The 72089-nt window shown below is 37.4% G+C and overlaps 2 protein-coding genes across 2 annotated transcripts; both read right to left on the bottom strand.

Annotated features, from left to right (window-relative positions):
- Positions 1 to 20278: 20278 nt before the first annotated feature.
- Positions 20279 to 29850, bottom strand: LOC117326508 (reticulocyte-binding protein PFD0110w-like). The gene is made up of 4 exons (XM_033883262.1): positions 29512 to 29850; positions 28380 to 29147; positions 27951 to 28286; positions 20279 to 21925 (listed from the first exon to the last, which is right to left on the bottom strand). Exons 1-4 carry the CDS (start codon positions 29848 to 29850, stop codon positions 20279 to 20281), a joined length of 3090 nt encoding a protein of 1029 aa, XP_033739153.1.
- A 23176-nt stretch (positions 29851 to 53026) lies between these two features.
- Positions 53027 to 54481, bottom strand: LOC117326509 (cysteine-rich, acidic integral membrane protein-like). Its single transcript, XM_033883263.1, has one exon. It carries the CDS (start codon positions 54479 to 54481, stop codon positions 53027 to 53029), a length of 1455 nt encoding a protein of 484 aa, XP_033739154.1.
- Between the last annotated feature and the right edge of the window lie 17608 nt (positions 54482 to 72089).

Below are 72089 nucleotides of genomic sequence, written 5' to 3' on the forward strand. Positions count from 1 at the left end.
ACAACATACAACGTCAACATACAACAAACAACGTCAATGTACTACATACAAAGTCCACATACAACATACAAAGTCCACATACAACATAAACGTCCACATACAACGTCCACATACAACATACAACGTCAACATACAACATACAACGTCCATATACAACATAAAACGTCCACATACAATATAAAACGTCCACATACAACATACAACGTCAACATACAACAAACAACGTCAATGTACTACATACAAAGTCCACATACAACATACAAAGTCCACATACAACATACAACATCCACATACAGTACAACAAACAACGTCAATGTACTACATACAGCGTCCACATACAACATACAACGTCAATTTACAACATTCAGCATACAGCGTCCACATACTACATACAACATATATCGTCAACATAAAACCTCAACATACAACGTCCACATACAGGACCAAAATGCTACACAGCATCGATGTTGTTTTATATACATTGTATCAACACTCCTGGAAGAAACATACCGCGAATTCATCACACAATGAAGAAAAATACCACAGCGTCAATACACAGCCGATAAATATACCAAAACGTCAACACAAGACAAAAATCTACCACAAAGACAGCACACCAATCCAGAATATAACAGCGCCAACAAACAGGCTGAAATAAACGGCGGTACCAACACACAAGGGAGAAATCACAACAGGACCTATTCCTAAAGTTGTCAGAGTGATAAATATGTCATCGTCACCACACCAGGCTAAAGGTCAAAGTTTGAGCTTCCTATGGACATGATAACATCCTCATAAAGATAACTGTAGAACTGAGTAGACAAAAATGACGCCAAAGACTAAAATAAAAAGCGGGTAAAATACATATAACTAGGAAGGAAAAAACATCAATATTTGTGATATCTTAGTTAATACAGTATTATTTAGGTGAAGAAGTTAAGATAAAGTGTAAACGGAAAACTGATTTGTTTTTTACAAGTGAGGTAAAGATATAGCAACCATATTTTTTTTATCTAAGACCTTATATGAGACATTATCTGCAGTGTATATTTTTCAACAATTTTGCTTTGCAGTTTTTTGTATTATAAATCCGATATACAGACATCGTGATCCTGGCACCTAATTGTCTTATGTGCCAAGTTGTGACATTAACCAGAGACCAACTTGTCTGAAGTCGGGATACAAGGAAGACCCTCAGAGGCCCATAAACCGGAGACAAATCACCGGGAAGCCGAACCTTTCTCCAGAGAAATTTAATCATGAAAACAACAAAAAGCGTTAACCAACATTGGGTTATTGATCTGAAAAGTGAGGCCCGTCACCACTTCTCCCCCATTTCAGCCCCTGTCGGCAAAGATTGCATTAATATCTTCCGCGGATCACCTTTTTAAAGGATATATGATTGAAGCTGATCTATTTGCTCAAATCATAAGGAGATGGCATTATTGATTTTTCATGGCAAACGTAAGTGCTGGATGCTGGAGAAAGGCGGCGTCCATAGTGTTTACCACTGAAGCATTGGGCTTGTGTACTGGAACAAAACAGGCACCTGCCACGCAGGGTCAAAACTAGTCACCGATCTACAAATTGGTTTTGTCATCATGACGGGGATGTTAACATATATTGAACTGATCAATTGGGTACAAACTCCCACAAAATCGCTCATTTCTTTAACAATATTACTTTTCCGTATACGATTATGCAAATGAAACGAATCAGTCGAAAATGCTATAAAACTATAAAGTATCCTGTGTGTTCACTGTAAAGAACAAAAGGGTAGACATGGAAGCATGCGTATTCGCTTTTCATAAATATATGTGATTGTGCATGCTGTAAGTGTGAGATTTTTCTCTGAGGAGTACGTGTGATGTAATGGTTTGTGGGTGTGATGATATTGTCTTAGTGTATCTAAAGTATGTGGGTTTCGGGGTAAGGGAATTACTACTGACAATCACCAAGAAAAAAACCTGACAGATTTTATAACTCTACTGTTTGGTTTTTAATGCATTAGAGCCATGAAGAAAAGCATCAGATGAACAACGCAGTGGGACTTATTGACGAGTGAGCCGCAATTTGTGCTAAACATCACGTGTTTTATGGGTGCACAGTTTGAATTTATTATCATCAGCGACAATAAAATTCTCATTCAAGATATGTCACGTTAGCTTGTTCATTTTAATAGACTCTTTCATTCGTTTGTATAGAGAACCCAGAAAACGTAACTCGGGGAATAATAAATTGATACAGAAACTGAGGTACAACAGAGGTTCGTAAACAACTCAGATAGAAACTGAGAGTGGAAATAACACGCATATGATATTATCTTTATATATTATTATTTGTTGTTGTTGTTGTTGTTGTTGTTGTTGTTGTTAAGGAAGACACTTTTATAACTCGTGCCCTGACCGGGCCTCAAACTCACAATCTACGGCATCTGGTAATCCAACCACAAATACCTGCATCTTATACCATTGCACCACATCCACGTTAAATGGATATCAATATGACTATATCGAAAGTGCATTCGAGAGAAAAATATCAGAGTTCCAAGTATCACAAAACTGCAGTAGATCTGCAAGGTGTATTGCTTACTTTTGCGTTTTACATCATGGGGACACAAACGAAGCAACCCTGATTATAATGGCGTGTACAATATTGTAAGTGTTATGTGATTACACGACCATACAAGTGGTGTACTGTAGTCTTTTACATGGATTTGTCTATTATATTATATATTCGTCATTAACTTATGATCTTCGATTATGTTGTAATTCACGTCACTAAGTTCAAATTATGAAAATACTTAGATACATAAATGGCGTCGCACAACACTGATACAGTGCTGTTGTAAACTGCAACGACCTTTAATTATAATATCATATTTTCAAGGGTTCAATTTTGTTATATACATGTTTTGGAAAAAATGAAAACGCTTTCAAAATAACATTGGGGCTGTATTTGATGGACAATTGGTTTCAAATATTTCGAGAGAAGCAGCTTTTAGTTTGTGTTTGCCAATTGATTAAGACATGCCCCGGTGATAAAAAAGCTCTGGTGTAATGAAGTCACCTCTAAGACACTGTCTATCTTATTCGTTTATAGTAGTATGTCAACTGTATATTTTTCGATCAAAAATAACAATAACATACACAAATTACAGCTCAATACTTTCTTATGGGGAACTATAGTCTTTCCGTCATTTCGTCAAAAAAGAGAGCAATCGTTATGTGATGTAAAACTCAAATTATGACCGAACAGTTCAGATTGATGTTTGCTGTCTGTCGGTAGGGGAAAACCGATGTCCACCATTTTGTTAACACTTTCTGTACTACATCACGTATCATAAACTATCAAAAACCATACGGAGAGATGAGAAATACTAAAGGTAAACATAAGCATACATGTATTAATATATGTACACAATTATCTTGATGACCAAGAATCACATTATGCAATTGCATGCTGATATTCTAGTTGATCTCTGACACTATTTTCTTTTCTCTTCCGTTTGTTGTGTAACTACATATTTGTACACACTTTTATAAAGCCAATGATCTTATTGTTGTGAAGCTGAACAATTTGATAAAGCCAATGATTTTATTGTTTTGTAACTACATACTTTGATAAAGCCAGCTGTTTTTTTATTGTGTAACTACATACTTTGATAAAGCCAGCTGTTTCATTGTTGTGTAACTACATACTTTTATCAAGCCAACTGTTTTATTGTTTTGTAACTACATACTTTTATCAAGCTTACTGTTCTATTGTTGTGTAACTACACACTTTGATGAAAGCCAATTATTTTATTGTTTTGTAACTACACACTTTTATGAAGCTAATGATTATATACTAATATGTAATTATGTATTAAACTTTCACTAATGTTATCAAGAATACTGGAATGTAGATATTAGATTGTGACAATTTAATAAAACAGCAATTCGTTTTCCATCAATAGTCGAGTGTGTTCAGTCATTTTTGAATGCAATACTGCTAGAAATACTGACCGAATATGTTGACATGCTAAACTAGGTTTGCCTATTCAACTACAGTGTCATCCTCCCCAGCTTACACAATGGCTCACCTGCGTAGACGTTTGCGATGTCCACAAAGAAGGAAATTTAGTTTAAAACAAAATAATTATATTGTTTTGAATAAGAACAAGTAGGATAGGACAGTTTTGTTAATTAAATAACGTCCCATCATTACTATATTGTATAAAGTTGTGCAATATCGAATGACAATAGATAATTGAAAAGACATGAGGAGGAAGGACAAAAGATGGGTAGGATCGTTCTCTTGATATAAAACATACTTGACATGCAAGTGTTTTGTAATATTTCAAAGAAATATGACCTGGAAAATAGTAAGATAAACGTCAATAAAACCTTTCATAACATGTGTCCATCACATTACACGAGGTCGTACTCCACTTGTAACCGTTCTGCAAGCAAGAAATGAAATAACTGGGTTGATTCAAGAGCCTCAAAGCATATTTACTGACTAGATAATTATCATATCCTGTCCGTTACATAATTTTTATTTGGTGATAAAACAGCACGCTTTACTTTACTGTATAGTTGTTGATTTTCACGGGCTAAGATATCGTGGTTTTCCAAGTCAAACTAGTTTGCGGGTGTTACATTTCTCAAGTCAACATTTATTATACTGAGAATTTATTTTCACGCTTTATTCATTGACCGCGAACATAGCAAAACATGCATGTATTTAAAATGTACACTTACAGTCAAACCTGTCATGTGTGCCATTCCAAGGGGGCAGTGAAAAAGGTCAGATATGACAGGCAGTTTCTTAATCCAGGTTCTGGTAACTAGTATCGTAAATAACATTGGGAGGGGAAAATAGGGTCACATATTAGAGGGAGCCACCTAACACGTGGTCACTCAGGCAGATTTGACTGTATACAGTAAGCAAATGTGTTTTAGCAAGGAAGCCAAACTTTAGTCAGACACATGTATTTTTAAAGACATACGGACGTCCTCTTGAATTATCAATGCAATATCAAAGAATGATTAAAATGTATAATATAATATTACTACGTATAAAGAAAACTTAATGAAGATTACGACGTAGCGACTAAATGGGGCTTGAACTTTGCCGATAAGACATCATTTTAGGTACAAACTCAGAATGCCTAGTCCAGGCTGAAGCCAAATCAGTAGAAATGTTTTAAGAGCACAAAACCTCTTATCAAAACACAATCATCAAATATCACGTCGATCGTGAATCGTTCATGCAAGTGTAATTTACACATATTTTCGATTAAAGGATCAATGCTGGCAATGTTTAGACCATTCGTTCGGCCAGTGCACGCTAATGTTATATTGAATTGGTGTAATGGAGTTTGTACATGACCTTTGTGAGGGAACCCATTCGTCACTATTGATGAACTGTAATGAATGGTGTAACGTATACTGAGCTTAGTTAATACATCTGTCGCGCAATAGTCGGGTATATTCAATATTTGGTCTCCTTTCAGATATATTAAATGTATTTAAGTTATTTTCTATTGAATAAATAGCCAAATATAGTACGTTCGTAATTGATTTATATATCTAAACGCGCTAATTGATTATTAAGCGCAGCAATAGAAACGGGGACAAGAATTGACAGTTTCATAAAAGCACTTGTTGATAAATGTTATTGTGGATCCTTAATTAGAATGGTGTCATAAATGTACCGATATCTTGTTACAGGTATGTGGGTGGGAGAGGGATATCTATAAAAGGTATCCTGCCAGTGGTGATTGGTTAACAATAGTTCCAATAGGGTGAGTTTACCTGTAGCCATAACCAAATCCCACCCATTCAGGTGAAGACATTTACCAATCAGTTTACTTCGTAATCAAATCGAGCGACGTATGTACAGTGTTTAACAATGTGGTGTTTCATATTTCTAAAGGGAATACGTAGGAAGTAAGGTTTGACATTCAATATACTATTTCAATGTGAGGGATCCATGTATATTCTGTATTCCTTGCATCAGTTTGGTAATGTCTCCCTGGACACGTCTGCTCAAACCATTGTCGCCATTGTTTTTGACTAGATTTAGTTTCATCTGATGGCTCGGAGTTGTGGTTGATATGGTAATACGTTGTCTTTTGAAATAAATGATACTTTAAAAACAATATAACATGTCCTTGAGAGGGGACAGTAGTGTGGAGACCTATAGAACTAGAACAAACATTCCATTATACATCTGTGTAAACAAAACCTTAATTCTTTGGCAAAATCAATAAAACTAACGCAAAATGTGGACAAAATATAGATAAACACGTAGACCCTTGGAAAGGTATGGTTTTGTATATTTAACGACCTATCAACAGCCGTGGTCATTTAAGAATGTCATCCCATGAGGTGTATGATTGTTTGGAAAGCTCAGGTATATTCGTATTTGTGTCCTTTTGATAGCGCGAAGTTGAGGTTGACATTATAGTGCTATCTCCCTGAAGCATACTGCCGAAGACATCCAGCAGGACACCCCAACCGTCTACATTATACTGACGAGAGAACCAGCCGTCACATTCCCAAAATGCTGGGCGTTAACTAAAAATCAAAAGTGAGGCAGTGGCAAGGGTGCCATTAACAAGAATAAAGTTGCTACACACAAGAGAAAAGATTAGATCCCAACTTGAGTTGCCTCCTACGATCATGTAATGGGGATGGCTAGTGAAATTTGTACGACCTACCTGCAGGATAACTCGTGGAACATATAATGAGATTAAGACCAGGTGAACATGTAGTTTGAATTTTGCTTTTAGCATAAATCTATCTCTAAATACATCACGGCAGAAATTGTATTTATATTCATGTACGTTAATGGGTCGAGGTCACTTTATAGCGTCACAGTAATCTATAAAACTATGAAACATCATGTCATGAGTATAAAGCATGTGGTTCATTCTTCAATGAGTTCCAGGATTATCCTGATCACGGAATAACCATGCAAAAGTGGAGTTTCCAAGGAAATGGAACAACAAATTATAAAGGAGAAGCATGTGAAAATTCCCGTTATTCAAATGGATGTGTCGCATCGATGGTATTTTTTTTTCTCTTTGCAATGACAAATAATATTTAACTGTGACAATGCGTGGTGTTAACACTGTGTCCTATATTTCAGACAGAAATAATGCTTTTTAAAAGAGAAAATTCCTTCGATCGTGAGTTCGCGTTGGGTCCATGAAAACATAATTACTCCCTGGATAACTGTTCGGCTTCGTTTTGACCGTTAACATGTCACCTTCTCTAAACATGTTCTTTGATCAAACGTGTGAGTTTAAGGAGCTGAAATAAACACACGAAACGAGATTTCTCTATCAAAGCATTTAAGAACAGACTGACTATCAACATCAAAGAAACAAGAATATTTATCTTCTGTCCAGTCTCGCTTTGACAACACTATTTCTCAATTACCTTGATTCTTTCATCTTAGAATATCATTTTATCGGTGTAAACCATGTTCTTTAATTCAAACTTTTGCTGGTTGCAACCGAGCTGAAATCAGACAGCCGTACAAGGTGTCGTCTGCTCTGTACAACACGTAATGACCCCCTGTGTATACAGGATATCTCTGGTGTCTCTGAATTAGCATCCAAAGACAAAATCTTCAAGATCTTATCTTCTTGCCATGTATGCTACTTCTAACTAAAAATCAGATAACCTGGTATGTGTTATGATTCTGGTAAAATCGGTGATTAATACAAAAGCATGGAGACGTACAGAAAATGTATGAAAATATTGATTGAAGCAGAAATGTGTTTTAATTTGATTCTTATTTTGTGTTATGCATGTGTTATGTTAAAGGAAAAATCGCCATTTATATGCACAGTTGTATTAGTTATATTCCTTCTTGTTAATTTCCACTGCTAGAAAGTTACATTCCTGCTTCCCTTACATTTTGACATGTTCTATTTGATTCGATATTCAAGGAATTGCTCACAACATCTCGTAAATCTCCATGACAGATGTTTACTGCGGACGTAAAAGCTAACAGCGTAGGGTTTTGAACGATGCAGGTTGATGAAAACTAAGTTTAATGGTTGAAATCATATTCTCACACAGTTCACCGATTTATCACAATTTGCAGACGTAAGAGATTTTCTCTGCCACCCCCAAGGGTACGGCATATTGCAATTGCACGCGCTAACCTTCTGAACCGGAAGTACTTCCGGAACTACTTTTTGAGTGACGTCACTATAGATCCCGCGTAAGAAACACAAAGTTTTATGAAATGATAATATGTACTCAGAGCACGTGTAGCTTGTCTTTTCCCTAGGGTGAGATAAGAAAATCTCAGCCCGGTAAAACTGCGGATATCCCTGTCCAGGGTGAGAGAAAACATTATCCCCAATGTTAAATGTTATTAAATCTGTATTCAGGTTTTATCTATCCTTTCTATCAATCATATGTTATTATTAAGAAATAGGAACAAACATTTCCAAAACGATTAACCTAATTTTGCAGGAAAAAGAGCAAATAGAAAAAACAAGTTTGTGTACCGTGTGTATTTGGTCACGGGTGTTGGCACTTCGTTGCATAACCGAATTTCTCGATATTTTCTATTTTGTGTTACTTTTTTCGCAATGATTCAAGTTAAATATGAATCTATTAAAAATGAAAATGTAATCAGATATATATCAGTGTTTGCTGATATCACAAATTTCAATCCTCTCGAAAGAATGAAATAATGAAATAAGAATAGCAGATCAATAAATATTCGCTAAAATCACATTATAATAGCCACCAGGCTTCCATCCTCATTCCAAGACTCAAAATGCGACATTGAGTATGAACGATTTATCATTCCTAGCATATTCTCTTCTGCCGGTGACCTAGATCCCGCATACTTGACATTTTAACATCCGAACTATTCTTCATTCAGACCTCATTTTTCATTCAACCGCCCGGTCCAGGGGATCTGCCGTTTCCCAAGGCAGATTCCAGCACAAAGCATGTTAGTGTAAGCTTCTTAATTTTGAAGTGATTCGATTCGAGGTGACACTTTCAAATCAATATTCATTTCGGGTTTCACGGGCGCGACGGGGTCTTGGAATCAACAAAACACGTGACGGACGTGAGCTCCGTATGTGTCTTTCCTCGGAATTCTAAACTAAGGTTCTCCAAGTATTAAGAACTCCCTCGACCTAACCCAATGTAGTGTGCTTCCTGAAGGTCATCTGTACTGATTTATACTAAGTCTTCATTAAAATCTATTTCGGTACACCGACCAGTAACATTAACTTTCTAATTGCTTTTTTTACGTAAAAGCTACTACTTGGAACTTGTAAAATTCTTGTAAGAATGGACGGCCTGTCTTGTATTGAATTAAATTGTGACTTTTTATCTTTCTCTAGTGAGACATTAGTATAATGTGTACTTAATAGCCGATAGTAAAAGTTAAATAAGACAAGTTTAACATTTATAAAAGATTCTACACCCTAACATCATCAATCCATATGTCAGAGTTGAAACGTCGATGGAGATTTAAAAGAACAATGCTCTAAAAATTGTGCTTTAATCACTGACTAGATAAAAGAGTCGTTGATTGTTGGTGACCAATTTGAAACATGTTTTTATTTGTAATGATACCTTCATCATAATGTTCTCAAACTTCATTTACTGAGCACCATTTATGTTGTAGGAACAAATGAACAAGTTGCCAAGAATTCACGAATATCCAAGAAACAGGTAAAATATAACATGGCCATTTGTGACAGCGTTATATAGTAAAACTGTGTTTTTCATTTAGAGATATTGTCCAGATCTCTTTTGCTAAGACTCTGTAAGATAGATAGAGTCAGAAAAGATAATTACTCTCCTTACATTGTAAATTCTAACGTGTTCATTGGTGAGATGGGTATCAGACTTCTGCAGAGAATATTGAAGCATTAATTTGAAGTAGGTCGACATCCCAAAATGCCTGTTAATTAAAAAGTAGATCGCGCATGAAAACGACATTATATATAACTTCCACCTATTGATCTTAAACTTCATTTTACCGATATTCAACTATTTGTAGCTAAATTTTCAATAAGACAGTGGTAAAATGAATGGAGTCAATCTGTGGACAACAGTGTACACCCGATTAAAGCAATTATCTTTGAATAGTCCCCTTATTACAGAGGCAATCGCATACTCCTTTTAATAGTCGTTGGCGGCGATTAATTTTCGTACTTCGGATCGAAGTAACATTTTCAAAAACTTAAAACTTGGAAAAAATTAAAAAAAATCTCCGGGCTTTTAGTGTTGTATTACGGTAAAGTTTATAACTTTTACTAGTCGAGAAAAATACAAGATTCCCGTTTGCTTTTGTTTTTATAGCATAAACTCATTTCAACGACGGAATGGCCCTTTCCTCACAGACATACAAAGACAATACACACTTATGTTTCATCCGCAAACTGTTTTGTTAATTTTAATGAGACACGTTTTGAGATTTGCAAGGTGATATTTTGTTTGAGGCAGTATGATGTCCGTCAGACTTCTTTCTGCTCTTAGTCTTAGTGACTGTGTCTTGTATACATGTACGTTATCAATTTATCAACCGGAGAACAAAGCAACTATGATTGATTTTACGTTCAATAGAAGATATTCCAGATAAATAGTGAGATAGTTTTTGGGGATGTAATTGTTTATTTGACCACTGAACACAATCTTTTCAACGGAAAGTCTCACCAATGGATATACGTTACACTGTTATTGATACAGAGCGTGCCAAAACAGATTACAATTTAGTAATTCTCGAGCTGATTGTTCTAAGAGAGGTAACTGGAGTTTCAATATACGATAATACCAAATTACGTCAGCCACCTAGATGTAAAACGTGGTAGTTTAGGAAGGCTGTGGTCAGAGCACCATTATTAGATGCTATTTATTCTTTAAACGAAAATATACCGTCCTCAATTTCTATCTTAAATCAAGCTATTGTTTTCTCAAATCATTCCTGACTCTAACCTTACAAATATATATAAAAGTAAACTTAGAGTCTTCTAAACCAACGAAATGCTACTTCAGTTTTGAAATATTTCGAAATAGAAAACGCATAACTTGTACTTGTGTGTAACACATTTTTAAAATTCCTGTTAATGCGACAAATGAAGTCGTTTATAATAGATTTATTAACTCATCCTCATAAACGTCTTTTTTATCGCTTGCTCGGCTTACCAAAACTTTATCCAATAATAATCATGGTTACATATGGAGAACTTACTCTCACAAGCAGTACAACGAATGAAATAAAAATAACTATAATAAGGTAGCAGTGTACAGTAAAAATGCCCAATTTGAACAATATGACACATGTCTTAGATATGTAAACATTGCCAGTTAACCCTACATATAAACTCTAATAAAGTATATATATTTGTAATCTGTACAACATTTGCAATTTTAATACAGCTCTGAAGGATAAGTTCAAAATAACTCCGACGATTGTTAAATCATGACATTCAATAGTCTACTTACGGGTACCGCTTTCGGAAAAAAAGTTAATCCTTTTTATCCCTAAATGCATTAAACAATGGGCTCCAGACTTATAAGACGGGAACTTCAGTCACGTGACTTTGATTTATTACAAGTTATGTGACTAAATCAGGCTGGCATTGGCTGGTTGCAAGATGGTAGCATCCCCTGTCCAGTTTAAGTGCGTGTTTGGTGGCCGAGACGTAAATTGTTTTTTTTTAACCCAGTCTGTAACCACAAATTCAAATTCATTTATTATCTCAACACAGAATGAAGAAAAATACAGGTATACAGAGATAGACTACAAAATACAATACATGTAAATTTACAATAATATGAAATTTGGTGAACAGCAAGGTTCCTGGTCAAGAACCATGATGCAATGGGCCGCAAAGGAGTGGAAACCTTGACTCACGTGATCCCTCCACGGTTGACGTCTCTCTGTGATGTTCTCCGCCTTTGTGGAGAGCTCTCTTTGTCTCGTATGGACAGTCATACCTGACGTTGTGTATGGCCCCTGACTTGCCTTTGTTGTGTCCTTAGGCGCCGTTAGCATACTGATGGTGTTAGCAGACTTGGTCAACTTCATCAAGCCTCCAGATCCTCCTCTGACTTACCGCCTATATTAGGAATGGTGACGGTCCTTTAATGGATTGATCCCTGTTGGTAGATGGGTGATGTGTCTTCTTCTTGTCTCTGTGTTGGTTCCATGACCGTTAGTTGAAGCCGGATGTGTTTAGTACCGTTAAATGTGACTAAACTGTCATCAGATGAGCAAATGGTGCTTGCTCGTGAGTGAGGTTCGCATTACCAAAGGTTTGTGCTCTATGAGATGGTGACTGTTACACAGTGAGTCGGCTTGCGATATACACTTGTTGTGGGGGTGCCGTCCTCCCGCCTGGTAATGGGGGTAACCAATGTCGGGATTTCATCATCCTGCATCCTTTCCATTGTAAAATTGATGACCAGCTGGCAATTTTCCAAGTGTTCTTAGAAGTTGATCAGCTCACTCAGTATGGTATCGTCCACGTAACGGCACCGGTATGTCGAACGTTTAATGAACGAGGCGAGGCGATGTTCTAAAAAGTCCTTCCCGATAGGGTCGTATCCGTCCCCGGCCATAACCTGATTACCCCGGTGTTCTCTGCCACAGATACATCTCCAGACTTCCAGTTTCTAGGTCATCTCGGTTCTTTATGTTGTGTTCCGATTTGCCTACTTATTGTGACAATCTGTTGACCAGAAATATGGCAACGTTGTAGATAGCACCAAGGACCTGAGAGAGACTTTTTTGTGTGTTTCTTACGTTAACCAAATTAATACAGGAACGGAATTCTTGTCACATATGATATCCATTCTTCAAAACCGTTTTCTATTGTAAGAGCATATAATTTGTTTTGCCCTATGGAATAAAATAAATCATTTCAACTTTAAATCCTGTGTTATATCTGTTATTCCGGGTTTTAATAACGAGCTGCAAAACCAATCGCATACAAATCTCTCGTCTGATGCACAATACAAGATGGCAGAGTGTCAGATGAAGCCACACGAACGCTAAAAGAGATTTTCCAAAACGAGTAACCAGGAAATGGCGACATTGACTAGTCCCTGGTGAAGCCTACAGCCCTTCAACTGGAACTCGTCTCGGATGTTATGGTCATTTCATGGATTTTTAGAAAACAAAAACCCCTCAAAGAACATTAGAGAAGAGAGCAATGAGTGCAGGCAAATCTTTTGTAATAAATAGTAACGGTGACATTTACCCTGAAACTCGCTATCGTCCGAAATATCATTGATCAACCTCCATCAAAGGAGGACGCTGCTAAACGAAGACAAAGGAGGTACGTGTGTACGTAGATTGTAAATGTATTTACGTACGGGAACATCATAAATGTGTGATTCCGAGATAATATGATATGAATTTTATATATCATCACGTGAACTTAAACGACGACAAAGATTCTTCTTCGCCATCTGCTTACCTCGATTTATCCTTCTAGAATCCTTTGAGATTGCAGGTGGTAGACACTGCTGGTGGAACATGCTTGTCATGTTTTAATTCATTGGAATGGTGACACGGTTCAAAATATACACATGTACTTAACGTTTTTTCTTCAAATCCAATATTGAATATTATGAAAATTGAATTAAGGGTTCTTTGCTTCCCATCAAGATTTTGACATTTCTTTGACCTTTTATACGTTTTGGCCGCATCCTAGATATCAAAATATTAGGCCCTTAGCCCTAGAAGGACCAAACAGCTGTATGATGACCCTAACATTACTAACGAGACTTAGAAGAACAAAAAAGCTGTACGATACAGTTTGGTTCATTTTGGCTCTACTGTATATAACACTCAACTGACATAGTTACGGTCCGTAAAGTTAAAACACGTACAGTATATTCATTGCAAATCATCGTGATTTATTTGTCATCTCTGTTTTATTTCAAAATACCGATATCATTTTCAGACCGTCTACATCATCTGATGACGTCACTTGTTACGTTTACGTTTCCGCATTTTTCGTATGGTCAACTTTACATGGTGTACAGAACAAGACACTGCATGCTCATCACAGATATGACCCTCAGTCTTCGCGAAGGTCTACAATACATCGCTCATGTGTCATAACCATCGCCTGATCTTTAATAATTGAACCTTAGATGTATACCTCAGTGATCTTCGAAGGTACAATTTAACCAGGTAGGGCGTTTCTTCCAATACAACAAAACAGTCTAAGGGAGGCAACTCGTAGTTCCAAACAGAGACCCGAGAATTTGTTTGTCTACATTCATTTGGACATTAACTACTGGTACCTCTTTCTGTTGATTGTCAAAAGGAGTGTTGGCTATAAAGAAGAGTGTTGACTTTAAATAGGAGTATTGGCAATATACAGAAGTGTTGATTGTAGAGAGGAGTGATGGCGATAGAGAGGAGTGTTGATTGTAGAGAGGAGTGTTTGCAATATACAGAAGTGTTGATTGTAGAGAGGAGTGTTGATTGTAGAGAGGAGTGTTGGCAATAGAGAGGAGTGTTGGCAATACAAAACAAAAACCCCTCAAAGAACATTAGAGAAGAGAGTAATGAGTGCAGGCAAATCTTTTGTAATAAATAGTAACGGTGACATTTACCCTGAAACTCGCTAACGTCCGAAATATCATTGATCAACCTCCATCAAGGCAGGACGCTGCTAAACGAAGACAAAGGAGGTACGTGTGTACGTAGATTGTAAATGTATTTACGTACGGGAACATCATAAATGTGTGATTCCGAGATAATATGATATGAATTTTATCTTCTATCATCACGTGAACTTAAACGACGACACAGATTCTTCTTCGCCATCTGCTTACCTCGATTTATCCTTCTAGAATCCTTTGAGATTGCAGGTGGTAGACACTGCTGGTGGAACATGCTTGTCATGTTTTAATTCATTGGAATGTTGACACGGTTCAAAATATACACATGTACTTAACGTTTTTTCTTCAAATCCAATATTGAATATTATGAAAATTGAATTAAGGGTGCTTTGCTCCCCATCAAGATTTTGACATTTCTTTGACCTTTTATACGTTTTGGCCGCATCCTAGATATCAAAACAATAGGCCCTTAGCCCTAGAAGGACCAAACAGCTGTATGATGACCCTAACATTACTGACGAGACTTAGAAGAACAAAAAAGCTGTACGATACAGTTTGGTTCATTTTGGCTCTACTGTATATAACACTCAACTGACATAGTTACGGTCCGTAAAGTTAAAACACGTACAGTATACTCATTGCAAATCATCGTGATTTATTTGTCATCTCCGTTTTATTTCAAAATACCGATATCATTTTCGGACCGTCTACATCATCTGATGACGTCACTTGTTACCTTTACGTTTCCGCATTTTTCGTATGGTCAACTTTACATGGTGTACAGAACAAGACACTGCATGATCATCACAGATATGACTCTCATTCTTCGCGAAGGTCTACAATACATCGCTCATGTGTCATAACCTTCGCCTGATCTTTAATAATTGAACCTTAGATGTATACCTCAGTGATCTTCGAATTTCTTTCAATACAACAAAACAGTCTAAGGGAGGCAACTCGTAGTTCCAAACAGAGACCCGAGAATTTGTTTCAGTCTACTTTCATTTGGACATTAACTACTGGTACCTCTCTCTGTTGATTGTCAAAAGGAGTGTTGACTATAAAGAAGAGTGTTGACTTTAGATAGGAGTGTTGGCAATATACAGAAGTGTTGATTGTAGAGAGGAGTGTTGGCGAAAGAGAGGAGTGTTGATTATAGAGAGTTGTGCTGGCAATACAGAGGAGTGTTGACTTTAGAGAGGAGTGTTGGCAACAGACAGAAGTGTTGACTGTAGAGAGGAGTGTTGACTGTAGAGAGGAGTGTTGATTGTAGAGAGGAGTGTTGGCGATAGAGAGGAGTGTTTGCAATAGGGGGGAGTTTTGGTTGTAGATAGGAGTGTTGATTGTAGAGAGGAGTGTTGGCAATAGACAGGAGTGTTGGCAATAGACAGGAGTGTTGATTGTAGAGAGGAGTGTTGACTGTAGAGAGGAGTGTTGGCAATAGACAGGAGTGTTGATTGTAGAGAGGAGTGTTGATTGTAGAGAGGAGTGTTGACGATAGACAGAAGTGCTGATTGTAGAGAGGAGTGTTGACTGTAGAGAGGAGTGTTGGCAATAGACAGGAGTGTTGATTGTAGAGAGGAGTGATGGTTGTGGAGAGAAGTGTTGGCAATAGAGAGTTGTGTTGGCAATAGACAGGAGTGTTGACTTTAGAGAGGAGTGTTGGCGATAGAGAGGAGTGTTGGCAAAAGACAAGAGTGTTGGTTGTGGAGAGAAGTGTTGGCAATAGAGAGGAGTGTTGGCAACAGACAGAAGTGTTGATTGTAGAGAGGAGTGTTGGCAATAGACAGGAGTGTTGATTGTAGAGAGGAGTGTTGATTGTAGAGAGGAATGTTGATTGTAGAGAGGAGTATTGGCGAAAGAGAGGAGTGTTGGCAATAGACAGGAGTGTTGATTGTAGAGAGGAGTGTTGATTGTAGAGAGGAGTGTTGATTGTAGAGAGGAGTGATGGCGATAGAGAGGAGTGTTGGCAATAGGGGGGAGTTTTGGTTGTAGATAGGAGTGTTGATTGTAGAGAGGAGTGTTGGCAATAGACAGGAGTGTTGGCAATAGACAGGAGTGTTGATTGTAGAGAGGAGTGTTGACTGTAGAGAGGAGTGTTGATTGTAGAGAGGAGTGTTGGCAATAGACAGGAGTGTTGGCAATAGGGGGGAGTTTTGGTTGTAGATAGGAGTGTTGATTGTAGAGAGGAGTGTTGATTGTAGAGAGGAGTGTTGGCAATAGACAGGAGTGTTGGCAATAGGGGGGAGTTTTGGTTGTAGATAGGAGTGTTGATTGTAGAGAGGAGTGTTGGCAATAGACAGGAGTGTTGGCAATAGACAGGAGTGTTGATTGTAGAGAGGAGTGTTGACTGTAGAGAGGAGTGTTGATTGTAGAGAGGAGTGTTGGCAATAGACAGGAGTGTTGGCAATAGGGAGGATGTTGATTTTAGAGAGGGGTGTTGACTGTAGAGAGGAGTGTTGATTGTAGAGAGGAGTGTTGACTGTAGAGAGGAGTGTTGGCAATAGACAGGAGTGTTGATTGTAGAGAGGAGTGTTGATTGTAAAGAGGAGTGTTGGAAATAGACAGAAGTGTTGATTGTAGAGAGGAGTGATGGTTGTGGAGAGAAGTGTTGGCAATAGAGAGTTGTGTTGGCAATAGACAGGAGTGTTGACTTTAGAGAGGAGTGTTGGCGATAGAGAGGAGTGTTGGCAAAAGACAAGAGTGTTGGTTGTGGAGAGAAGTGTTGGCAATAGAGAGGAGTGTTGATTTTAGAGAGGAGTGTTGATTGTAGAGAGGGGTGTTGGCGATAGAGAGGAGTGTTGGCAATAGGGAGGATGTTGATTTTAGAGAGGGGTGTTGACTGTAAATCTACATATGTCAAATCCTTGACACTCGTTGTGTAAATCAATGTCAAATGCTGGAAAGCATCCTTGACACTCGTTGTGTATCTATTAAATCAAATCCTGGACACCCACTGTTTAAATCAATGTCAAATCCTGGACACCCGCTGTGTAAATCTCGGTCAAATCCGGGGAATATTGCATTCTAAAAACGAGTCTGTTGACAACCCGGACCCTATATTTGTAGACACGTGTGACTTCACATTACACATGGAAATATTATATATCCTGACGTAATCATAATGTCGACGACCTCCCCCATAGTCTCCACCAATCTATATCTCTCAAAACCCTTTGTTTTAAAGGTTCCCTTTCCTCCAGAAGGCGCGTAGCTGCCAGGCTTGCCAACATAATCCTAACTATATATGTTAAAGTCAAGAAATATTAACATTCAACAGATGTTCTGAATTCTTTAACTCTTTTAGTCGTCAAATGTACGTTTGAAATTTTACGGGTATAATGTCATTAAAAAAAACAAAAAACACACGAAAAAACACCACCAACAACAACAAAGAAACAAATAATCCATAAAAGTGATTTCTACAAGGAACTATCTCAGTACCCACCATGAAAGTGAAATATTAGCGCTTATTATGATTGAAAATGAATATATTAAAGAGGCTTGCCCGCAGAGAGATCAGAAAAATTGGCTAATAGAAAAAGATTTTTTACACATGACAGATTGTTGGAATTGTTGAGTTTTTCATTTATTTTCCTTATAAAACGCTGAAAAGTGATATTAAAACCTCATTTTTAAAAAAAATATTATTTCTTTAATCGCAACCCGCAATAAGTCCTCGCTATAAAGTGGAGTCTAATTTGATTGACACATCAAAGAAACAAGCACGTGCACAGTGCCGCACAGTGATAACTTCAAAGGCAGCGGCGATTTACAAAGAAGATTTGCCGTTATATTCCATACATTTCCCTCTCAGGTTGAGTTTTAAAACGTCTTTTAAATACATATTCTGTAATTGTTTTCAAGAAATAACTTCGGAAAGCCTCTAATTTTGTCACATAGAAACGTGTACTGAAGTTTATTTAGTGATCGGAGATGTGCCGTTTACCGGTCCGTCTGCGGGTAAGTAGTGTTACAAATGACGTACTAACCAGAAAATGACGAATCATGATACCCATGATTTGATTTCCCATGACATCATAGAAGTAAACCTACCAGTACACATCAGCGCGACTCATTCGGTGTTAATGATGACTTTAACGATAGTTCAGACAAGGACTAGCCAAATACAACCAAATGGCACCATCTAAAGTCCAAATATACAAAAACTTTTCAGGGGAGATATACCACCCGGACACCCCAGAACGGGACGCTCGTACGATAAGCATGCCCGTGCTTACACGTCAATATTTCTCCTGTTGCGCTCCTGTTCAGCAATACAGGAGTTGAATTAATCGCCGAGATTGGGTACAGCACGTACATGTAGATATATATTTGATGTAGTCTGGAGGCCATGTAACGTTGGGCTTTGACACGGTTACCAGGAAAACGACAGCAACATAAACGTGACGAAATATAGAGGAGAGATAACTCTTGTATTATTTTTATGTAGATGGTTGGGTAATGTTTTAAACATTCTTCCATAATGCCCTATTTATCATAACCTATCGCTGTATGAAAGGTTATATGATGGCATTCATGAACAATTTTAATTATTTATTTTATTTATTTATGTATTTTTTTTAATTTTTATTATTTTTTTTTTTAATTTGAAAATTTCCGTTTTTTGCTGAAATGAAAAGAATACAGCTCTTACTTGTGGATAAAAATTCTCAGCTAAACTAGGATTCTCCTTGACTAATTATACTCTAAATGTTTACAAAGAATTGTGATGATTTTAATCCTTATATTGAAATACATGTAATCGCTGTTTAGAAAAGTTCGATGTTTAACAATTGGTTCATTATTTCCTGACGGTGTCGTGTCCCCTTAACTACAAAAGAACATTAATGCTACAATTTAAAAATAAAAGTGTTAAAAATGACCAGCCGGTAAGGGCCATTGTTATAACGCCGATTATCAAAAGAAATGAACAGAGAATCAAATCATTTCTGTGATTTTTTAAACTGCTATACTAAAGATGTTACGATACCGACAACGGGAAAAACCGACAAATTAGACCGTATACACAATGTCTGACACTGTCTTAGCATGAAAGTCTACATGTACTTGTAAGACGTGATACAATTTTGTAAGTAAGTTAAAAAATCTAGCAGCTTTATAATGAATACTTACTACATCCCTTCAAATCGATTTTCCTAACACAATTTCAATGTTATTCGCGTTCGAGGGTAGACAACTCCTGTTGTCGTTTGGGTTTGGAGTTTTAACAAAGGGAAATAACTCATGTGGACTTGAATATCATAGCTCAGTTATGATCCTTAGGCTAACGAGTCTCGTGCACTAACCTATGGAAAGACTGAATCATATCAGTTGTTTTAAAACTTCTGGTTTTCAATAAGACCGATCATTATTTTAAATTAATATTATTTGAGGAAACCAGTTTATATAATATGTACATTTACTGTTTGATATAAGACCATACATTGGTCACACTTCCGGTTCGTGAGAAAACAAACTCAACACTTATGACAGCTACACGATTTCCATCATTCATGTATACACACTAGCCCATGACCAGGTAACGGCGACCACAACGACAACACTATGCACACTTTATTTAATTAATGACGATTGAAATATTTATTCTGAGCAAAAACAAGAAATGAATCAGAAACTAGAGTACTCTTAATGTCCTAAATGTCCTCAATCGCCTTAATGTCATCAATGTCCTTAATGTCATCAATGTCATCAATGTCCTTAATGTCATCAATGTCATCAATGTCCTTAATGTCCTTAATGTCATCAATGTCATCAATGTCATCAATGTCATCAATGTCATCAATGTCATCAATGTCCTCAATGTCCTTAATGTCCTTAATGTCATCAATGTCCTTAATGTCCTTAATGTCATCAATGTCCTCAATGTCCTCAATGTCCTCAATGTCCTTAATGTCATCAATGTCCTCAATCTCCTTAATGTCCTTAATGTCCTTAATATCATCAATGTCCTTAATGTCCTTAATGTCCTCAATGTCCTTAATGTCCTTAATGTCATCAATGTCCTTAATGTCCTCAATGTCCTTAATGTCATCAATGTCCTCAATCTCCTTAATGTCCTTAATGTCCTTAATGTCATCAATGTCCTCAATGTCCTCAATGTCCTTAATGTCATCAATGTCCTCAATCTCCTTAATGTCCTTAATGTCCTTAATGTCATCAATGTCCTCAATCTCCTTAATGTCCTTAATGTCCTTAATGTCATCAATGTCCTTAATGTCCTTAATGTCCTCAATGTCCTTAATGTCCTTAATGTCATCAATGTCCTTAATGTCCTTAATGTCATCAATGTCCTTAATGTCCTTAATGTCCTTAATGTCCTCAATGTCCTTAATGTCCTTAATGTCATCAATGTCCTTAATGTCCTTAATGTCATCAATGTCCTTAATGTCCTTAATGTCCTTAATGTCCTTAATGTCATCAATGTCCTTAATGTCATCAATGTCCTTAATGTCCTTAATGTCCTTAATGTCATCAATGTCCTTAATGTCCTTAATGTCCTTAATGTCATCAATGTCCTTAATGTCATCAATGTCCTTAATGTCCTTAATGTCCTTAATGTCATCAATCTCCTTAATGTCCTTAATGTCATCAATGTCCTTAATGTCCTTAATGTCCTTAATGTCCTTAATGTCCTCAATGTCCTTAATGTCCTTAATGTCATCAATCTCCTTAATGTCCTTAATGTCATCAATGTCCTCAATGTCCTTAATGTCATCAATGTCCTTAATACCCTTAATGTCCTTAATGTCCTCAGTGTCCTTAATGTCCTCAGTGTCCTTAATGTCATCAATGTCCTTAATACCCTTAATGTCATCAATGCCCTCAATGTCATTAATGTCCTCAGTGTCCTTAATGTCCTTAATCTCCTTAATCTCCTTAATGTCATCAATGTCATCAATGTCATCAATGTCCTTAATGTCATCAATGTCCTCAATGTCCTCAATGTCCTTAATGTCCTCAGTGTCCTTAATGTCCTCAGTGTCCTTAATGTTCTCAGTGTCCTTAATGTCATCAATGTCCTTAATACCCTTAATGTCCTTAATGTCATCAATGTCCTCAATGTCCTCAATGTCCTTAATGTCCTTAATGTCCTCAGTGTCCTTAATGTCCTTAATCTCCTTAATGTCATCAATGTCATCAATGTCATCAATGTCCTTAATGTCATCAATGTCCTCAATGTCCTCAATGTCCTTAATGTCCTTAATGTCCTTAATGTCATCAATGTCCTTAATGTCATCAATGTCATCGATGTCATCAATGTCCTTAATGTCATCAATGTCCTAATGTCATCAATGTCCTTAATGTCATCAATGTCATCAATGTCCTTGATGTCCTCAATGTCATCAATGTCATCAATGTCATCAATGTCATCAATGTCGTCAATGTCGTCAATGTCATCAATGTCATCAATGTCGTCAATGTCATCAATGTCATCAATGTCCTTGATGTCCTCAATGTCATCAATGTCATCAATGTCATCAATGTCATCAATGTCATCAATGTCATCAATGTCGTCAATGTCATCAATGTCCTAATGTCATCAATGTCCTTAATGTCATCAATGTCATCAATGTCGTCAATGTCATCAATGTCGTCAATGTCATCAATGTCCTAATGTCCTTGATGTCCTCAATGTCATCAATGTCATCAATGTCATCAATGTCATCAATGTCGTCAATGTCATCAATGTCCTTAATGTCCTTAATGTCCTTAATGTCCTTAATGTCATCAATGTCATCAATGTCCTTAATATCATCAATGTTATTGCTTGCATTGCAAGGTTTTATACTTAAATTAGACACATTTGGCCGATTCATTTCCTATCCAATATGGTATTATAAAGATATGTAAGATGAGAGGTAAAATATAATGATGAGACCGGGACTCGAACCCGGGACCTCCAAACTCTAGACGGACACTGTAACCATTAGAGTTACAGTTGAGTGTAGTTTAAGGTTACACCCAAGTGCACTCCGAGTGCACTCCATTTGGACTTGGAGTGCACTCCGTTTGGACTCCATGGAATCCTATACGACACCATGTCTGCCCCGGGTCTATAATCAGACTATATCATATATACATGTATTAATACTTTGATGTTTTTATTATAATTTATATAATATACCTGGTATATACATGTATGTACCTGGCCACCGGCGTTTTACCCAGTCCTGTTCCATTACACGACCTTGGTATGATAACGATGATATCATTTAGTACACTTGATGTACTAGAACTAAATCGAAACTAGTAGGTGTGGTTGCTAGAACTGGTAATATAGTGGGCATCTGAGGTAATTTGTGCAATAGTTGAAAGAAACTATTTTGCATGAAAACTGGAACTAAACAGTTTACATCACAACCGAATCCAAACTATTGTCGTGACAATTAAGACTAAAATATATGCAGGACACCTGGAACTAAACTATTTGTGGAACAACTGGAGCTAAACTATAATTTGTAGGATAACTGGAGCTAAACTATAATTTGTAGGACAACTGGAGTTAAATATTTGTGACACAGAAAGAGCTAGAATATTTGTGAGACAGTTGGAGCTAAACTGTATGTGAAATAGCTTGAACTAAACTATTTGTAAGACAGTTGGAACTAAACTATTTGTGAGACAGCTGGAACTAAACTATTTGTCAGACAGCTGGAACTAAACTATTTGTAAGACAGTTGGAACTAAACTATTTGTGAGACAGTTGGAACTAAACTATTTGTGAGACAACCGGAACTAAACTATTTGTAAGACCGCTGGAACTAAACTATTTGTCAGACAGTTGGAACTAAACTATTTGTAAGACAGTTGGAACTAAACTATTTGTCAGACAGTTGGGGCTAAACTATTTGTCAGACAACTGGAACTAAACTATTTGTAAGACAGTTGGAACTAAACTATTTGTCAGACAGTTGGAACCAAATTATTTGTAAGACAGTTGGAACTTAATTTAATTGTAAGACAGTTGGAACTAAACTACATGTATTTGTAAGACAGTTGGAGCTAAGCTATTTTTGAGACAGTTGCAACTTAACTATTTGTGAGACAACTGGAACTAAACTATTTGTGAGACAACTGGAACAAAACTATTTGTGAGACAGTTGGAACTAAACTATTTGTAAGACCGCTGGAACAAAACTATTTGTGAGACAGTTGGAACTAAACTATTGGTCAGACAGCTGGAACTAAAATATTGGTCAGACAGCTGGAAATAAACTATTTGTAAGACAGTTGGGGCTAAGCTATTTTTGAGACAGTTGGAACTAAACTATTTGTAAGACCGCTGGAACAAAACTATTTGTGAGACAGTTGGAACTAAACTATTGGTCAGACAGCTGGAACTAAAATATTGGTCAGACAGCTGGAAATAAACTATTTGTAAGACAGTTGGGGCTAAGCTATTTTTGAGACAGTTGGAACTAAACTATTTGTGAGACAGTTGGAACTAAACTATTTGTGAGACAGTTGGAACTAAACTATTTGTAAGACAGTTGGAACTAAACTATTTGTGAGACAGTTGAAGCTAAACTATTTGTAAGACAGTTGGAACTAAACTATTTGTGAGACAGTTGGAACTAAACTATTTGTAAGACAGTTGGAACTAAACTATTTGTGAGACAGTTGGAACTAAACTATTTGTAAGACAGTTGGAACTAAACTATTTGTGAGACACCTGGAACTAAACTATTTGTGAGACAGTTGGAACTAAACTATTTGTAAGACAGTTGGAACTAAACTATTTGTGAGACAGTTGAAGCTAAACTATTTGTCAGACAGCTGGAACTAAACTATTTGTAAGACAGTTGGAACTAAACTATTTGTGAGACAGTTGGAACTAAACTATTTGTCAGACAGCTGGAACTAAACTATTTGTAAGACCGCTGGAACTACGCTATTTGTGAGACAGTTGGAACTAAACTATTTGTGAGACAGTTGGAACTAAACTATTTGTGAGACAGTTGGAACTAAACTATTTGTGAGACAGTTGAAACTAAACTATTTGTGAGACAGTTGAAACTAAACTATTTGTGAGACAGTTGGAACTAAACTATTTGTGGGACAACTGGGGCTAAACTATTTGTCAGACAACTGGAACTAAACTATTTGTAAGACAGCTGGAACTAAACTATTTGTAAGACAGCTGGAACTAAACTATTTGTGGGACAACTGGAACTAAACTATTTGTGGGACAACTGAAATTAATCATTTATGTGACAAGTCGAACTTAGAATATGACAGATACAATGTAGGTAGGTAGATTCAATAATTTGCAAGTTACTTATAACATATACTCAATGGAATTTCGGTATCTTTAAAAATATCGCTGATGCAAGCGGACATGCTTTTGTCAGACAAATATTATATGTAACACGAAGAGAAATTTTAATCAAAGAGGACATTAATTTCTTTACAAACATCAACTGGCGGATGATAAATGATAACAAAAAAGTCCTGTATACTGATAACACCCATCTATTTGATAAAACTCAGCCGCAGACACATTACTCATTTGATAGTAATAACCGGAGGAATAGAGGCGTTGTCTTTCCTCCTGTGATGTAAGACCGTAAATTGTTTTTCATTTCTTAGACACACGGACACGATTCGCCTTGTAGCTGTCAAAACTTCGCATGACTTCCAAAATAAAACTGAATATATTATGCAATTTTCTTCAATATTGTATGAAATATATTGGACAGGTCTGGATGAGTGTATAGCGGTTATATTTCCGACGTCAATGTATCAATATATATGAGAATTAATCAAGCTTACACACGCCGAAATTGAATCGAGAAAGAGCGCGTAAGCATGGCATAGCACCCCAACAACGCCGTATTGGACATGCATCAGTCTGGGTTAAATCAATACAGTGGATTATGACACATCAACAGGTTGTCAATATGCTCTCAGAGTAAAACTAATAATAAAAAATGTCCACTAGATTTATCTCAAACCTCCAGGGACCATTTCGTAAAAAGTGTCGACAACAAAACACTTAAAAACATGTATTTAGTCTGATCTGGTAGTTTATGTTAGGAATGTATGCTACTTTAGGTTGCATGCATGTAATGTGTTTGAGTTACCTCCCTTCATCAATTATGATTTTTTATTCGCCCCGATACAATTCGACATTGGGTTTACATAAGTGTCTGTGACATTCGTTCCTATTTTCTATTGTCTTTTCCTGCTATTGTAATAACATGCTTGATCAAATTGAAATAAACGAAAGCTTAATCTAATTCAGCATTGCGTATTAGTTTTTGTTTTTTGTATTATTTTACGTCACACCGACAGTTAAAACGATAAAATGCCTGATTGCATCAAAATAAAAGTACACTTACAAGGTCAGAACTGAAATTTGGGTTTACATTATAACAACAGAAATCAACAGAAACTAGGGATATACAAGGACCTGCACAACACGTACAAAATAGCTACTTCAGCAGGTAAGGTTTAAAGGTAAGTCGAGTGAATGTTAACATACAGAGTGATGATATTGGATCCCTGTTAGATCGTGAGCTTCCAGTGTCTTCTGTTTACCAGAAATTGAAGAAACCAAGTCGATCTGATGCCCGCATTATTGCAAACTCATGGATCCTTATCGCTCTCTTCTCGCAAAACTAGTGATACTGATCTCTTCCTTTTAACATCTCACAAAACAAGGTTTACTGATCTCTTCCTTCTCACATCTCACAAAACTAGTGAGACTGATCTCTTCCTTCTCACATCTCACAAAACTAGGGATACTGATCTCTTCCTTTTAACATCTCACAAAACTAGTGAGAATGATCTCTTCCTTCTCACAAAACTAGGGATACTGATCTCTTCCTTCTCACATCTCACAAAACTAGGGATACTGATCTCTTCCTTTTAACATCTCACAAAACTAGTGAGAATGATCTCTTCCTTCTCACAAAACTAGGGATACTGATCTCTTCCTTCTCACATCTCACAAAACTAGGGATACCGATCTCTTCCTTCTCATATCTCACAAAACTAGGGAGACTGGTCCCTTCCCTCTCACATCTCACAAAACAAGGTTTACTGATCTCTTCCTTCTAACATCTCACAAAACTAGGGATACTGATCTCTTCCTTCTCCCATGTCACAAAACTATGGATACTGATATCTTCCTTCTAACATCTCACAAAACTAGTGAGAATGATCTCTTCCTTCTCACAAAACTAGGGATACTGATCTCTTCCTTCTAACATCTCACAAAACAAGGTTCACTGATCTTTTCCTTCTAACATCTCACAAAACTAGGGATACCGATCTCTTCCTTCTAACATCTCACAAAACTAAGGATACTGATCTCTTCCTTCTAACATCTCACAAAACAAGGGATACTGATCTCTTCCTTCTCACATCTCACAAAACAAGGGATACTGATCTCTTCCTTCTAACATCTCACGAAACTAGGGATACTGATCTCTTCCTTCTAACATCTCACAAAACTAAGGATACTGATCTCTTCCTTCTAACATCTCACAAAACAAGGGATACTGATCTCTTCCTTCTAACATCTCACAAAACAAGGGATACTGATCTCTTCCTTCTAACATCTCACAAAACTAGGGATACTGATCTCTTCCTTCTAACATCTCACAAAACTATGGATACTGATCTCTTCCTTCTAACATCTCACAAAACAAGGGATACTGATCTCTTCCTTCTCACATCTCACAAATCTAGGTTTACTGATATCTTCCTTCTCGGAAAACTAGGGATACTGATATGTTCCTTCTCACATCTCACAAAACAAGGTTTACTGATCTCTTCCTTCTAACATCTCACAAAACAAGGTTTACTGATCTCTTCCTTCTAACATCTCACAAAACAAGGTTTACTGATCTCTTCCTTCTAACATCTCACAAAACCAGGGATACTGATCTCTTCCTTCTCACATCTCACAAAACAAGGTTTACTGATCTCTTCCTTCTAACATCTCACAAAACTAGGGATACTGATCTTTTCCTTCTAACATCTCACAAAACTAGGGATACTGATATCTTCCTTCTCACATCTCACAAAACAAGGTTTACTGATCTCTTCCTTCTCATATCTCATAAAACAAGGTTTACTGATCTCTTCCTTCTCACATCTCACAAAACTAGGGATACTGATCTCTTCCTTCTAACATCTCACAAAACTAGGGATACTGATATCTTCCTTCTCATATCTCACAAAACTATGGATGCTGATCTCTTCCTTCTCACAACTCACAAAACTAGGGATACTGATATCTTCCTTCTCATATCTCACAAAACTAGTGAGACTGATCTCTTCCTTCTAACATCTCACAAAACTAGGGATACTGATCTCTTCCTTCTCATATCTCACAAAACTATGGATGCTGATCTCTTCCTTCTCACAACTCACAAAACTAGGGATACTGATCTCTTCCTTCTCATATCTCATAAAACTAGTGAGACTGATCTCTTCCTTCTCACATCTCACAAAACTAGGGATACTGATCTCTTCCTTCTCATATCTCACAAAACTATGGATGCTGATCTCTTCCTTCTCACAACTCACAAAACTAGGGATACTGATATCTTCCTTCTCATATCTCATAAAACTAGTGAGACTGATCTCTTCCTTCTCACATCTCACAAAACTAGGGATACTGATCTCTTCCTTCTCACATCTCACAAAACTAGGGATACTGATCTCTTCCTTCTAACATCTCACAAAACTAGGGATACTGATCTCTTCCTTCTAACATCTCACAAAACTAGGGATACTGATCTCTTCCTTCTCACATCTCACAAAACTAGGGATACTGATCTCTTCCTTCTCACATCTCACAAAACTAGGGATACTGATCTCTTCCTTCTCACATCTCACAAAACAAGGTTTACTGATCTCTTCCTTCTCATATCTCATAAAACTATGGATGCTGATCTCTTCCTTCTCACATCTCACAAAACTATGGATGCTGATCTCTTCCTTCTCACAACTCACAAAACTATGGATGCTGATCTCTTCCTTCTCACATCTCACGAAACAAGGTTTACTGATCTCTTCCTTCTCACAACTCACAAAACTATGGATGCTGATCTCTTCCTTCTCACAACTCACAAAACTATGGATGCTGATCTCTTCCTTCTCACATCTCACGAAATAAGGTTTACTGATCTCTTCCTTCTCACATCTCACGAAAGAAGGTTTACTGATCTCTTCCTTCTCACAACTCACAAAACTATGGACGCTGATCTCTTCCTTCTCACATCTCACAAAACTAGAGAGACTGATCTCTTCCTTCTCACATCTCACAAAACTAGGGATACTGATCTCTTCCTTCTCACATCTCACAAAACTAGGGATACTGATCTCTTCCTTCTCACAACTCACAAAACTATGGATGCTGATCTCTTCCTTCTCACAACTCACAAAACTATGGATGCTGATCTCTTCCTTCTCACAACTCACAAAACTGTGGATGCTGATCTCTTCCTTCTCACAACTCACAAAACTAGGGATACTGATCTCTTCCTTCTAACATCTCACAAAACAAGGGATACTGATCTCTTCCTTCTAACATCTCACAAAACTAGGGATACCGATCTCTTCCTTCTCACATCTCACAAATCTAGGCTTACTGATATCTTCCTTCTCACATCTCACAAAACTAGTGAGACTGATCTCTTCCTTCTCACATCTCACAAAACTAGGGATACTGATCTCTTCCTTCTAACATCTCACAAAACTATGGAGACTGATCTCTTCCTTCTCACATCTCACAAAACTAGGGATACCGATCTCTTCCTTCTAACATCTCACAAAACTAGGTATACTGATCTCTTCCATCTCACATCTCACAAAACTAGTGGTAACGGTTCTCTTCCTTCTAACATCTCACAAAACTAGGGATACTGATCTCTTCCTTCTCACATCTCACAAAACTATGGATACTGATCTCTTCCTTCTCATATCTCACAAAACTAGGGATACTGATCTCTTCCATCTCACATCTCACAAAACTAGGGACCCTTATCTCTTCCTTCTCACATCTCACAAAACTAGGGATACTTATCTCTTCCTTCTCACATCTCACAAAACTAGGGATACCGATCTCTTCCTTCTCACATCTCACAAAACTAGGGATACCGATCTCATCCTTCTCACATCTCACAAAACTATGGATACTGATATCTTCCTTCTCACATCTCACAAAACTAGGGATACCGATATCTTCCATCTCACATCTCACAAAACTAGGGTTACTGATCACAGGGGCTTGGCACGATTTTCCAAATGATGGTCTATATATAAACTATAATGTATAGATATATATGGACCATCATTTGGAAAATCGTGCCAAGCCCCTATGTTACTGATCTCTTCCTTTTCGCAAATCTGGTGATCCTTATACCTTCCTTCTTTGCCCTTTTTACACTTTCTGGCTACCCGTCCTTAAATGATAATAGTTGTTGATAGGACGTTAAATAAATACAACACCCTAACCCAACCGTCTGTTTCCAATGACATCCATCTTCGTATGGCCACGACTGTAGCGAGGTCATCAAACACGACTTAAATAGTACATCTTTTCTATTGTATTTGTTGATCAGAATGCTGGTCAATACATTTCTTTGTGGTAGTGTGTTTATTGAACATGTTGTTTAGTTAAAGACATAAATGAATCGTGCTTCTAGTGTAAGAAGAAACGTTCTGTATAATCACATAACAGTAAAGACTACATCTGTGTATCGATATCATACGATACTGAAGTGTTACTATTTATTTGCTACATGAATATATACCACACAATTCACATCTTACAATGTATCTTCCATTTTAGAAGGGATATTAATCGATAAATAAAATTTTATAACAATGAACACATAGATTATCGACGCTCCCGGGATTGCGGCATAAGTTCAGTTTTTTTCTGGAAAATAGACGTAAAAATGAAAATATTAATCCTTTGTTTGGAACAATGTATTAAATCCGGATTTACCGTTATACGTATGTGATATTTCTCCGGTTATACTGTCATATAAGCGTTTATCAAAAATCATTGTTGTCGTCAATATTTCTATTAATCTATCAAGACTGAAACACGACTTACAAGAAAAGCTGATTGTTGGGAAATGTTTAGGAATATTAATAAAATAATAATAAAATGATAATAAAATGATAATCATAAAAATCGCAAAAATGTCGAATCACATGCTTGAACAGAGCATTCTATGATAAAATCGGAAATGGACAAACACTAGTGTCAGATATCACGACGGGAAGACAAGCCCCAGGGACCTTTTGTACGTGTGGTTTGCCCGTCTTGTGTCGTTGTATCTGACCTCGTTTCATTACTGGTATTGATCAGGAACCCAATGCACCAAGTTGTATTTAGCTTTATGAAAACTATTTATATCGAATAACTTCAACACAATAAGAAATGACACATACAAAATGCCCATTCAAAGTCAATAAAATCGTATGTGTTATATATACATATCGCTCAAACTATTTTTATGTTGATCTAGTGAAGATAATTTCTATTTTGAAAAGCATGCTTTCAAGATAAAGAAGCATGCATGTTTCATGATGTGGCCATCTACACGATGAGGACAATAGACTTGCTCTCTCAGCGACCTTGCCGTACCTTTTTCATGACTGTTTTATAACTAGAGACCATTTCCCGAAATCAGACATGTGTAAGAACGTAAATGTAGAGAAATGCTATTTCACCCGTGTCTTGTCCCAGCGGATATTACGCACGCACCGACAGGAAGTGATGCTGGGAAATAGACATACTTACGTCTAGACGTACCTTAAGACGATGTAACACAAGAGTCCAAACAACAATGACTGTCCCTCTGCGAACACAAATGTTTATTATTAACCGCATTTTCGTATTTTTTTATCATTATTTGTGATTTGGCTGATTTCATTATTGTTTATCTCGTTCTGTTGAATTATTTAAGATATGATACATAAATTGTACTACCCTTTTAACATCCAGACACATGCAGATCGCTTGAAGAACTTCAGCGGTAAAGAGGTACTCTACAACAGTACATATTAGGTCCCTGTAACAAGTACATGTATATCAAGTTTCTATTGGCCCAGAATGAGAATACTGATACAATTGTGCTTCAAACAAACTCATTCATTTTTTGTTGAACAAATGTTGATGCATATACTATAATCGAACTAATGCTTTTTTTAAACAATGCAGTGCACGTATTCATTATAAAATGGTACATTTATTGTATTTTGATGTACACTTCCTGATTGTCTTAAATTGTGCCACGTGATTCAAAATAAAAAGTTCCAGCCGTGAAAAAAAGCTGATTGATTGGCTGTTTCTAAAACTTGTTGCTGATATTACTTCCCATTGACATTGTTCAAAAACTCATATTTTTTATTAACTGTGATGAAATAAAAGTCATATTTGTACAGAAAATCCGGAAAACTTTGCCGCTCTACATTCGCACTGGAATATTAAGTCATGCCTCCTACGTTTCATTTAGATAATACGTGACACCGCAGACTACCGACATCAGTTCGCCAAAAATCACATCGATTGGGTAAAGCTTATCACAGCATAGCGAGTGATGAAGGTGTACCGTTTTTCTTGTGATGATAAACTCCAATTATAGCCCGTTTTTCCTCAATTACTTATGTTATGGTAACATGCATAACTAGTAAATGAGTTAAGAATATCAGAAAAACATTTAGAATATTGCACACAAACATTATCTTACTAGTGCAAAAAGTCGCATAAATATAAGCACCAAAGGGCGCAAACACGTGTGCCAAGTTTACAAACTGATGTGTACATGAATATAAATGAAGGAAATGGCTAAAGATAAGACAAATACACAGTATACTTGTAAAATCATTTATCATGGTTCGATGAGGTAATATTTAGTTATAGTGTCTATGATTTGTCAGCACGGTAACAAGTGTAACTTCGAGATATAACAATATATATAGGTATTTCTGACTATTTTTTGTAATATAAAACTAGACATGCCCCTGTGGTTGAGTCGACTATTAGTATATCCCGTAGAGCTCTCCAGAAGTAATGCGAATTCCTCGTTCAACTCAACTGACGCTCTCTTTCATCTTTCCAACTAGTAGCCGATATTCATACGACTTTTTATGACGTTCGCTATCTGTGCTGTGTCCCCGTTTTCTCGCCAATTGACCCATTAGCTAATCGCGAACTCGGGGAGCCGTGTACGCCATTTTCGTTTCTGTTCATGAACTTGTCTGCGCATGCCCGTATAGATAGTCGTTCGCGGCGATTAATTTTCGCACTTCGGGTCAAAGTCACATTTTCAAAAACTTTAAGAAAATTTTTAAGAACTTTGTGTTATCTTCGGGCTTGTAGTGTTATATTACGGTAAAGTTTATAACTTTTACTAGTTGAGAAAATACCAGATTCCCGTTTACTTTTGTTTTATAGCATAAACTCATTTCAACGAAGGAACGCCCCTTTAATATATTTTCTAAGTATATTAAAACATGTAAACGATGCATGGACTTCATCATTAGGTTATAATTGTGCATTATGAGTGTACATACCACGACAACTGTCTCATTAAACATCATTGTTATTATATACGTGCACTGTATATCATAGTATGAATAACATTCTATTTTAAAATCAACGTCATATCCAATACTCTATAATGCTACAGTATTATAGACCTGTAAGTGTATAACACCTCTCCAATTCGACATCCAGATCTACATGTAGAGCCAACCTTGAAATTCACCAGTCGTTCCCAACCTGACGAGGCCAAACTAAATAGATATGGCAGTTTATACCAGCTATGATATGGAACAAAATGTGACTGCTCTCGAGCAAAATATAATTTGATATCTATTGAAAAAGTGCCAAATGTGTACCATTTTCGTATGGTAACATAGGTCATAAAGATAAATTTGGCCAAAATTCTGCAGAATTATTTAAATTTCCCCTACGTCAACCGACAGTTTTTGACATGCGTATTGGGTACATTTGTTCGGCTGTCGTTTCTTCCAGAAGCAACCAGACGCCATCCCCCACGCGCTTCCCACGCGATGTTCACAGGGAATGGATCTATTACAAATCTAACTCGGTTATTAAATGCGCTTTTCAGTGTCTATATATAGATATATGGAAATGCAGCAATATTTCTTTGAATTACAATTCATGGATATAGACGGGACTAATAGAACAAACATTGTGCAATAGGACGAGGGAGTGAACGTAACAATTGCACGACGGAATGAATGTGACAATTGAACGAGGGAATGAATATGACAATGGAACGACGGAATGAATGTGACAATAGAACGAGGGAATGAATGTGACAATAGAACGAGGGAATGAATGTGACAATGGAACGAGGGAATGAATGTGACAAAGGAACGAGGGAATGAATGTGACAATGGAACGAGGGAATGAATGTGACAATGGAACGAGGGAATGAGTGTGACAATGGAACGAGGGAATGAGTGTGATAATGGAACGAGGGAATGAATGTGACAATGGAACGAGGTAATGAACGTGACAATGGAACGAGGGAATGAATGTGACAATGGAACGAAGGAATGAACGTGGCAATTGAACGAGGGAATGAATGTGACAATGGAACGAAGGAATGAACGTGACAATGGAACGAGGGAATGAACGTGACAATGGAACGAGGGAATGAATGTGACAATGGAAAGAGGGAATGAACGTGCCAATAGGACGAGAGAATGAATGTGACAATTGAACGAGGGAATGAACGTGGCAATTGAACGAGGGAATGAACGTGGCATTTGAAGAGGGAATGAATGTGGCAATTAAACGAGGTAATGAATGTGACAATTGAACGTGGGAATGAACGTGGCAATAGGACGAGGGAATGAATGTGACAATGGAACGAGAGAATGAATGTGACAATGGAACGAGGGAATGGATGTGACAATGGAACGAGGGAGTGAACGTGACAATAGGACGAGGGAAAGAACGTGACAATAGGACGAGGGAGTGAACGTGACAATAGGACGAGGGAAAGAACGTGACAATAGGACGAGGGAATGAACGTGTGACACGTGGATTTTAGGTCGAGGAATGAAGAATGAGATGAGGGAATCAATATTGCATTAAAGAAACGAACAAGTGAAGACTTTGATAATAAAATGAAGGAACGAATGCGATAAATTTAAATGAAGGAAAAACTAAAGAGCAATGGTGTTTATTGTATCCCGAGACGAGTTATATGTAGGAACCAGAACTGACCAAGGAAGCAGATTTTTTTTAATTAAATATGACCTTTTTTTCTTCTTGATAATAGAAATCCATAATGATTGATTTTATTGTTTATTAGACAGAACTGTATATCGATCTCCAGTCCCCGTCCGTCTCTGTTTTAATTAGACAGAAAGTAACATTACATTAATTATACGCGTTCTATGGTTATTGGGTAATACGTTTTCTAGTGACATATTGTCGTCCAGAATGAGTCCTTATTCGCTGCTGGTCAGCCGTGGACAGACATTTGTCATCAATTCTATTTGCAGCCACGTTCAGTGTTTAAGCTTCTGTAAATTGGAACTCGTGGGCTTTGTTAAACGATTATTTCCTTGCTGTGAACGGTAAAGCGACTAGCATTTCTATATTAACAGCCCAGATTTGTTGTGGATTGTGAGTAAAGTTAGCTGGTCCCTTCCTATTGGATGTGTGAGGGGAAGAACCGGGAAAATCCCATCGGAGATTGTCTAATTAACAACACGAAGCTGCAATCCATTTTATTTTTCGCGCTTTAGTTAAATAGCTTTTGATATAGAATCCAATTGTAGTTATTGAAGGAGACAGATTTGATAATATAAACCGACTTGCCAACAGAGGAACGTTTTACGATGGAAAATAAAAATCATTTCCACGGAAAGATAAGGACTGTGGAGGACGGGAGGAGTAGTTAGACTCGATATCCTTCTAATGCCACTCGTCGCTTGATTTCTGTATTGAAGAACCTTGGTGCCATGGTGATGTGACGAGATTGTCCGTTCGTTATTACGTTCATCTGTTTGTGTTTACTTGCCCGGGTCATCATCCGAGTCTTTATCAAACGTTATGGAGAGACTTGAGACACACCATCAACCCCAGACAGTGCGCTGGGGACAATTCAGGGAGAGACAATGTACAATAATTACGTAACGTAATCCTGTGTACGTACATTGTAACCAAATACTGTGTATTTAATCAAATACTGTGTACGTAACCAAATACTGTGTATTTAATCAAATACTGTGTACGTAACCAAATACTGTGTATGTAGCCAAATACTGTGTATGTAGCCAAATACTGTGTACGTAGCTAAATACTGTGAATGTAGCCAAATACTGTGTACGTAACCAAATACTGTGTACGTAGCCAATACTGTGTACGCAGCCAACCAATGTAAACGCAACCATGTAATATTACGTAATGTATTATCCTGGCACTATTTTCATGTTGACTTCAGGATATGTGATATATACACATGTATATGCCTTATACAGTAACCTGATACCGACTGACGAAAACTGCCCTGAAGCTGCAGTCAACTGACTGTAATGTGTTCGCATACATAGATTTTATTATGTCCAAGTTTCAAAAGGAAACCGTTTCAATAAATACCCGACATAAAAAAATCTCTCTCTATATATATATCTTTTAATAAGTTATAAATAAACAAATGACTAAAAGAAAGGGCAATAAGATTGGTTTGAATATTTCACAAATTTACAACAAACGGTTAAGATGAATGCAATGTTCATGTTAAATGGAAATATACTGGGAATAGTTATGGCAAACATCATGGTATGCTGACATGTTCGATATTCTATAACATACCTGTTGGTTTAGCTCTTACTACCCAGTCTCAAATTTTGAGAACGTTTTATTACCTCGATGTGACCAATACTCCCATAGCAGAAGACGCTTACCAGGGACACGTACTGTATAGTTGGAAGTTTTCGCGAGAGATTTAATTTCGCTACATTCGCTGTCATTAAATATAGCGCTAAAATAAATACACAATAAACATTTATTATTTATACACGTGTTTATTCCAGAATGCTCACAAGTCGGTGTTGCGCGAAAATCAATACTCACACTAGTTCTGATTGGGACATCCGCGAAATATTAGCCCCGTGAATTTTAACCGCTATAGAGTTTTCAAATTGGATTTTTTCGGATTTGTTTACATGTCTGTATTCCACTGTTGTTCCTTTACGATATTGGTGATGAAGGTATTATATGTTGCTGAAAATTGGTGCATAAAGTATGTAATTCACATAGATATGTCTCGTGATTTCTTGATGAATGTTTAGACATGACGAATGGCAATATTGATCGTTGGTTTAGGATAATACAGATAGGGGTTTAACGTCGTGGCAACTGCAAGGGTCGTATGAGGAAGGGTGTCAAGGAGGCACCAAAAGTAAGAAAACAAAACACGGAAATCGCCCAAGACCCGGAAAGGGAGGAAGGAGGGTACACAATAAGTCGCCCATTACGGCATTCAGTGCGATACAACCGGTATAGTCTTTCCCGGAGAATTCAGAGAATTTCATTATCACTCAGGCACACTGTTATTTCCGCTCCTGGGCCAGGAGATATTGTATCAAACATTTAATGTGATGCTTTCACAGCTGTTTTTTGTGACAAAATAAAAAATGTCTAGGAATTTAGAAAGAATAACACACATTGGAAATTATTACTTAACATCATCTTATTAAAAGAAGAAAAAATCTATTAAAAAAATCATTAATTAGACATCATGAATTATTGAGCGGATACAAGTTGATACTGGTGTATTTATGTATGCTGAAGTTGAAGTAAAGCTATTACAACACGGACTATTTAGCTTTTGTTTTTTTCTTTTTCATTTCTCGTTTTTTTTTTTTTTTTTTTTTTCATTTTTGAGACCGATAACTTAAATTTCGGCCAGCAGTATCAAGATTAGAATACTTTATTTTTCTTTTGTTTTGGAATCTGTTTAGATAAGAGGTTAAATTGGGGTCAATGGTATTATTGAAGTTAACAAAAAATACAGAAGACACAATCACGTTATCTTTGTTTGTTTAAACGTTGACCTGTAATCAATGTCTACGTTTTGTACTTCCTGTGTCCGCTATTTTTCATTTCCGGTTTTGACAGTTAAACATTTTCATATCACATCACGACTGCTCCTTTCAGATAACGTACGTACACTTGTGAAGTGATAAATGCACGATTTTTTGTCTGCTGTGTGTAGAAAAAGAATCGGTCACGGTGAATTAAATCAAATGTTGCACACTACTGCAAAATGACGGCTAATCATCTCCCCTTAAGGCGGTCAGCGGTCAAAAGTTATCGCCCGTCTGATGACGTCAAAATATCCTACTCCCAGGGTAAGAAATAAACTTGTTGTAAACAATACAGTTCGCATTATCTTAAAATACAGTGAATTGACTATTAAGCTTTGATTTTACGCGCGACAGCATTATGATACAAATGTACGTTAAACGTAGCGATGATAGTCTAGATAAAGCTTGATATTTAAAAAAAAAAAAAAAGGATATCAACTAAAATTTGTCGTTAGGTGTCAGTTAGCCCGAGTTTCCTCTGGCCCTGTCAACATGTCTGGTGTACATGGTGACAGGGCCAGAGAAAACTCGGGCTAAGTGTCAGTTAAAGAAATCAAACTTGATATTGATAACTCTTCTATATAATCTTTGTATTTTAGAGACTCCTTAAATACATTGGTGTAGTCTGCTGTCAGTATGTAGCGGAGATGACTGTCAACTGTGTACAGGTCAATGCATTGTAGCGAGAGGGTTATTTGAACCATGTATTAAACTCTAGTTGTTGTGTGGAGTAAAACATTCGTGTAGAGTAAAACTGTTGTATGGAGTAAAGCTGTTGTGTGGAGTATAACTGTTGTGTGGAGTATAACTGTTGTGAAGAGGTAAACTGGTGTATGGAGTATAACTGTTGTGTGGAGTAAAACATTCGTGTAGAGTAAAAGTGTTGTGTGGAGTAAAACTGTTGTGTAGAGTAAAACTGTTGTGTGGAGTAAAACTGGTGTGTGGAGTAAAAGTGTTGTGTAAAGTTAAACTGTTATGTGGAGTAAAAGTGTTGTGTGGAGTAAAACATTCGTGTAGAGTAAAACTGTTGTGTGGAGTAAAACATTCGTGTAGAGTAAAACTGTTGTGTGGATTAAAACTGGTGTGTGGAGTAAAACATTCGTGTAGAGTAAAACTGTTGTATGGAGTAAAGCTGTTGTGTGGAGTAAAAGTGTTGTGTGGAGTATAACTGTTGTGTGGAGTATAACTGTTGTGTGGAGTAAAACTGTTGTGTGGAGTATAACTGTTGTGTTGAGTATAACTGTTGTGTGGAGTAAAACTGTTGTGTGGAGTATAACTGTTGTGTGGAGTAAAACTGTTGTGTGGAGTATAACTGTTGTGTGGAGTAAAACTGTTGTGTGGAGTATAACTGTTGTGTTGAGTATAACTGTTGTGTGGAGTAAAACTGTTGTGTGGAGTATAACTGTTGTGTGGAGTAAAACTGTTGTGTGGAGTATAACTGTTGTGTGGAGTAAAACTGTTGTGTGGAGTATAACTGTTGTGTTGAGTATAACTGTTGTGTGGAGTAAAACTGTTGTGTGGAGTATAACTGTTGTGTTGAGTAAAACTGTTGTGTAGAGTAAAACTGTTGTGTGGAGTATAACTGTTGTGTGGAGTAAAACTGTTGTATGGAGTAAAGCTGTTGTGTGGAGTAAAACGTTTATGTGGAGTAAAACTGTTATGTGGAGTAAAACTGTTGTGTGCAGTAAAACGTTTATGTGGAGTAAAACTGTTGTGTGCAGTAAAACGTTTATGTGGAGTAAAACTGTTATGTGGAGTAAAACTGTTGTGTGGAGTAAAACTGTTATGTGGAGTAAAAGTGTTGTGTTGAGTAAAACATTCGTGTAGAGTAAAACTGTTGTATGGAGTAAAACTGTTGTGTGGAGTAAAACTGTTGTATGGAGTTAAACTGTTGTGTAGAGTTAAATTGTTGTGTGGAGTAAAAGTGTTGTGTTGAGTAAAACGTTTATGTGGAGTAAAAGTGTTGTGTGGAGTAAAACTGTTATGTGGAGTAAAAGTGTTGTGTGGAGTAAAACTGTTATGTGGAGTAAAAGTGTTGTGTGCAGTAAAACGTTTATGGGGAGTAAAACTGTTGTGTGGAGTAAAACTGTTGTGTGAAGTAAAACTGTTATGTGGAGTAAAACTGTTATGTGGAGTAAAACTGTTGTGTGGAGTAAAACTGTTGTATGGAGTAAAACTGTTGTGTGGAGTAAAACTGTTGTGTGGAGTAAAAGTGTTGTGTGGAGTAAAAGTGTTGTGTGGAGTAAAACTGTTGTGTGGAGTATAACTGTTGTGTGGAGTAAAACTGTTGTGTGGAGTAAAACTGTTGTGTGGAGTAAAAGTGTTGTGTGGAGTAAAACTGTTATGTGGAGTAAAACTGTTGTGTGGAGTAAAAGTGTTGTGTGGAGTAAAACTGTTATGTGGAGTAAAACTGTTGTGTGCAGTAAAACTGTTGTGTGGAGTAAAACTGTTGTGTGGAGTAAAACTGTTGTGTGGAGTAAAACTGTTGTGTGGAGTAAAAGTGTTGTGTGCAGTAAAACGTTTATGTGGAGTAAAAATGTTGTGTTGAGTAAAACGTTTATGTGGAGTAAAACTGTGTGGAGTAAAAGTGTTGTGTGGAGTAAAAGTGTTGTGTGGAGTAAAACTGTTGTGTGGAGTAAAAGTGTTGTGTGGAGTAAAACTGTTGTGTGGAGTAAAACTGTTGTGTGGAGTAAAAATGTTGTGTGCAGTAAAAATGTTGTGTTGAGTAAAACGTTTATGTGGAGTAAAACTGTGTGGAGTAAAAGTGTTGTGTGGAGTAAAACTGTTATGTGGAGTAAAAGTGTTGTGTGTTGTAAAGCTGTCTTGACTGTCGTGTGAAATAAAACTGTTGTGTGGAGTAAAACTGTTCGTGGAGTAAATTTCAGAACTTTCGTGGGTCATTTCTGTCATTTTGTCTTTTAAACTTTAATACCCGCGAAATGACGCCAGGGGACTTAAAGCGAAAAGTGTTTTCGTCTTTTAGTCTTCAAGTTTTGGCGGGTTTTCGTCTTTTCGTTTTTTAGCTTTGAGCAGTTTTCTTTCCGTTTTTTTTTGCCAGGTATCTTTTCGCCGGCTACAAAGTGAAAAGATGCAATGGCAGATACACGCCGCTATACAAAACAAACCATGATTGAACCAAAACAAAAAGGTGTATTATTATCATTTTTTGTTTGTTTGTTTGTTTGTTTGTTTGTTTGTCTGTCTGTTGTTTTTTGTTTTTGTTTTTTGTTTTTCGGTGTTTTGAATGTGAAATAGTGTTGGAGGCTTAAGCAATACTCGACAAAATAGCGAAACACTGAGAGATAATAAAACAAGAGAGAAAGAGATACCTCGCAATTAAGTATGTAATGTGATAGAGTACAGTAAAATAACTTCATTCTTCTGGCGTGCTACAGTCCTAATGAATTACAGAATACAGGGTATTGATAATACCTCTAAAATATTATCATACACATGGAAGTCGTCTATACCTCACTAAAGGAAATGAAAGCGTTTTCCTCAATCCAATTCACCTTGCATAATTCTATTTTCAATTTTCTAATGTCTTCCTTGTTAATGCACGTGCGTATTAAATATCGATCGATATGCGCCGAATGAAGGCATTACGCGTGACAATGGTGTTGGATATCCTGTGTCGTGATCATCTGTATTTTGTCTTCTCCAAAATAAATCCTCACGATCGAAGTGTACAACCAAACATTGCTATAACGCTAACAATTTTAATATTGACCTATAATTTGATCAATTCATCATCAGAAACATTATATTTCTTCTCCATTGAGTTATTTTCCTGTCAGACATCTGTTAGACATGACATCAATGAGGCCTAAAATTACAACTAGCTGTTCGAAATACGCATCAGTCACGTTTGACCTCTTCATGGGGTTAAATACCTGGACCAATACCATAGTGACAGAAAACGGTTCGCCCTTTACCGCAAGGAAACACTTTTCTAAAGTTGAAGGAATAATTGTAATTTTAAGTTAATTTATATTCTTCCCGATCTCCTGTCCCAATTTTATTTATTTTTTACTTTTATTGTAGTTTTGTTTTTCTCGTACTCAATGATTGCCCTCCACGGATCCTGCGTTTTGCGCTCAATTTTCTTTCTTTCCTTGATTGTATAATGTTATTATAGATTGTTAATACCAAAATTGCAACCTAACTCGCTGTATAAGTAATAAAATGAAAATACTTTTCCCATGATTTAATTTGGATGTCAGGTCGGGAAAACACCATATTTGGAAGTAAACAGACAATCACGTGACAAACACGATACCGAAACACAAACACATACATAGTTTGGTCACATGTACGTGTTCACTGTACACTAGCTCACGTGTTTTGTGCAATTCAGAGAGAATACCCACAGGACGCACTTTTAATTGAGACATCGGACATTGGAGTGACATCTGTTAAATATAGGTACAGCTCTTTATTAGGTTTTCTTTTCACCGTCGTTTTTTTGTTTTTTGCATTTCAAGTAAAAAAAAAAAAAAAATAAGAAAAAAAAATGTTTACGGGACAGGTACTCACCTGTTCTTTTTTTTCTTTCTAAACAAATTTCTCCTTCTTAATGTCTCATTTGACATTTCCTTACCATTGGCTTTAGCTGATCGTTCGCCCCTGTGATGAGGACTTTGGGCTCTGTCCACTGGTCGAGACACACAATGGTAATACATGTTATGATGTACTCCGCGCAGCATTTTGGGAGAGAGACGACTGGATCGTCCGTAGTCAGTATAATGTGACCGGGTGTGGTACCCTGCTGGGTGTCTTCAGAATGGCTCTGTGAGGTCGCGCTATCAAAGGTTAAGGAGACCGATCACAAAATTACTGGAGTAACCTCTCAAAATACTCTCATCACATCTTTAGATCTTGGACATGGGTAAGGTCTTCCTTAAATGATCAATATTACCGTACTGTACACTTCAATTAAATAAACAAATTATAAATTTTATTGTTCCTAAATTTGAAAAAAACGCCAAAGCGTTTGCATTAAGTAAAGTAAGTAAGTTAAGTAAGGCAAATAATATTCATATACGCAGATAATGGTAATCAGGTCAAATTAACTGTCGAATTTATCAGACTTAGTTGATGCTTGTAAATACAATATGATTGAATACCAGTTAATCAATATTATATAATCCATCTCATTCAATGTTTCAATTACATTGCATAAATGATATACACATTTATAACCTTTTCATTAAAATGATCAACCAAACAACATAATGTCAATTACGATCGGGGCTTGAATGGGATGCACATGTATATATATAATATGTATCGGCAGTTGGTTGGAAATTCGTGACAAGGCCCTTTGGGGCCAACTTAATAGCCACCTTTTGATGCCATTTTCATTGAAACGTTATATCGCAGGCACATTGGCATGCCATGTACATCATACTGATACGAGAATGTCATGTCAAAGGCACATTCACATGGCATCTCTCCAAGTCCATTAAATTGACGCTGAAATGTCATGTCACGGGCACATTGGGCATGACATATCTCCAAGTCCATTGTACTTACACAGGAATGTCATGTCACGGACACATTGGGCATGACATAAATCTGTTTTTGGTATCTCCAAGTCCATTGTGCTTACACAGGAATGTCATGTCACGGACACATTGGGCATGACATAAATCTGTTTTTGGTATCTCCAAGTCCATTAAACTTACACTGGAATGTCATGTTACAGGCACATTTGTATGACAAATATTCCGGTCATATATAATGACAGCGGAATGTCAAGAAGCAGACACATTGGCATGACGTATCTCTAGGTCCATTATAATTACACAGACACATTGGCATGACGTATCTCTAGGTCCATTATACTGACCACGGAATGGACTTGATAACTTTTCTTCGGCACCTTTGTGCAGTTAGAGCGTCAAACAGGAAACTTTCAATGACTGATATGCAAGGGCCACGGGATGGAATCCATAAAAATTCTTTTTTTAGGGGCGAATGCTCAATGGAGGGATAACAGCGGGACAGTGTCAAAGGAAGGAAAATGCGTTGTTTATTAAATCAAGAGAATACCTACATTACACGAAACCGTGATTCTAACTTAAACTAGACAAGGAAAATTACGAACAAAAATATAGATCTGCATGAAGAACCCTGAAAAAAGGAGAATACGACCAGGTGTTCCAGTAGATCAAGCGTCTTCTGCTGTGCCGACGTCATCCGCCATACAATTATAGGTCAGGTCACAGGCGCTTGCACAGAAAATGCGATTTTCAAAAAAAAAAAAAAAAAAAAAAAAAAAATTGATATGACAGTGGTATGTGTAATCTAAAAAAAATTGATATGACAGTGGCATGTGTAATCTACAGATTACACATACCACTGTCATATCAATTTTTTTTTTTTTTTTTTTTTTGAAAATCGCATTTTCTATGCAAGCGCCTGTGGTCAGGTCCGTGCTAAGTTACATCCTCACAGTGAGAGTTAGGTTGGTGACAACGGAACCATCAGGGATATCAACAAACATCGAACACGTCTCACTTGATACGAACCCAAATTAGATCGCAGAAAGTAAAGAAACGTTTAGATTCCGATTACGAACTTTAAAAGGTAAAAAAAGTCGTACAAACTATAGCTATAAAGCTTGTAAAAAATTAAAAACATACTTCTGAATCTTTTGGTGTTCTTCTTAGCGGAGTATGACATTGTAACTTTGTTAAGAAAATTCCCTGTTGTAAAAAAAGTTAAGAAAGAAAATAGTGTAGATTAAATTTTATATAAAAGCTTCAGAACATATTTTAATTTAAAGTTGTTTTGAAGCATGTTTTACAAATATTTTCATTATTGTTTACAACATAATCAATATCAGCATAATTAAATTGAATATCAGTGTGTCGTTGATTAATATTATTTGAAATGAGTAGGCTTCAGGCTTCAGTTTTTGTTGAATTAAATTTTACAAGTTTGAAGGTCGTCATTATATTGTTTAATTAATTAGGTTATTGATTTTCAAGATGAATTGCCAGAATAAAAATTATTTTTCTATGGAAAACACACTGGAAAGTCTCCTATGTTACGGTTTCCATGCAGATCCCTGACGTCCACAAGTATTCGTTGTTCTGACCATTACGTTGACAGATATGTGCCATTTTATTGTCCTGATTATAACAATAAATATCGTCTTTTCAAACCGATAACAATTTTTTTTCACGGAACGAAAAAACGAAACATGTTTTGCGAAATAACGAATAAAAAATAGTTGATGTGTAGTGACCCGGCATATTCCACCTCGCTGTTTATTGTTAATGTTCAGGTTTGTTTTAGTATTGTTTAACTAACGTCGAGTCAACAACAATGGTCATTTAAGGACGAACGGTCTTCTCTGTGTGCGAGATGCATGTGTGTAGGGTATGTGTGTATTTGGAAGCTGTGATATGTTTGTGTTTGTCTGCTGATATCGCGGAGGTGATGTCAACTTAAAGTGCTACCTCACTAAAGCATTCTGCCGAAGACACCCAGCAGGACACCCCACCTACCCGGTCACATTATACTGACAATGGGCGAACCATTCGTCCCACTCCTAATATGCTGAGCGGTTAACAGGAGTAGTAACTACCATTTTTATAGACTCTGGTATGTCTCGGTCAGAGGACAGAACCTAAACCCTCCGACACAGGGGCGAACGTTCAACCTAAGGCCAAAAGTGAGACAATGTCAACGAGATGTTAGGAAGAAGAAAGTATTAAGGAAGAAGAGAACGGGCATGATCCCAAATTTAGTCGCCTTTTACGATCTTGTTAAACGCTGACTTCAAGGCAGTCCCATTTGAATCACCTATTTTAATTGTGGTGACTTTCGTAAAGAAATACGGAACAAAAGCGTTTCTTCGTCTCCAGCCCATGCTCATATCATTCTGTACGGGAACAACGGGAATAGAATAATAAAGGTACCGTGACTGTCGTAAGTATGAGGTAATTTTATTAGTCAAAATGTTCCGTTCTACAGCAAGGTAGCGAAAAAATCTACCTGTTTTCAACTGCAACTGTTTGGGGGCTCAGAAGAAATCATAACACACTCGTTAAACTCATGATAACTTTACGAGGGAACTGATTCAATGTACAGCACAGGCACTGTAAAACGAAAATAATGGAGTGAAACTGCATCATGCAGTCATCAATGATGCTTGGAGCTAAAAGTTTGGGAAACCAGGAGGGAAATAGAAGGGGAGCTTAGAACCACAGAGCTGTACATTGAGTCAGTTCCCTCGTAAGGCTACGTGACCGAAGGGTCACTAGTTCGAGTACTGGCACGGGCACTGTATTGTATCCTTGTATACTTTGCTCTGTTGTGTTCCAGTCGACTCAGCTGTTAATGAGTACGTGGTTGGGATGTACATCAGATGTCGTGTGTAAACTGTTAGCGCCGAAATGGCAGCTCCGGGTGTACGCTCCCCTGGGAGCGAAGAAAGACATTGGTTGGTTACTAAAAGCCCAATGATCACGGACTATAATCTGTGATCCGCTTTGAGACGGCTATGTTACTGTGATATAGCGGTATGTTAAACTCCAAGTTATCATTATTATTAATATCAATTATACTAAACATTCACGTGTATGTAATTTGTACATTAATGTGTAATATTTATTTCTTCCACTACGCTGATACAAATACATGTATAAAAGAACTGTATGGATAGACTCCTTGTTTTAATGATAACGAACCTGGGGAAGAACTAAATTCAATTTTCTATCGATTCGGCTAGTCTTGTCTTAAGGGACATGCTGATCAATTGAAGTGGTGCATTGATTGACAACCACGTTCTCAATTATTGATTGGTTAATTCGTAACAAAGTGGAACTCTCCGAAGTGAAAACCAAAATAGGTGTCGGAACCGGTGACTCCTGCCAACTCAACAGTTATTTCTAGAATGTAATCGGATTCAAAATCGCATGTGCCAATTAAAGTTTTCGGGTTAAAGATCAATTATTCACATACTGCTGTACTCAGTTAGAAATACATCGATATTTCATCAGAAAACTGTCGATGTCTCGTCGACTACGAGACGTTGCTAGCGACCTTCCTGACATGGAACATACAACTATTTTCCCTTCTGACCATTTTTAAACGAGTTCGGAAATTTGATAAAAACAAAAACATGGTTTCAGTGTACTTCAACAGACGAGAATATTCGATTCTCTTAGTGGCGATAAAATATTAATTCCGAAGTATTCGATATAGTTAAGATAAGTACACAGGGTATCCATATAGTACAGTATGTATAGAAAGACTGTCTCGGCTTGTCGTTCATCTGTCTATGGGATAGAGGAACTAGAGGTTTAGTTTTATGTTATTTAACCTCCTATTAACAGCCAGGGTCATTTAAGAACGTACCAGAGTTCTGAGGTGGAGAAAAGCCAGAGTACCCGGAGAAAAAAAAAACAACGGCCTGCGGTCAGTACCAGGAAATTGCCACACGTGGGTTTCGAACTCGCGAACCAGAGTTCATGGGCTAGTGATAAAGTGCCGGGACCCCCAATCGGGAACCGTCGGCACTTTCCGTCGTTTACGGAAAGTGCCGACGGTTCACAATTGTCGGGACACCATAACCACTCGGCCACCTCGGTCCCTATACCGAATATAAGATTGACTTAGAATTTTGTGAATTTAAACTTATAAGGATGTGACACCAATAATGAATGCGTAGGATTGCTCACGAATACTGTATAACAGACGAGACGATTCCACAAACCTACTGACTGACTACATCTTACTTAGATGGAAAAAAGGGAAATATTCGTAAATAAACTTAACTTTTGGCTCATTATACACCACCAAATTCTGATCTTTTTTCCAATTGTACTGTACTACAGAACTACTTTCAAGATGACATGAATTTCTCCATTAGCGGTCACTGCAACCAGAACTTTTCTTCTTTGTGTTGTGTTATATTGAACGTAAATAAATGGTGGATTTGTGAAACTTGATATGTTTGTGTAAAGTTTTCATAGTTTGTATTGATTAATATTATCTATTTCGGCTCTTTGATTACTACTCGACACAACAAGCGAGTGCTGCATCTGTTAACAAAAGAAACCTGAATCAAGTTTATACCCATATGGCAATAACGGAGTATATGATGAGTATTATAATATCTTACACAGAGTACATGATCAGAATCATAATTATTATACAGAGTGCATGGTCAGTATCATAATTATCACACAGAGTACATGGTCAGTATCATAGTTATCACACACAGAGTACATGGTCAGTATCATAGTTATCATACACAGGGTACATGGTCAGTATCATACTTATTATACACAGAGTGCATGGTCAGTATCATACTTATTATACAGAGTACATGGTCAGTATCATAATTATCATACAAAGTTTTGAATTTGTACAGAAAGACAATGATGTATTCATCTTTCTTAATCCTTATTTACTTTTTCAGGCGGTGTATCCTCAGCTGCGGATACTAACCAAACTGATTTACAATCACCACCACCTTCACCAGCAGCTCACCACGAAATCACCACAGGGAATCTTTATCATCGACCAGTCCGAACGTGTTGTCTGTAAACTTTCAACTAGGATAAGAGCAAAAAATACAACAGGACGTGTGGAAATGTATAATGTAATTACGGTATATATACATATGTATTGGTGTCGCTCTTAGTTCTTACGTTCGATAAACTTTAATGACCTTTGGGACTTTTCAATATATGACCGTTTGGCGCCATTTTGAATTATCACGTTATAACGGCCTCATATGTGTGTTGCCTCTTCTAAACACGCATTTTGCAGTTTGACATTTCTTGCATACAGATTATTGAATTCTGCCTGGAACAACACTTATTAATGGAAAGAGAAGTCGCGTTTTCACCAGTCACGTGCACGCACGCACTTCAGCACGCGATATAACTCTAACCTATTGCCTATATATTTCACTTATGTCATCGCAGAAGTTCCAAAGCCCGTTGATCATGATCAAAACGTCTTTGAGTTTGACAAGCTCGGTTATAAAACATGTAATGTACGACCAATGAATGCTTATTTGGTATATAGTATGATGCAGCATGCTAACTCTTAATTTTAAATGCGAAATATATTTGTTATTTTCAGAAATATTACGACATGGAAGTGTCAATCGTGTATTAAACCACTGTACATTTACATATTAAACGTTGTTTTTATCTTAGCACTTCTGGTTTTTTTATTTTACAATAAATTATGATTGCGCAATATATAGTTTGTATTCCTGTATTTCAGTCACGACACATTATAAATATATCAATCTATTAACATGCCATATTTCGCTAAAATTTAGTGTACAAAAATAAACAATCTGTCCTCAACAAACCATTGACTATATGAATACATGTAGTATCAATCTGCGAATTATTCTAAGATGTTGACTGAGTGGTCGATCGCAACATCTCGGCAGATTCCGTCAAGGCTCGTTTGAAGTCGAGCCTTCACGGGATTTGCCGAGCTGCTGCGATTGACCAAATAACCGTTCAGAAGGTGCAATGGCATTGGAAACGTACAGTTATAACTGATATAACATACAGTAAATTTGGAACTTAGTCAACCAGCTTTCAATATTACGGAAATTTCATTTTAGAAAAGCTCGGATTAAACGTTTCATATGAATACGAAGGGGGGGGGGGGGGGCTGCGTAACATTACGACACCGTTCTTTCTTTCTACATGTATGATAAACACATTTTTTCTTATCAATGTGTTTGCAATAAAGACTCGGTAAATGCCCCCTCCAACCCCCGCCCCCATCAATTGAAAGGTGTGAAATTGGAATAGAATTATCACTGGAACGAGGAATAGTGTTTCTACGTATTATCAGACTTTGGGCATTAGATACTTCTTGTATACAGTCCCTAAAACCAGCAGTTTGCATGGGAAACAAATGCCGCTGTATATATAAGACTCATGTCGGCATGGTCATAGGGGTTTTAGATTGCGTACAGGAGCTGATACGGAGGACGCAACAGTGCAAACGACACACAATACAAGTGTATTGTTGTTTGCCTATCTAGACCAAGCACATTGTGGACACGACATCTCTTCAACCGTGCAATAGAGATATTTCAGGTCTTGTGAAAACTTCGGATTCGTCCGGTCTTCGGTTTCATTTGAGATTCTACCGGTCACCCTCCGGATAGATCCCTGTAAAACTTTGATACGCAACTGTCCTAACTAATCTGCTTTCTCGTTAACCTATTAATAATATACACCAACGAAATAAGGCTGAGTCATAGGTAACACCGCGGCATCCTACGTGAGGATTATCAAGGTTACGTTATACCGATTGTGCTTTTTAATATATTTGTAAATTCATTTAAGTTAAAATGTCTCAATAACAACCACTTACCACATGATCTACTTTGACACCGTCAAATGTGCTTTTTGTACATTATCGAGGTTGTGTCCTAGATCACGTCTGTTCGTTATGGATCCGTGTTTCGAACGAAGCATACCGAGGTTAGTAATATTTGACACGTCGATCCCTTTGTTACTTGTAGGTTGGTTATGTAAGTCAACACATTTTAAAGGAGAAGGTCGTGCAGGTGTTCTACGTGGTATAACAACGGCACTTTTGAATAGGATGTGCACGGACGAAGGTGATTACAGACCATGAACACCCTTGCACGTGATTAAGAGATAAAAATACAAACAAAAGAACCTGCACGTTTACACACATTATACTTGAACTCACGAAAGATAAAATGGTGCTGCGGTTCATAACAGAGAATCAAGTCTGAAAAGTGAAATAAAAAGAAAATTATTATGTAGACTCAATGTTTTTTTTTTTTTTTTTTTTTGTAAGTTTGGTCAGTATAGATTTGAAAAAAAATCTTTTGGATTACTGACATTTCAAAGTTACTTTATTGTCATATACAAATGTACTTATATTTTACGTTATTACTGAAATAAGTTAATATATGTGGTAGTTCTGTGATGGTGAAGTGTCAACACAAATTATGGTTCTAGAATAGCCTGACATCCCCTACACGTGATAGTTTTTTCTGCGTTTGAATGTCCCGCCAAAATATAGCTCGCCCTGCGTCTGGCGGAAGCTGTGTAAGACAAACATCGATACCATCCGACAATAACTTAGAGTGTCCATAAAATGCTCTCAGGCCATCATCCTGACCAAACGGAAGAAAGAATCATCCGATTGCAATATGTCCGCATTGTTTGCCAAAGTTTGATTCTAATCTGGTTGCTTCACCTTCGCCCATTAAACAGATTTAAAATATACTTACCAAGCAGTGTTGGTATACCTTAGTGGCCCCGTGAGAGTTGTCGAGGCCAAGAACATGTGTCTGTTATTGCGAGTCCGTTGAATAATACATGTCAAATCAAGATGGCCGCGCCAGTCTGTATACATCAACTGATGTAACAATAGCTGTTATAAAACGCAATAGGGATAATGCTTTAGGTACAAGACAATGAAATACCAGTCTACAAAGTGACAAACATCTAGTCTGACTACAGCTTGGCTTTTTTGTTTTTTTTGTTTGTTTTTTGTTTGTTTTTGTTTTACTGGATTTTTTTTTTTTTTTTTTTTTAATTTCGTTTACTCTATAACCTTACTTGTAATATTGAATGTGTAAACTTTTATTCTATCTGATACATTTGAACCAACAAACACATTCGTGGACGTTTTATTCCTTGTTTTATTTTAGTTTCTTTAATCTCTGTTAGCATATGTTCAATCAAAAGCGTGTACACTTTTAATTGAATTAGTTATGTTTGTTCAGAGCCAACAGATATGTTCTCGGATATTATTTAATTGTTTAAGACCAAATCTCGAATGTCGGTCATAACAGTAGTCATTATCTTGTGACATTCGTCTGTCTCATCAGTAGTCATTATCTGGAGACATTCGTCTGTCTCATCAGTTGTCATTATCCGGGGACATTCGTCTGTCTCATCAGTAGTCATTATCTGGTGACATTCGTCTGTCTCATCAGTAGTCATTATCTGGTGACATTCGTCTGTGTCATCAGTAGTCATTATCTGGTGACATTCGTCTGTCCCATCAGTAGTCATTATCTGGTGACATTCGTCTGTGTCATCAGTAGTCATTATCTGGTGACATTCGTCTGTCTCATCAATACTCATTATCTGGTGACATTCGTCTGTGTCATCAGTAGTCATTATCTGGAGACATTCGTCTGTCTCATCAGTAGTCATTATCCTGTGACGTTCGTCTGTCTCATCAGTAGTCAGTATCCGGAGACATTCGTCTGTGTCATCAGTAGTCATTATCCGGTGACATTCGTCCGTCTCATCAGTAGTCATTATCCGGTGACATTCGTCTGTCTCATCAGTAGTCATTATCCGGTGACATTCGTCTGTCTCATCAGTAGTCATTATCCGGTGACATTCGTCTGTCTCATCAGTAGTCATTATCCGGTGACATTCGTCTGTCTCATCAGTGAAGTCATTATCCGGTGACATTCGTCTGTCTCATCAGTAGTCATTATCCGGTGACATTCGTCTGTCTCATCAGTAGTCATTATCCGGTGACATTCGTCTGTCTCATCAGTAGTCATTATCCGGTGACATTCGTCTGTCTCATCAGAAGTCATTATCCGGTGACATTCGTCTGTCTCATCAGTAGTCATTATCCGGTGACATTCGTCTGTGTCATCAGAAGTCATTATCCGGTGACATTCGTCTGTGTCATCAGAAGTCATTATCCGGTGACATTCGTCTGTGTCATCAGTAGTCATTATCTGGTGACATTCGTCTGTGTCATCAGTAGCCATTATCTGGTGACATTCGTCTGTGTCATCAGTAGTCATTATCTGGTGACGTTGGTCTGTCTCATCAGTAGTCATTATCTGGTGACATTCGTCTGTCTCATCAGTAGTCATTATCTGGTGACATTCGTCTGTGTCATCAGTAGTCATTATCTGGTGACATTCGTCTGTGTCATCAGTAGTCATTATCTGGTGACATTCGTCTGTGTCATCAGTAGTCATTATCTGGTGACATTCGTCTGTCTCATCAGTAGTCATTATCTGGTGACGTTCGTCTGTCTCATCAGTAGTCATTATCTGGTGACATTCGTCTGTCTCATCAGTAGTCATTATCTGGTGACATTCGTCTGTCTCATCAGTAGTCATTATCCGGTGACATTCGTCTGTCTCATCAGTAGTCATTATCTGGTGACATTCGTCTGTCTCATCAATAGTCATTATCCGGTGACATTCGTCTGTCTCATCAGTAGTCATTATCCGGTGACAATCGTCTGTCTCACCAGCAAGTCATTATCCGGTGACATTCGTCTGTCTCATCAGTAGTCATTATCCGGTGACATTCGTCTGTCTCATCAGTAGTCATTATCTGGTGACATTCGTCTGTCTCATCAGTAGTCATTATCTGGTGACATTCGTCTGTCTCATCAGTAGTCATTATCCGGTGACATTCGTCCGTTTCATCAGTAGTCATTATTTGGTGACATTCGTCTGTCTCATCAGTAGTCATTATTTGGTGACATTCGTCTGTCTCATCAGTAGTCATTATCCGGTGACATTCGTCTGTCTCATCAGTAGTCAGTATCCGGTGACATTCGTCTGTCTCATCAGTAGTCATTATCTGGTGACATTCGTCCGTCTCATCAGTAGTCATTATCCGGTGACATTCGTCTGTCTCATCAGTAGTCATTATCCGGTGACATTCGTCTGTCTCATCAGTAGTCAGTATCTGGTGACATTCGTCTGTCTCATCAGTAGTCAGTATCCGGTGACATTCGTCTGTTTCATCAATAGTCATTATCCGGTGACATTCGTCTGTCTCATCAGTAGTCATTATTTGGTGACATTCGTCTGTCTCATCAGTAGTCAGTATCCGGTGACATTCGTCTGTCTCATCAGTAGTCATTATCTGGTAACATTCGTCTGTGTCATCAGTAGTCATTATCCGGTGACATTCGTCTGTCTCATCAGTAGTCTTTATCTGGTGTAATTCGTCTGTCTCATCAGTAGTCATTATCTGGTGACATTCGTCCGTCTCATCAGTAGTCATTATTCGGTGACATTCGTCTGTCTCATCAGTAGTCAGTATCCGGTGACATTCGTCCGTCTCATCAGTAGTAATTATCCGGTGACATTCGTCTGTATCATCAGTAGTCATTATCTGGTGACATGCATCTGTCTCATCAGTAGTCATTATCTGGTAACATTCGTCTGTGTCATCAGTAGTCATTATCCGGTGACATTCGTCTGTCTCATCAGTAGTCTTTATCTGGTGTAATTCGTCTGTCTCATCAGTAGTCATTATCTGGTGACATTCGTCCGTCTCATCAGTAGTCATTATTCGGTGACATTCGTCTGTCTCATCAGTAGTCAGTATCCGGTGACATTCGTCCGTCTCATCAGTAGTAATTATCCGGTGACATTCGTCTGTATCATCAGTAGTCATTATCTGGTGACATGCATCTGTCTCATCAGTAGTCATTATCTGGTGACATTCGTCTGTGTCATCAGTAGTCATTATCTGGTGACATTCGTCCGTCTCATCAGTAATCATTATCTGGTGACATTCGTCTGTGTCATCAGTAGTCATTATCTGGTGACGTTGGTCTGTCTCATCAGTAGTCATTATCCGGTGACATTCGTCTGTCCCATCAGTAGTCATTATCCGGTGACATTCGTCTGTCTCATCAGTAGTCATTATCCGGTGACATTCGTCTGTCTCATCAGTAGTCATTATCCGGTGACATTCGTCTGTCTCATCATTCGGTGACATTCGTCTGGGTCATTAGTTGTCATTATCCGGTGACATTCGTCCGTCTCATATGTCGTCATTATCTGGTGACATCCGTCTGTCTCATCAGTAGTCATTATCTGGTGACATTCGTCTGTCTCATCAATAGTCATTATCCGGTGACATTCTTCTGTCTCATCAATAATCAGTATCCAGTGACATTCGTCTGTTTGATCAGTAGTCATTATCTGGTGACATTCGTCCGTCTCATCAGTAGTCATTATCTGGTGACATTCGTCCGTCTCATCAGTAGTCATTATCCGGTGACATTCGTCCGTCTCATCAGTAGTCATTATTTGGTGACATTCGTCTGTCTCATCAGTAGTCGTTATCTGGTAATATTCGTCCGTTTCATCAGTAGTCATTATCCGGTGACATTCGTCTGTCTCATCAGTAATCGTTATCTGGTGACATTCGTCTGTCTCATCAGTAGTCATTATCCGGTGACATTCGTCTGTCTCATCAGTCGTCATTATCCGGTGACATTCGTCTGTCTCTTCAATAGTCATTATCTGGTGACATTCGTCTGTCTCATCAGTAGTCAATATTTGGAGACATTCGTCTGTCTCATCAGTAGTCATTATCCTGGTGACATTCGTCTGTCTCATCAATAGTCATTATCTGGTGGACATTCGTCTGTCTCATCAGTAGTCATTATCTGGTGACATTCGTCCGTCTCATCAGTGAAGTCATTATCCGGTGACATTCGTCTGTCTCATCAGTAGTCATTATCTGGCGGTAATACTACATTGGACGCGTTGCTCCACATTTCCGCTATTGTTTGATATCCACTTTCTAACTTCTGACTCTTGTTGGGCTTATTCTGCTGACGGACGTTCGGAATTCATCAAATATCAAATATCAAATTGACCGGGATTTTATTTTGTCACGGAGAGGAAGTAACGGCAATGTGATTACGTATATCGAAAAAGGATACGTTTCGATTTCCTTAGAGCGTCTGATAATTGCATCGCGTGACGTTCCGAGAGCCTGGGCAAGAGCCCGTCTAAATGTCTTACATTGCATTTGTAACTCGGCACTGTGGGGAAAAGCTTGGTGATATTTTACATTTTCTCGGGTGTCCCATTTCCTGTGTCCAATATTAACTTGATAATGTCGTTAAGTTACATGAATTGTAATTGTATCTGTCCCTATGTTCTGTTGAATTATTGGTTCATATTCAGTGTGGACACAAAGTGGTCCGGACACCTCCGGGCATTGTTTCACAAATAAATAAATGTCCGGTTCCTAAAACCTTCACGTTCGGATTTTGAGTTTTTCCGGATCAATTAGAACCGGATTGACGACGACGACGACGACGACGACGACGACGACCGTCTGTCATCGTCGTTATTATACAGCCATTAAAATATTGATGTAGAAGCAATCAGTTTATTAGCCTCGAGTTCGAAATGTCTGAAGGAGATGAAAAATATATAGTGGATGAGAGTTATGGCCCTCGCATTCCGAGTGTCTGCATGTAAAAGAGATGACAATATCGAGAGGGTTTGTAGATGTTTACAATTAAATGTTGTATCATTATTCATCCTAATAAACGGGATTGTCTCGTAAAGATGAAGTAGAATGTTTCCTTACCACGCCGATAATACATATGTAACAGTACGTCAATAATTACACATGCCTACAAGGTTTTTTTTATAATTTACTTTCGTGGTCGTTAGATACTCGCGCTTTGAATTTGTCTATACAGTTTCGGTCTTAAATACCCTGTGCGGTGCAGTATTGAAATATTCACACTTCGCCTTTCTCTCTGAAACATGGAAAGTCAGTCGAGGAAACATTCAGAAGCAAATCAGGAATAGATGACGCGGAATCCCTTGAATTTATACCACATCGATCGATTCACGTCTAATTTGATTATGTAATGAATGCATGAAGTCGATTGGGAATAGCACAACTGAAATCGACAGGGACTCTTTTATATATTTTCCGCAAATAAATCCACCAGAAAATACTTCCTTTCGTAATGATCCGCCGTATGGCGTCTTCTGAAGTCACTACTCTTGGAAAGTTCTGCCAAGGTTATTGCACGCTGACAAGGTCATCAATCAACCGCCATCTTTAACAGATGGGGTTGGTGAAATAAATTCGACAGCCAAACAAGGATTGAAAGATTTATCCGAAAACGACTGTATTTTTTTCTTCCTTTTCTTCTGTTCTAATGGTGAAACACTTCAGAAGTTGAGAACACATGCCATAGTAAGAAATATATTTCTCTCCCCACGGGGTTTCTTTTGCGAATCTGAGGACCGCCTGCAAATGAACATCCGACCATAATAGCCTTGCCACCATTTTGGACCTGCGGAACATCTCTGTATTTATCACTTAAGAGATATACAATAGAGAAAACGATGTCTGTCGTTATTTGATGTTTATCGTTGTTACATAGCAATACATTTTCTTTGGAATGTGCTTCGGTGACAATGTGGCAGAAACAGCCAAGAGCAGATGACAGGTTTTGTTAAAACACTCAGTAGCGGTAGCCAAATTGCATATTTATGTTATAGTTTGTTCTGTACAATATTTCAAACATCATAACGTCTCAAGAGTGGACACTGCATGGATCATTCAATAACCAAACCAGTCCGTTTGTCTATATATATGTAAACCACTATCAAAACACGAAGGGTGTTTGTCTATATTGTCTAAGAGGAACTCAAAATTTCGACTGAGTGGGGATATTTGAGCTAACAACCAGACTGCACTATTGTACACTATACTACCAACCAGACTCACTATTGTACACTATACTAACAACCAGACTCACTATTGTACACTATACTACAAACCAGACTCACTGTTGTACACTATACTACAAACCAGACTCACTATTGTACACTATACTACCTACCAGACTCACTATTGTACACTATATTACAAACCAGACTCACTGTTGTACACTATACTAACAAACCAGACTCACTATTGTACACTATACTACAAACCAGACCCACTATTGTACACTATACTACAAACCAGACTAACTATTGTACACTATACTACAAACCAGACTAACTATTGTACACTATACTACAACCTTGACTCACTATTGTACATAATAATACCAACCAGACTCACTATTGTACACTATACTACAACCTAGACTCACTATTGTACACTATACTACCTACCAGACTCACTAGTGTACACTATACTACAAACCAGACTCACTATTGTACACTATACTACCAACCAGACTCACTATTGTACACTATACTACCTACCAGACTCACTAGTGTACATTATACTACAAACCAGACTCACTATTGTACACTATACTACAAACCAGACTCACTATTGTACACTATACTACCTACCAGACTCACTAGTGTACATTATACTACAAACCAGACTCACTATTGTACACTATACTACAAACCAGACTCACTATTGTACACTATACTACAAACCAGACTCACTATTGTACACTATACTACAAACCAGTCTCACTATTGTACACTATACTACAAACCAGACTCACTATTGTACACTATACTACAAACCAGACCCAATATTGTACACTATACTACCAACCAGACTCACTATTGTACACTATACTACAAACTAGACTCAGTATTGTACACTATACTAACAACCAGACTCACTATTGTACACTATACTACAAACCAGTCCCACTATTGTACACTATACTACCAACAAGTCCCACTATTGTACACTATACTACCAACAAGTCCCACTATTGTACACTATACTACCAACAAGACCCACTATTGTACACTATACTACAAACTAGACACACTATTGTACACTATACTACCAACCAGACTCACTATTGTACACTATACTAACAACCAGACTCACTATTGTACACTATACTACAAACCAGACCCACTATTGTACACTATACTACAAACCAGACTCACTATTGTACACTATACTACAAACCAGACCCACTATTGTACACTATACTACAAACCAGACTCATTATTGTACACTATACTACAAACCAGACTCACTATTGTACACTATACTAACAACCAGACTCACTATTGTACACTATACTAACAAACCAGACTCACTATTGTACACTATACAAACAACCAGACTCACTATTGTACACTATACTACAAACCGGACTCACTATTGTACACTATACTACAAACCAGACTCACTATTGTACATTATACTACAAACCAGTCACACTATTGTACACTATACTACCAACCAGACCCACTATTGTACACTATACTACAAACCAGACTCACTATTGTACACTATACTAACAACCAGACTCACTATTGTACACTATACTACAAACCGGACTCACTATTGTACACTATACTACAAACCAGACTCACTATTGTACACTATACTACAAACCAGACCCAATATTGTACACTATACTACCAACCAGACTCACTATTGTACACTATACTACCAACCAGACCCACTATTGTACACTATACTAACAAATCAGACTCACTATTGTACACTATACTAACAACCAGACTCACTATTGTACACTATACTACAAACCAGACTCACTATTGTACACTATACTACAAACCAGACCCAATATTGTACACTATGCTACCAACCAGACTCACTATTGTACACTATACTACCAACCAGACCCACTATTGTACACTATACTAACAAACCAGACTCACTATTGTACACTATACTAGCAACCAGACTCACTATTGTACACTATACTACAAACCAGACCCACTATTATACACTATACTACAAACCAGACTCACTATTGTACACTATACTACAAACCAGACTCACTATTGTACACTATACTACAAACCAGACCCACTATTGTACACTATACTACAAACAAGACTCACTATTGTACACTATACTACAAACCAGACTCACTATTGTACACTATACTACAAACAAGACCCACTATTGTACACTATACTACAAACCAGACTCACTATTGTACACTATACTACCAACCAGACTCACTATTGTACACTATACTACAAACCAGACTCACTATTGTACACTATACTACAAACAAGACCCACTATTGTACACTATACTACCAACAAGTCCCACTATTGTACACTATACTACAAACCAGACTCACTATTGTACACTATACTACCAACCAGACTCACTATTGTACACTATACTACAAACCAGACTAACTATTGTACACTATACTACCAACAAGTCCCACTATTGTACACTATACTACCAACAAGACCTACTATTGTACACTATACTACAAACAAGACCCACTATTGTACACTATACTACCAACCAGACTCACTATTGTACACTATACTACAAACCAGACTCACTATTGTACACTATACTACAAACCAGACTCACTATTGTACACTATACTACAAACCAGACTCACTATTGTACACTATACTACAAACCAGACTCACTATTGTACACTATACTTCAAACCAGACTAACTATTGTACACTATAATACAAACCAGACTCACTATTGTACACTATACTACCAACCAGACTCACTATTGTACACTATACTACAAACCAGACTCACTATTGTACACTATACTACAAACCAGACTCACTATTGTACACTATACTTCAAACCAGACTAACTATTGTACACTATACTACAAACCAGACCCAATATTGTACACTATACTACCAACCAGACTCACTATTGTACACTATACTACAAACCAGACTCACTATTGTACACTATACTACAAACCAGACTCACTATTGTACACTATACTACCAACCAGACTCACTATTGTACACTATACTACAAACCAGACTCACTATTGTACACTATACTACAAACCAGACTCACTATTGTACACTATACTTCAAACCAGACTAACTATTGTACACTATACTACAAACCAGACCCAATATTGTACACTATACTACCAACCAGACTCACTATTGTACACTATACTACAAACCAGACTCACTATTGTACACTATACTACAAACCAGACTCACTATTGTACACTATACTACCAACCAGACTCACTATTGTACACTATACTACAAACCAGACTCACTATTGTACACTATACTAACAACCAGACTCACTATTGTACATTCTAACACGATTCGTTTGCAACGCGTGTTTTGATTGGTTGCGGACCGACTTCTAATCTGCGATAGAACCATGACATATCGTGTTAAGCCACGCCCCGTTTCTAATCAAAACAATATGGCGTCAAGTTCGACTCGTAGCGAAATTCAACACTCTGCACCATTTATGATTGATGACCCGTGATATTGGAATCGAAAGTGAAGAAATCGAATAGAATGAATTAACTTAATAAATTTAACAAAAATCGTTAACTTCATTCTTACCGTCATTTATCGATTGAAACGTTCATTTCGTCCGTGTGTTAGCATCTAAGGTCAAGTAAAATCCGAAATGAAATGGAACAAGTGCACATAACTTTCACATAACGATTGAGCCTATAGAAACACATCAACTCTGACTTTGTCAAAACGCCCATGTCGTTATGCATACTGCATAAATCCAAATATGTCGTTAAATCTTCTGTAACAGGACTTTCACAACAATCCAAATACACCGCTTCGTCAACATACAGATCGAACTCTCGCCAGTATGGGCGTGGCCAATTGACCGACTTTGAAAGCTTCTCTCTGATTGGTCAATCCGCCACAGTATGACACGTAACTAGCGGAGGTCACAGAGTACTTAACAGCGTACTTGTAGCGATGTAAAACAATGTATCTAAATATATGCGATAGTAAACGTGTTAGAATGGGGATAGTACGTCGTTTTTCGTGGCTATACTGGCGATTAGAACATGAAATTTGGTTTAAACTCTCGACCTATCGGTCTCGAGTTCAAACCAAATTTCATGTTCTAATCGCCATTATAGCCACGAAAAACAACATACTATCCCCTAACTATACTACAAACCAGACTCACTATTGTACACTATACTACCTACCAGACTCACTATTGTACACTATACTAACAACCAGACTCACTATTGTACACTATACTACAAACCAGACTCACTATTGTACACTATACTACCAACAAGACTCACTATTGTACACTATACTACAAACCAGACTCATTATTGTACACTATACTACCAACAAGACCCACTATTGTACACTATACTACAAACAAGACTCACTATTGTACACTATACTACCAACCATACTCACTATTGTACACTATACTACAAACCAGACTCACTATTGTACACTATACTACCAACCCGACTCACTATTGTACACTATACTACAAACCAGACTCACTATTGTACACTATACTAACAACCAGACTCACTATTGTACACTATACTACAAACCAGACTCACTATTGTACACTATACTACCAACCAGACTCACTATTGTACACTATACTAACAACCAGACTCACTATTGTACACTATACTAACAACCAGACTCACTATTGTACATTCTAACACGATTCGTTTGCAACGCGTGTTTTGATTGGTTGCGGACCGACTTCTAATCTGCGATAGAACCATGACATATCGTGTTAAGCCACGCCCCGTTTCTAATCAAAACAATATGGCGTCAAGTTCGACTCGTAGCGAAATTCAACACTCTGCACCATTTATGATTGATGACCCGTGATATTGGAATCGAAAGTGAAGAAATCGAATAGAATGAATTAACTTAATAAATTTAACAAAAATCGTTTACTTCATTCTTACCGTCATTTATCGATTGAAACGTTCATTTCGTCCGTGTGTTAGCATCTAAGGTCAAGTAAAATCCGAAATGAAATGGAACAAGTGCACATAACTTTCACATAACGATTGAGCCTATAGAAACACATCAACTCTGACTTTGTCAAAACGCCCATGTCGTTATGCATACTGCATAAATCCAAATATGTCGTTAAATCTTCTGTAACAGGACTTTCACAACAATCCAAATACACCGCTTCGTCAACATACAGATCGAACTCTCGCCAGTATGGGCGTGGCCAATTGACCGACTTTGAAAGCTTCTCTCTGATTGGTCAATCCGCCACAGTATGACACGTAACTAGCGGAGGTCACAGAGTACTTAACAGCGTACTTGTAGCGATGTAAAACAATGTATCTAAATATATGCGATAGTAAACGTGTTAGAATGGGGATAGTACGTCGTTTTTCGTGGCTATACTGGCGATTAGAACATGAAATTTGGTTTAAACTCTCGACCTATCGGTCTCGAGTTCAAACCAAATTTCATGTTCTAATCGCCAGTATAGCCACGAAAAACAACATACTATCCCCTAACTATACTACAAACCAGACTCACTATTGTACACTATACTACCTACCAGACTCACTATTGTACACTATACTAACAACCAGACTCACTATTGTACACTATACTACAAACCAGACTCACTATTGTACACTATACTACCAACCAGACTCACTATTGTACACTATACTACAAACCAGACTCACTATTGTACACTATACTACCAACAAGACCCACTATTGTACACTATACTACAAACAAGACTCACTATTGTACACTATACTACCAACCAGACTCACTTTTGTACACTTTACTACCAACCAGACTCACTATTGTACACTATACTACAAACCAGACTCACTATTGTACACTATACTACAAACCAGACTCACTATTGTACACTATACTACCAACCAGACTCACTATTGTACACTATACTACAAACCAGACTCACTATTGTACACTATACTACCAACCAGACTCACTATTGTACACTATACTACCAACCAGACTCACTATTGTACACTATACTACAAACCAGACTCACTTTTGTACACTTTACTACCAACCAGACTCACTATTGTACAATAAACTACAAACTAGACTCACTATTGTACACTATACTACCAACCAGACTCACTATTGTACACTATACTACCTACCAGACTCACTATTGTACACTATACTACAAACCAGACTCACTATTGTACACTATACTACAAACCAGACCCACTATCATACACTATACTACAAACAAGACTCACTATTGTACACTATACTAACAACCAGACACACTATTGTACACTATACTACAAACCAGACTCACTAGTGTACACTATACTACCAACCAGACCCACTATTGTACACTATACTACAAACCAGACTCACTATTGTACACTATACTACAAACCAGACTCACTATTGTACACTATACTACAAACCAGACTCACTATTGTACACTATACTACAAACTAGACTCACTATTGTACACTATACTACAAACCAAACTCACTATTGTACACTATACTACAAACTAGACTCACTATTGTACACTATACTACAAACTAGAATCACTATTTTACACCCTCTTTACATACTCACTTATCGTACCATCCCGGTACAAACACAAACCTATATATATACCCGGGCTCTGTACCGACTATACCCTCTAACACAGACTTATATGTGTACCAACCCGGGCTCTGTACCGACTATACCCTCTAACACAGACTTATATGTGTACCAACCCGGGCTCTGTACCGACTATACCCTCTAACACAGACTTATATGTGTACCAACCCGGGCTCTGTACCGACTATACCCTCTAACACAAACCTACATATGTACCAACCAGGGCTCTGAACCGACTATACCCTCTAACACAAACCTATATATGTACCAACCAGGGCTCGGTACCGACTATACCCTCTAACACAAACCTACATATGAACCAACCAGGGCCCTGTACCGAGTAGACCCCTGTACGGAGTAAACACAAACGTACATACGCGTATGTACCAACCAAGGTCCTGTACGGACTAGACACTTAAATACAAGCCTACATTACATACATTAACCAATCTGGTTTCTGAACGGACAGATACATATAATATAACCTCTAATGGACGGCACGCCGACTAGGCTCACTTACGTATGGCCATGCCAATCCAGTCTCTCTAATTGACGGCCTGAACATCGCCTTGGTACGTTTGATATTCTAGTCGTTTGGAGATTAACACCATTGTTTAAACCAAAATCTCGAAATTCTATTGATTTATAGAACTCAACGTTTCCGGTTACAATTATCAAATGCATTACGTAGGCTGGAAGTGAAAACTAACGCCGGGTTTGTCGCCGCCGCTGTTGAGTTATGTAAAAAGTAATTACATATAATGAGTGCATGTCAAAAAACGGGAAAAAATAAACGGTTATAGGACTGCGGAGCGCGCTGGGAAAAACGACAACATGTATTACAAAACCAAATAGCACGAGAGTTTTAAGTTTTAAAACAGGTTTGGCAGCGATATTTAATTTTGGCGACATCGTTACTCGCGGGATTCGAGAAAGTTGTTGATGAGGCATCCCAAGAGAAATAATAACAGGATGGCATCATTTCCTTGCAGAACTATTCATCTTGCAGAACGCAAGCATGCGCATTATCGTCACGTGAGAAATCATGCGCACTACCCATAATTAACTAATTGCCGCTCTTTCGGCACAACCCTTAGCAGCACCAGAACTGTTTTCTCCTCGTAACAAATCGATTTTATCAAAGTTTATAGTTCATACACATTAATTTCACGTCGGCTGTTTCCTTTTGTATTTCATTTTTTGTTCATGTGGTTGCCTAGGAAACAAATTAGTTAATATTCATTGGTATACGCACTTTTGAATACTTATATCTAGGCAGACGCCTTTTCAATTTTTAAAGTCTAACAATTCATATCGACATATTAGCATCACTGAAAGATGTATGTAGAGGTTCTTATGTCACCGCCTGCGCACTCCTGGCAACAGAGACACAATTCGAGACTTAACGATAAAATTGTCATATTGCAACAGGCTTTGAATGAAAGCATTTCTAATCTTTCATGAAAAGACGAATCTGTATCTAAATAACTAATTTATATATCCAGTATTTTCAGCTGTAAGGCAGTGAAGATCTGCCATTATAAACTACAAGCATATTTTTAGATTACGAATTAACATCAACGTACATACGCTCAAGTTAACCGAATGATAATGCTGCCACGGGAATTGGTTTGTTGTCTCTCAATATATCGACCTGTTATCTAACAAGTCCACCTAGTGTCTCGATTTCCCTTGATCGGTTTCAGACATAAAAAATATCCTAACATTGGGTTGATAACGTGTAGTTAATAAATCGGACTTTGAATCCTCCTGGACGTGGTGATCGTCTGACATGGGTTTCACTTTCAGTACGGATTTCCAAAACAATCAGATTATTTGTCGCAAAACAAATCGCAAAACATAATTATTAGTTGGTCATATTATTATTTCCCCCACAAAATGCAACATTGCCGACCGTCCCCCACAAAATGCGACATTGCCGACCGCTAGGATAACTGGGGTAAACGATGAAGGAGTAGTTTAATGTGTTCAGTGCGATTACTATCTGTTTGTCGCAAAGAAAATGAGGATTCAGTACCAATCAACTGGTATCATCCACTAGGTGGCGTGTGTGTATATATAACTTCCGTTTCTGTCGCGACATACCCACATGGTGCAGAAAATGTAAATGCCGGAATCATTGGAATTCGACGATGGGACAATGTTAACTTAGTCTTTGAAACGCTTGTTTCTGTTAAATATCATACTGTCAGATTGTTTTGCTGGTAAAGAAGGAAACTTATAATGTGTCATTATAACGTCATCATTCTGCGGGAAAATGTGACACAAACTTACGTATCTTGTTATTAACGCTTCACGTAGTGTATTATGTATATATATTTATATCTCTCCCTTCACTCTGACTGCGAATAAATTAGCGTATACACAGTGAAAAAGCCTCAGCATATTAATAAGCGTGGGAATCGGTAACATAATTATAACGTCGTCTAGTTGTGACGTTACTGGAACGTCAACTAGACGGCGCCATTTTGAAAGGACTGATCAACTTTCTCCTGATACCCGATGATATCTACACCCGATGTTCTCTGCACAAAAAGCTTAAGTCAAGTGAGTATTTTGTCAAAACTTAAACTGAATATTGCAGAAACTTCCCCTTTAAGCTAACAACAAATGACTGAAGCGTACAGTTCCTAGAGAACACTTGACCATATCACTAATTCTGTGTCAATAATACACGCTGTGACAACCATAGTTAATCTGAGGGAAAAAAACGAAAATTATGGATTATCAATTAATTAAAAACGTAAAAGGTAAAAACAAAAATGTTGAGTTGTTTCTTTTAATTTTGTTAACAATAACGGTGTCTTTACGTAGATTCACTTGAAATTTTCTTATCTTAGCAACCCCTGGCTGCCGTAGTTACCAACGTCGCAACGCACCCTGTATTTCGTTTTCTTCGTACTGTATTTAAACGATTTTTTGACGTACATGTAAATATAAGGATTGTACCTCATTTTGACTGCATATACGGTAATATGCCCGCAGTTGGCAGCGGACATATCCTGTGGAGCGTATAACCATATAGTTAATGTTCGTTGCCAACTGCGTGCATACTACCGTATACGCAGTCAAAATTAGGTACAATCCTTAAAAATATGCATCAATACCGACCTGTCACAGTATTTAGAATACGCCAAAATACATATATATAGTATATATGTAACCATTTTTTCTGTTCTGTACCTTCGAACGGACTCTGTGTGTTACTAGTTGCACGTCAAAAGGTATTTGAAAGAAGAGAACAACTCCAGCAAACTGTTCTTCAAATTTCAAAAGTTCCTATATCATCATATAACATAACAGATGTAGAAATGTCCAGTGATATTTATTTATTTATTTATTTATTTATTTATACTAACCAGCAAGGCTCTATGGTACATTTGTAGGTCATCGGTCTTGTTCTATAGACACAGGAATTCACAAAAATAAATACTACAACTTTACCCCATCTTACTTACATTATTTGAAAGTAGAATTTCAACAGTATAAAGGGAAAATAATTTAAAAACACTTGATATTTGCTTCTATATATGCATATTTTCTATTTAGACAACACACATGTCAAGACAAAAGGCATGTCAAGTACAAAATATTTCAGATAAAAGCCATGCCAAGCACAAAATATTTCAGACAAAGGCCATTTCAAGCAAAACATATTTCAGACAAAAGGCATGTCAAGTACAAAATATTTCAGATAAAAGACATGCCAAGCACAAAATATTTCAGACAAAGGCCATTTCAAGCAAAACATATTTCAGACGAAAGGCATGTCAAGCACAAAATGTTTCAGATAAAAGTCATGTCAAGCACAAAATATTTCAGACAAAGGCCATTTCAAACAAAAAATATTCCAGAGCAAAGGCATGTCAAGCAAAAAATACTTTAGACAAATGTCATGTCAAGTACAAAATATTTCAGACAAAGGCCATTTCAAACAAAAAATATTCCAGACCAAAGGCATGTCAAGCAAAAAATACTTTAGACAAATGTCATGTCAAGTACAAAATATTTCAGACAAAAGTCATGTGAAGCACAAAATATTTCAGATAAAACTCATGTATAGTTAAAATGTATAGTAGTCGGCGCCAATGGTAAGCTGTCATATGTGGCTTCTTTAGATAACTGTTAAACCCTAGATTACATATTTACCCCGTGATCTCTCAAATACCTAGTGTATAACATGGACGTACCGTTTCGGTAAGCTAAGATGTTTATAGTGAAAGTGAAATGCGATAATCAATGTTTTGGAAACAAATGATCGTTGCCATGGCAGCACAACTTGTTGCTGACATGGCTACGCATCTTACGAGTTTCCCGTCATTGGTTTCGAATGCCCCAATAATTCAATCCCTTTTATTCCTAGGTAAAAGATGGGATACCATTGAAGAACCGCGGAAACATTTACCATACTGCCACGGATTTAATCCCAAGTTACTATACCTTCATTTAATGTGAATCTCATTAAAGTCGATGTTTCTAGAAATCTATTCTCAGTAGAAAATTTTGATTCGCGTGACTTTTTTACCAATAGGTTCAGCGCGTGACAACATAGTGATATCATGACAAGCAATATTTAGATCCATCAGGATTTCTCTGCCCCCGATCCAATTAGATGTAATGATCCCGTCGGAGCGGACATCCGCGTAGGGGGTTTGATAAAAAGGCGTGGCACATTAATTGGGGGCAATAAGATTCAGGACACGAATTTTAGAGGTCCAGCTGTTTCCTAAATGTTTGTCAATAGACCAAATTACGCGTTTACATTCTGGTTATGTACGAATTAACCTTACGTGAATCTTAGGTTATAAAATTATGCTAGAATTACACGTAGTATCTATTATTGTGGCCCGTGAGCAATCAATGAAATCGAATGATCCGATTTACCGTAATTAAACATGCTAGGACAACTATAGAGGGATCTGTACAGTACCATGTGTTCCGACAGACCTGTACTCAATAAAGATCTACACATCCTCGAGTCATTGACGGCACCAAACAGTATACCAAACAGACAGCTACACGGGACAGGAAACCTAGGCAATATCCCAAGACTTGGAGGGTATTCGGATCTTTCCCGAGCATCGGAAGTTGCTCTGTGAGATTGGGTCGCGACTTATCGGCTCGCGTACCTTTTAATCAGTTACACTGTTATATTGGACAAACACGTGGTCACATACACGGTTTGGACAATCACCAATTTAGGAAACATACGTCCTATGTCGGGAGACCCTGCACGCACGGAGGAACTGTTGGAAACTTGTTCCCAGTCGGAATATTGGATTGGTTGTAGATTAACTTGTTGCAGTGTGAAGTTCTGTAGTAAAGGTTTGTGGAATGTGATTAAAATCATTGACGATGGCTGGACGATCGCTGTGAGTAAGGTAAGAGGTTTTTGTATTGGAACCTAAAGCTAATAAAACTTTTAATCTAATTTATAGAAATTTTGTGAAAATTGAGATTTACAGGGGAAATTGAGTTTGGCTAATACAACCGTCGAATTGACTACTTTTGTCGTTGTTTCGTATTGATTTTCACGTATATTCAGGATTCGGGGTTGTCGGAGCTTTCTAAAACTTTTCTTTCCTGGTGTGTAATGGTGTTGTACAATAGTTTGGCGAGAGCGTTGTGCTCCGCGCGGTAAGATTGTCGTTGAGCTGACATTCGTACTTTGTATGTGTACGCCTGTGCCAAGGTCTTGAGTAGAAATGTCATCTAACCTACGTGTTAAAAAACGGCACTACATAAATCAAAAGTGACTTGTTCATACTACTGGGCCTCTGTCTGAGCATTTGTTGTATTTATGGGGATTTGATTTGCTTCTAAAATGATTTGGAACTACACCGAGCAGTCCAAAGGTGTGACATTTCCACTGTCATACTCATTAATCAACAGAAACTGGTTTTTAAATATATTTTTTCGAGTTCCCTGGAATAGGGTAATCCATTATTCAAGTTTGAAGATTGGTTATGGTTCCGTTGTAGCGTTAGTCAGTGCTCCAGCGAGTCCTTATTTGTATAGAATGTGTCTGTTTTACCGATTGACACGTGCCGATGAATTAGTTCTCATTGTTACGTGTTTATTTTATTACATTTATTCAACAAAATCAACTTTATTGATTTTACCCCAATTAGGTAACACATTTTATCTTCTTTAATAAGCACTCATTTTGGCGAGAGTGAACATTGCCAGACAGCTGGGCCTTGCCTTTTAACATCAGATTGAGGAATTGAACCCCGGTCGTCATAGTGAAAAATGAGTGCACTACCCACGGCGCCACCTGAACTTCACTGACACGTGTCTACAACTTAGACCCCATTAATGTCATTATCGTTTATTTTTGTACACTTACATCTTTAGGTCAGACTTCATTTGATCTAGGTTTCAATGGTCAGTGAAGTAAACTGTATCCTTCATATACGTTCTACATAACAATCAGAGAGTGAATAGGTTATTTTTCAATTTAAGATGAATTTTGTGTAAGAATAAGTGAAAGTTTTGCATTAAACTAATCATAGAAACGCACTGTAGTAGATTCCCGTATATAGCTATTACATTTTGAACGATTGTTGATGAAGTTAATGGATGAAAATTGGGACAGGATCTGTAAATGAATTAATTGTGATTTCTATATCTGCCTTGATGGTATATTACGGTAACTGTTACTGGTGGTAAGACTATCGCCTTTATAAAACAAAGCCAGTGGGTGGGCTTATTACCGAGTTATATGTACGGTATTATAATGGACACAATATCCTATCACCTTGTATATGTAAATAGAATGTACTGCATAATGTTGAATATCACATTAAATAAGCATGTTTCATAACTCCGTGATGAGTCAGTAGATGGCGCTCCTTGGCGTTACGTCACGCGATATTTATGAACTAGGGGGATTATTTCTTATTGACCTGGTATCTGACCAAACTTTGACTAATGTTTGTCTCAGTCCAGTATGTGGTCTTCGTATTACAGATAATTAAGGCCAACACACAGACTTAGATTACAATGCATGGAAATTGGCCGAGTCGTGGACATAATGAACTGACCACGACTTGAATTGCATACACTGACCTCAAAATTACGTAGATAACCCCTTATATATTTATCGACCCTTACATAGACGCGACGATCTTACCACACCATGTACCTCCAGGTAGATATTGCCGTTAATAGGCTTTGGCACGGGAGAGCTCAAAGTGTCCTCTTTTGCTTAATGAGTACTCGCTACCTGGTTCAATTATACTGCTCTCAGCACGCACCTGCCTTCGATACTAACACGATGAATATTTTATGACGGTATCTCCCTTTACCGAGAACATGGATGCTATCTCGTACATGTTTCTCCAGAATAAAGCCGATGAGACAATGTCGCTTAGATACAAGGTTTAAAATGTGTTTTCTTTACATTATTTGCTATTAACGATACATTTATGTTCCGTGGAAATTGCGAGACGAACATTAAACATTGTAGTTAATTTTACCTTCGAAATATATCGAAGCATGCTCATAGAGCATTAATTATATCTCATGCTTTTCATTATTAAATTGAGGTACGCGAAAAAAAAATCTCTTGTAATCCCCGTAAACCTCTTATAATCTCCCTTGATGTGTAGCATTGTTTTCTCCCAAACAAAATAGCCAGAGGATGAAAATTGAACAACCTTCATTCAACAGTTGTCGACATAGCTTTATTAGATCCGTATCTGGACTTTATTTTTATAAACAACAAGAGTACATGGAGCTGGCGAGATAGGCTCTGCTGTTTGAGAGATATCGCGATGTTGTTGCATACCTTGACTAATTTGATGAAAAAGAATCACAAGATATTCCAAGGAAAGTTCAACTCAACATACAAAAATAACTTAATAACGTTTAACTTAAAATAGCGTGCAACACCACAAACTCCACCTGTTTCTCCGTAAAAAAGGAAATCTAAAACATTTTCATGACGTGGATATTCGCTGCAGTTTTCATAGAGAGGTTATTTACTTTTTATTTGTTATTGTACAGACGAATGTGTAGGGCTGGGGAGAATGTTAAATTTAAACGAAACCCGTATTAAAATGGCTATCTAAGATATTTGAATTCTTTAGGTCGACGATGAAGATTGTAAAAAAAGAATATGTACATTTCCGTCTGTTTATTTTGATTCTAAATGTTGAATGATTTTCATGGAT

The sequence above is a fragment of the Pecten maximus genome, chromosome 4 (genome assembly GCF_902652985.1).
Source record: "Pecten maximus chromosome 4, xPecMax1.1, whole genome shotgun sequence".
Taxonomy (NCBI): Eukaryota; Metazoa; Mollusca; class Bivalvia; order Pectinida; family Pectinidae; genus Pecten; species Pecten maximus.

Excerpts from the sequence above, each read along its gene's own strand:
- LOC117326508 (XM_033883262.1), bottom strand. The coding sequence starts at position 29,850 with ATGGAAGATATCGGTATCCCTAGTTTTGTGAGATGTGAGAAGGAAGAT. Across the intron at positions 28,287-28,379 it reads AGATCAGTATCCCTAGTTTT|GAAGAGATCAGTATCCCTAG; the intron begins GTGAGATGTTAG and ends AGATGTGAGAAG. Across the intron at positions 21,926-27,950 it reads AGATCAGTATCCCTAGTTTT|GACATTGATGACATTAAGGA; the intron begins GTGAGATGTTAG and ends TGATGACATTAG.
- LOC117326509 (XM_033883263.1), bottom strand. The coding sequence starts at position 54,481 with ATGACTACTGATGAGACAGACGAATGTCACCGGATAATGACTACTGAT.